The 72,089-nt window shown below is 44.3% G+C and overlaps 1 pseudogene across 1 annotated transcript; it reads left to right on the top strand.

The window, feature by feature from the left end:
• The first annotated feature begins 39,385 nt into the window (after positions 1 to 39,385).
• LOC123122317 (KH domain-containing protein At4g18375-like) lies at positions 39,386 to 45,254 on the top strand (annotated as a pseudogene). The gene is made up of 8 exons (XR_006460158.1): positions 39,386 to 39,658; positions 41,122 to 41,752; positions 42,324 to 42,746; positions 42,847 to 43,137; positions 43,256 to 44,076; positions 44,411 to 44,466; positions 44,540 to 44,633; positions 44,758 to 45,254. The product of XR_006460158.1 is annotated as a KH domain-containing protein At4g18375-like (transcript).
• Positions 45,255 to 72,089: the final 26,835 nt, after the last annotated feature.

Below are 72,089 nucleotides of genomic sequence, written 5' to 3'. Positions count from 1 at the left end.
CCCATGGTATGGTAAGCATTGTCCATTGCACTTTGTGTACTAACCCATGGTCTATGTGAGAGTTCTATGTGGGGTTAGTTATGTGTCCATGGGCTTGCGTCAAGAGGAAGATATCATACAACCCATGGAAAGGATGACATCAAGTGGTGATCGTCATCATGATTGCCGTGTGCAAGTTCAAGTGGAGCATCACGAAGAGATCAAGTGCTTGAATCTTGCCATCCTTTGTGGTGTCAATGGTCTTGTGAAGATGTGCCGAAGAGAGGCTCACCCATAGTGGACTATGGGGGAGCAATCATCTAGTCTTCATCGAGCCAACGCAATCAAGAAAGATGGTCCAACTTGAGGGAGTCAAGAACGTCATCATCTAGCTCAAGTGGACCATGTGCAAGGCAAAGGTTTGCCCTTGATAGGTTTTCTCTTTTACCGGTCTCGTGGTGGTAGTTGGGAGACCGGGTTATAGGATCGTTTGCCGTACTATCAAGGGGGTCTCTCGAGTTGGTAGCTTGATCGTATCGTTAGTAGAGAGCTCAAACCATTGCATCCTTGCATCATGTTTCTTTGTTCTTGTTTGGTTCTCTTTGTGAGTCTTAGAGCTTATGTTCATCTTGATGACAAGCTTGAGTTCATCGAAAACGGAGTTCACATGCGTCTTCTATGATGTTTTCGGTGTTGGAGGTTTTACCGGTCTTATCCGAGGAAGGGTTCTCACCTTTTTTTATGGGCCTTTTCTAATTTGCTTCTTATTGATATTTCTTTAAAGATTGTGTTAGCCCTTGTTGCTACCTTTCCAACAAACTTGGTTTCATCGAATTCGGAGCTTGTATGCGAAAGTTGTGGCTGTTTTGATATTGCCTGTTTTACATAGAGAGGTTGTACCGCCCCATAGAGAGGTTGTACCGGTTGACCGGTACAACCGGTGTTTGGAGCGGTTGTACCGCTCCAGAATTGGTCCGGAGGTTGTACCGGCCATGTACCGCTCTACCACCAGACTAGCTTCTGTTGTGGTGCGGTTGTTGGGCGGTTGTGGGCCGGTTGTTCCGCTTATTGCCTGTTACCGGTTGTACCGGTGCTCATAGCGATTGTACCACTCCTATGTCTTTCTACACATAACGGGCAGATTCGTGGGGACCTATTTAAGGGGGTGTTCTTCCCCAATGGTTCCCTATCTCTTGAGCTCGTTTTTGCCCCTATTGTTGATCTTCTTTGAGCTTGCTAACTCTCAACCCCTCCATGGATTCTTGCTAGTTTTTGAGGGAAAAGAGAGAGGAGATATAGATCCACACTTCCACCAATCACTTTCTCCTCTATGTGAGGGGAACCCCTTGGATCTAGATATTGGAGTTCTTGGTGTTCTCCTTCTTGTTCTTCCTCTCATTTTCCTCCCTAGCATTAGTTGCTTTGGTGGGATTTGGGAGAGAAGGACTTGGGAACTCCGTGTGCCCTTGCCGTTGCAGTTGGTCAATAGGTTTGAGTTCTCCATGGTGATACGTGGAAGTTACAAGTTGAGAAGCTTATTACTCTTGGGTGCTTGGTACCCTTGAGCTTGTTCCTCTTGGGTGCTTGGGTGCCCTAGACAGTTGGTGGTGTTTGGAGCTCAATCATTGTGGTGTAAAGCTCCGGGCAATTGTCGGGGTCTCCAATTAGGTTGTGGAGATCGCCCCGAGCAATTTGACGGGTTTCGGTGACCGCCCCCAAGGGTTGCCAAAGTGTACGGGTTCGGTGACCGCCCCCAAGGGTTGCCATTTGTACGGGTTCGGTGACCGCCCTTAAGGGTCCCTTAGTGGAATCACGGCATCTTGCATTGTGCGAGGGCGTGTGGAGATTACGGTGGCCCTAGTGGCTTCTTGGGGAGCATTGTGCCTCCACACCACTCCAAACGGAGATTAGCATCCGCAAGGGTGTGAACTTCGGGATACATCGTCGTCTCCGCGTGCCTCGGTTATCGCTTACCCGAGCCCTTTTACTTATACACTTTACTTTGTGATAGCCATATTGTTCTTTGTCATATATCTTGCTATCACATAGTTGCTTATCTTGCTTAGCATAAGTTGTTGGTGCACATAGGTGAGCCTAGTTGTTTTAGGTTTTGTGCTTGACAAATTAACCGCTAGGTTTATTCCGCATTTGTTCAAGCCTAAACCGTAATTATTTTAAAGCGCCTATTCACCCCCCCCCCCTCTAGGCGACATCCTCGGTCTTTCAATTGGTATCAGAGCCTCATCTCTCTTTATAGGGCTTAACCGCCTAGAGAGTAAGGATGTCTACTAGGGGCTTAGGATTCTCTGACACTCTTAGTTTCGATGGCACAAATTTTGATGTTTGGGTAATTCGCATGCTTAATCTCTTTAGGGTCATGGACCCAAATTTAGAGCGAATTGTAGATGTGGGGTTTTCTCCTCCAAAGGATCCCCAAAGATTATCTTTAGAGGATGAGAAAAACTCTTATCTCAATGCTCAAGCTTCTAATATGCTTTTTGATGCTTTAAGCAATGTAGTTATTTTTCAACTCATGCCGTTCCGGGATGCCCATGAGTTGTGGACAAAGCTTCAAGATAAATATGGTGTGTCCAATATTTGTGGGGATGATTGTTCTCCCTCCACCTCCGGTCGTATAGTCTTCTCAACTTCTTCTACATCACCTACATGTGGTTTGCCACAAGGTAATGATATGGTGAGTAGTGTTGGTCATTGCAATGATGATAGTATGCTTATTGTGGATGATCCTTCATCACTGTCTTATTGCAATGCTCCCTCTTTGGGCTTTAACACTTCGAGCACTCCAAATGTTTCACATGCTTGTCTTGATAGTCCTTGCATATCATGTAGAAATTGCTTGACTAAATCTTATGATGATATGCTTGCTATATCTTGTTGCCATGATGAAAATGCATGTATTTCCTCGAGTTGTTGTGCTAACAATGTAGAGGAAACCCAACACTCCATGGAACAAGATGTGGTCTTGGATGGTGCTTCAAGGGATCCTAAATCATCATCTATTGCATTTTGCCTTATGGCCAAGGCTTCAAAGGTATCTCCCACTTTGAATCCCAATATATCTTGTGATGATATTGATGATGGCAAGAGTGATGATGATGTTGATTATGATGAAGAGAATGATGATGTTGCCTCCTTAAAAATTAAGGGGAAAATGATTTTTAAAGCTCTTCTTAAGAATAAAATTGCTCGTTCCAACTTCATGGAAATAATGTCCGTTGCCATTGATGGCAAGAAATACATTGAGGAGTTGGAATCTCATCTAGAGGAGCATGAGGTCACCATTGAGAAAATAGAAGCTCATGAGCGTGATTACGCAAATGAGATCGTGGAGCTATCTCAAGCTCTTGAACATGAACAAACCACCTCCGAATCTCTTGAGGAGACTTTTGCTCTAGAATTATCTAGAGTGAAGGAATCTAATGATAGAGCTCTTGAGGTGGCCAATGTTTTTTGAAACTAAAAATTTGAAGCTTGAAGTTGCTCATGCTAGACTCCTTGAGGACTTTGAGCACCTCGAAAATGGCTCAAGGGTCATCAAGGGTGAGCTCATCAAACTCACCGAGTCTCATGCTTAACTTGAAGCTTCTTATTTAAAAGAGCTTGTCAAGTTGCCTTCTCCTCTTGTTGTAAATGATGATACTTGTGCTACTAACTCTATTACTTGTGAAGCATCCATTTTGAAGGAGAATGTTGAGCTATGGGCTCAACTTGAGGTGCTATCTAGCAATTATGGGAAATTGGAAGAAAGTCATGAAAAGCTCTCAAGCTCTCATGATGATCTTCTAGTATCCCATAGTGTGCTAAAGATAGCTCATGAGGCCATGATTGTTAAGGTAACATCTAGTGAGCCTCATGTGGATACTAGCACTACTTCTAGTCAAAATAGTATATTGCCATGTGCTAGTCCTTGTAATTCATCTACTCACAATGTTGGTACATCTTGTGATGAATTGCTTTCCTTGCCTTGTTGCTCTAACGATGAAGCTTATACTTCCTCTAGTACTTGTGTTGAGACTAACCATGTAGAGGAAATCAAAGAGCTCAAGGCCCAAGTCACTTCTTTGAATAAAGACTTGGAAAAGAGTCATCAAGGGAAATCCACACTCAACAATATCTTGAGTGTGCAAAAATCCCCCAATGACAAAGGTGGACTTGGATTCAACTCCAATAAGAAGAAGAAGTCCAAGATGAACAAAAGGAAGGGCCAAGAACAAGTCAAGAATTTGGCCAAGATTGTTTGCTTCAAGTGCAAAGTAGAAGGGCATCATGTTAGATCTTGCCCATTGAATAAGAATCCCATTAGTGACAAGCAACAAGGGAAGCGGCCACAAGTTCACTCTCATACTCAACCTCAAGTTGAAGAAAGGCCTCTTCCCAAGAAAACTCGAGCTAATGCTTCTCAAGTTGAGAAATCAAGTGAGAAGAAAGTGAAGAGTAGACGTTGCTACTTATGTCGTGAGAAAGGCCACGTCGCTTCTTCATGCACTAGTGGTAACTTATCCAACCCAATTACTATTGATGATATCTATTCTCTTGGGAAGGATAAGGTCGGCAATGTGTTTGCCAAGTTTGTTGGTACTCAAAGTGGTGTCAAGAAAAGAACCATTTGGGTTGCCAAGCCTATTGTGACTAACCTCTTAGGACCCAACTTGGTTGGGGACCAACAAGCTCAAACTTGATCAATAGGTCTTTTTGGAGGGCATTGGAGACTTGGCTACATTATGAAGAATTAAGGGGACTTCATCATTCTTATTGTCTCAAGCCAAGTCAATTGGATTATTAAGTTTCTATCTTATATCCCGTGTGCCTCCTTGCGGTAACTTGTACTTAAATTGTTTACATTGAAAGTTACTTGCCCCCTTGCATGTTTTGGTTTTCTTCCTTGCATGTGTTTGTATATGTTGTGATTCCAACTTGCTTATCTTGAGCAATCAAGTATGTATGTGTTGGTTTGCACATCATGTACGTGTGTGTCATGCGTTGAGCCTTTATGCTTCTTGTTTGTATCCTAGTTGGCTCGTGTGAGAGATTAATGGAACAACCCATTTTGGGGGAGTGATGTGCTTTGTGCACCTCACAATCCTATAAATGTGTGTACATGAGGAATACCATCTAGTATTGATATTACAAGATTATCTAGTCGCTAGGTGGTATATCTCTCATGAGAAATTCAAATTCTAAATAGTCCATTAATTATCTCTTGTTTGTTTCTCTTATTGCCTCTTGTTAAGTTTTTATTGGTATCACATTATGGGGGAGTAATATGCTATGTGTATATTACTAGCCTAGAAAATGTGTACATTTGAGATATTGTCACCTAGAATTGATATTGTAAATTATCTTGTTCCTAGGTGGCATGTTAGCTCTACAATTTGCAATTTTCTTGTGTTTGTTGTGAAGATGATGTTGGATGTCCTTCTTATCTACCACCGGGAATTATTTCCAAATACTTCTTGTCTTTTGACAATTGGTACTCACTTATGTGTGGTAGAAATTATTTATCATATTTACATTGGCCTTTGCTTTTATTTGCTTTATCTCTTGCCTAGGATTGTGTCAACTCCCATTGTATTCCGTACCATTTGTGGATCTTGTTAATTTCTTGACCTTGTCTAGTGTTTTCTAGATATAGTGAAAGTGGTGATCCCACCTCGTGCATTTTGTATTCAAATGCAAATTCTCTATAATGCACTAGTCTTGGGGGAGCTATCCTATTCTCTGTAAAACACTCATCTTGTGATCCTTATCAAGTGTGTGTTTGTGGAAGGCAAGCCGTTTCTTTTTGGTACTTTGTGCCATCATGAAACTTTGTAAATGGCTTGGTTTGTTTGGAACCATTCTCTCTTTTGGGAGTTTGACATCTTTCTTTTTGAGTGTATAAATGGATATCTCATTCCTTGATGTATATTTTATGGACATCCTCCAAGTGATGATTTATTCATTTGGTATCTTTTCTTAGCTTGGTATTTCTTTTCCTTTTGGTCTTGGTTCTTGAAAGTCTTGAGCATGCATATTTACTTCTTGTAGTTTCTTTGGCATGTTTTCTTTCTTTGACCCAATATATGGGGGGAACTCCACCAAGTCTCAAATTGGATGAGATGTGAATGAAATTCATTTTCATATCTATATGCACATATTTATGTGGAGTTTGTCCTATATGTTGTTGGTTCTCTAACTCTTTGGTCCCAATGAGTTTGGGTACCATTTTGTTTGTGTTGTTGTTCTAGGAACAAGTGGAGATGCATTGGATGCTCGACTCACTCACAAGGAAGGTGTTGTCACCACGTGCTTATTGAAGTCAAGCTAGGATGATCAATGAACTACTTTGTACCTTCAATTGGTATCTAGTACATCCTTCCAATGTTATCTCGGTAAAAAGTATCTTCATATACTTCATGTACACATTTCTTGCATCAACCTTGTGTAGGTTGTATCATGGCATGTTATCCATTCTTTCTTGTGATACTTGTTTCCTTTCTCAAAGCATCCCAACAATGATGTCTTGTTGCTAGTTGTGATGTCTTTGATGTTCGTGTGGCTGGTATTCATTTATATACAATAAGACCATATCTAGCCATGTGCTATGCTCTCAAGCAAATATCTTATTGGTATATGTATGACTTCCTTTTGGATATCTTGTTCCTTCGTGTTGTAACTATGTCGGGTGTACATCCTTCTTTCTAGACATATATCATCATGATTTCATCTACCTAGAACCTTTTACATCTGAGAGAAATTACATCTCTAGATGATATCCTTTCTTTCACGTCCACCTCGTCTTTCTTATGTTATTTCTTTGGTGGCTCCGTGAAAGCTTTTGTCTTGAGTGCGGGTCTTATATCGTTGCATCTTGTTGCACTCTTGTGTGGTTAAGATTATTTTCCTCTTGCTTATCTTTACGAGGCTTGCCATCTTAACTGGTATCCCTCGTCTTGATGAGCCTCTCTTGTCTATCTTCACCACGGGTTGTCACAAGCATAGGTTCTCTATTTGCTTATTAGTAAGCTTGTGAACCCATTTGCCAGTTTTGTGTGGGAATGATAGGCCTTGCACCATGTGCCTCATTCTTTCAAGACTATGTTGATGCTTAATGCTCATCCTAATTTTAGTCTTCTCAAGTGCTTTGCCATGACTCACACACATCATTTTTGGTTGAGCCTATTCTTAAGTTGCCTCCTTTACATGTTGCTCAACCATGTGCTTGTTGCAAGCGCTAGGCTTTGTTTCCTGTATGCTCACTTGCACTGGATGTGAGTTTCTATTGATTTTGGGGGAGCTATGATCCTATTTTGTGCACTTTGTATCCAAATACAAAAATTATTATGTGTGCACAAATCATGGGGAGCTTCTCTAGCTTATTTAGAACACTCCTTTGCTCATATAATAATATCCTTCATTCATGGGGCTCATAGGATCTTTGGTCTAGTTGGTTCAATTGATATCCTTTGATTGCTTGCTTAATTGGTATCTTTTGATTGCTCGCTTTCTTGTTTCTCTCTTCATTATGTCTTTGTGGCATATCATTTTTTTGCAATCATTGGGCCTCAATATAGTTTGTCTTCCTCCAAGTATTGCAGTTGGATATGTGTATTGCATTCCACTCTCTTGTTGAGAAATACACAATTTATGGAGGAACACTTTTTATTTTGGCCTTCTAAGCTTTTCACCCATTTTGGCAATCGATGCCAATGGGGGAGGAGTTTCAGAGAGTTTTGTGGAGAAATCTTCTGAGTTTTCTCCTTTCTTTGGTTTTGGTTCCTAAGCATTTGCATCTCATTCTCATGCATCATTGGTTGTTGCATTGCATGGTGATGCATAATTCCTTGTATAAACTCTCTTGAAAGTGATTGTCATCAATTACCAAAATGGGGGAGATTGAAAGAACATGCGATGCCCCCATGTTTGGTTTTGGTAATTGATGACAATCTCTATGGACTAATGGTTGCCTTGAGTTATATTTGAAGGTTTTGTCCATAGGCTTTTCTTGAAGTCCATGTGTTGGTTTCAAGGAGTTTATGAGTTGACCAAGGTGCTATTAAGGAATTATCCAAAGATTGGTCATGTGAGTGTTGAGCTTATTGCAAGCATGTCTTGAAGAAGAAGATTGTGTGATCATTCATGTTTACCTTCAAGACGTCATCCAAATGAACAGAGTTGGAAAGATTCAAGGTTGATCAAGACTAAGTCAAGAGTGAATCAAGTTGATCAACTCACAAAGCGTAGAAGATGTATCGAGAGGGAACAAGTGATCCCATGGTATGGTAAGCATTGTCCATTGCACTTTGTGTACTAACCCATGGTCTATGTGAGAGTTCTATGTGGGGTTAGGTAAGTGTCCAGGGGCTTGCGTCAAGAGGAAGATATCATACAACCCATGGAAAGGATGACATCAAGTGGTGATCGTCATCATGATTGCCATGTGCAAGTTCAAGTGGAGCATCACGAAGAGATCAAGTGCTTGAATCTTGCCATCCTTTGTGGTGTCAATGGTCTTGTGAAGATGTGCCGAAGAGAGGCTCACCCATAGTGGACTATGGGGGAGCAATCATCTAGTCTTCATCGAGCCAACGCAATCAAGAAAGATGGTCCAACTTGAGGGAGTCAAGATCGTCATCATCTAGCTCAAGTGGACCATGTGCAAGGCAAAGGTTTGCCCTTGATAGGTTTTCTCTTTTACCGGTCTCGTGGTGGTAGTTGGGAGACCGGGTTATAGGATCGTTTGCCGTACTTTCAAGGGGGGCTCTCAAGTTGGTAGCTTGATCGTATCGTTAGTAGAGATCTCAAACCATTGCATCCTTGCATCATGTTTCTTGGTTCTTGTTTGGTTCTCTTTGTGAGTCTTAGAGCTTATGGTCATCTTGATGACAAGCTTGAGTTCATCGAAAACGGAGTTCGCATGCGTCTTCTATGATGTTTTCGGTGTTGGAGGTTTTACCGGTCTTATCCGAGGAAGGGTTCTCACCTTTTTCTTATGGGCCTTTTCTAATTTGCTTCTTATTGATATTTCTTTAAAGATTGTGTTAGCCTTGTTTCTAGCTTTCCAACAAACTTGGTTTCATCGAATTCGGAGCTCGTATGCGAAAGTTGTGGCTGTTTTGATATTGGCTGTTTTACATAGAGAGGTTGTACCGCCCAATAGAGAGGTTGTACCGGTTGACTGGTACAACCGGTGTTTGGAGCGGTTGTACCGCTCCAGAATTGGTCCGGAGGTTGTACCGGCCATGTACTGCTCTACCACCAGACTAGCTTCTGTTGTGGTGCAGTTGTTGGGTGGTTGTGGGCCGGTTGTTCCGCTTATTGCCTGTTACCGGTTGTACCGGTGCTCATAGCGGTTGTACCGCTCCTATGTCTTTCTGCACATAACGGGCAGATTCGTGGGGACCTATTTAAGGGGGTCTTCTTCCCCAATGGTTCCCTATCTCTTGAGCTCGTTTTTGCCCCTATTGTTGACCTTCTTTGAGCTTGCTAACTCTCAATCCCGCCATGGATTCTTCCTAGTTTTTGAGGGAAAAGAGAGAGGAGATATAGATCCACACTTCCACCAATCACTTTCTCCTCTATGTGAGGGGAACCCCTTGGATCTAGATATTGGAGTTCTTGGTGTTCTCCTTCTTGTTCTTCCTCTCATTTTCCTCCCTAGCATTAGTTGCTTTGGTGGGATTTGGGAGAGAAGGACTTGGGCACTCCGTGTGCCCTTGCCATTGCAGTTGGTGCATAGGTTTGAGTTCTCCATGGTGATACGTGGAAGTTACAAGTTGAGAAGCTTATTACTCTTGGGTGCTTGGTACCCTTGAGCTTGTTCCTCTTGGGTGCTTGGGTGCCCTAGACGGTTGGTGGTGTTCGGAGCTCAATCATTATGGTGTAAAGCTCCGGGCAATCGTCGGGGTCTCCAATTAGGTTGTGGAGATCGCCCCAAGCAATTTGACGGGTTTCGGTGACCGCCCCTAAGGGTTGCCAAAGTGTACGGGTTCGGTGACCGCCCCCAAGGGTTGCCATTTGTACGGGTTCGGTGACCGCCCTCAAGGGTCCCTTAGTGGAATCACGGCATCTTGCATTGTGCGAGGGCGTGAGGAGATTACAGTGGCCCTAGTGGCTTCTTGGGGAGAATTGTGCCTCCACACCGCTCCAAACGGAGATTAGCATCCGCAAGGGTGTGAACTTCGGGATACATCGTCGTCTCCGCGTGCCTCGGTTATCGCTTACCCGAGCCCTTTTACTTATACACTTTACTTTGTGATAGCCATATTGTTCTTTGTCACATATCTTGCTATCACATAGTTGCTTATCTTGCTTAGCATAAGTTGTTGGTGCACATAGGTGAGCCTAGTTGTTTTAGGTTTTGTGCTTGACAAATTAACCGCTAGGTTTATTCCGCATTTGTTCAAGCCTAAACCGTAATTATTTTAAAGCGCCTATTCACCCCCCCCCCTCTAGGCGACATCCTCGGTCTTTCAAGGTTTAACACTCTCCCTCACTCTATGGTACAACAAGTTGATATCATGTACAAATTTACACCTCCAGACGCCAAACGAAGCCCTCTCTAATCTGAAGATCTTCCCATTCTTGGTAGTCCAAATGCACCAGGCCGCAGTGAGCATATCCTCAAAGAAGAAAGGGTGCCCAAAATTCTTCTTGGCATGCAATAAATAGGAGGTCACATCCTGTCCCCCCAACCAATCAATCTGCAGATAAGACCATACTCGTTGACTAAAATTGTAGGTGAAGAAAAGATGAAACCTATCTTCATGCAAATGGGTAGGACAAAGAACACAAATTTTTTCATCTTGGTCATTCCTCCAATGTCTCCTAAGCAGGAGGTCTCGAGTGTTCAGGCGATCAAAGAAGAGTAGCCAACCAAAAACCTTGATTTTCATCGTGCATGAACATCTCCAAAGCCAAACACAAGGAGCAATTGTTGGAAGGTGTGTGTACATGATGGTGTAGAAGCTCTTAGCAGAATAACCAGATTTAGAAGGCCAAGACCACACATCAGGAGCAGCAGCATCTCTTTGCAGCAAAGTTACCCAATGAAGGAGGTGCTCAAGTTCTGAAGCTGTTGTGTTTGAGATAGGTAAATGAAACATTGAAGACACATCCTCAGAATCCGGAAAATCCATGGCAGAGATCTTGTCATCCTTGACAAAGGAGAACAAGTGAGGCAAGCGGTCCCGAAGTGGTCTGTTTGAATTGTGCAATATCCAACTATCAGACCAGAACAAAATAGAATCACCCTGATTCACAGTGGCTGTAGAGATTGCTCTTTAGGAATCAGCCAACTTGAACACATCCCTCCACCAGAAAGAGCCACACAGCACCGTGGCCTGGGGTGCAATACCATCATAATAAGTACTCCAGGTAAGAGAGACCCAAGGGATGCATGCCTTGTTGTAAAATTTATGAAGATGCTTAATGAGCAAACCTTGATTCTGCAGGTGCAAGTTGATTATGCCAAGACCACCTTTATCCTTGGGCCTGCAAACCAAGTCCCATGCCGCAAGTGACTGCTTGGGAGTGTCTGAATTACCACGCCAAAGGCATTGCCTTTCAATTCTCTCTAGCTGCTTAATGATGCCAATTGGGATGTCCAAAGTGCATAGGAAATAAATGGGCATAGAGGACAAAACAGAGGTAAGCAACTGGAGTCGTGAGCCCTGGTTCAGCATGGCAGAGCTAGCAGAAAGCCTTCGTTCCAACCTGTCAACCAATGGCATGAGATCAATTATCCTAGGCTTGGTAGTTCCCATAGGAAGGCCTAAGTAAGTAAATGGAAACGTCCCCAAAGAGCATCCAAACACAGCAGCAAGTCTAGTGGCCTCCTCATTGTCCACATTAAGGGGCACCATTGTAGATTTCTGAAAATTCACCTTGAGACCAGCTGAAGCAAAGAAAACATCCAACATTTCCTTGAGTGCAATGAGTTGGGAGTCCACTGCGGGTACAATTAAAATAGTATCATCAGCATATTGGATGATTGGAAAATGTGGATCATGGGAGGGAATTGGCAAAGTGAGGACTCCATCAGCCAGCATTCTATTGACCACGGACTGCAGAAGATCAGCTGCGATTACAAAAAGCAGAGGAGATAGAGGGTCTCCTTGCCTAACACCTCACTTGCACTGGAACTGCTTGCCTGGCACCCCATTTAACAAAACCGAAGAAGACACAGAAGATAAGATTTCCTTGACCCAAGCTAACCATTTAACACCAAAGCCCTTCTGCTGCAAGATTAACAAGATGGCCTCATGCTCAATCGTATCAAAAGCCTTAGCAAAATCCAGCTTCAGAATTAATATAGGTCTCCCAGATTGCTTGCACTGATGAATGTACTCAAAATCCCACGCCAGACAATCTTGAATGGACCTTGATTTCAGAAACCCATACTGGTTTTTGTGGATACATTTGAGAATCACCAACTGCAGCCTATTAGCAAGTAACTTAGTTAAGAACTTGAGGCATGTGTTGGTCAAAGAGATTGGCCTGAAATCCCCAGGACCCTGAGGAGCAATCATTTTAGGTATAAGAGTTATTAGTGAACCATTGATGCCCTCAAGGCTGAGCTTACCAGCAGCAAATTGCTCAATCAAATTTAAAAATCCATCTGAATAATGGGCCAACATTTCTTAACAAAAAGTACATTGAAACCATCAGGCCCAGGGGCCCTGTCCGAAGGCATTTCCTTCAGTACCTTATCAATTTCAGCTTGTGAAAAAGGCCTTGACAGCTCATGCAGGCCATCTATGGGCTGGATGAGATCAGCCAAGCAAAAGCCCATTCAGATCCCCCTGGACTGGCCCATCCTTGATTTGAAAGAATGCCAAACAACTCCCACCATTTGATCATGATCATGAACAGTAACACCATCATCAGACACCAGACTAGCAATGTTGTTTTTCCTCAGCCTCTCAGACGCCATTGCATGGAAAAATTTAGAGTTTTCCTCACCAACTTTGATGTAATGAATAGTGCAGCGCTGCTTCCAGTAAATATACTGCAAACGAAGCAAATCCTCGTGGTGGAGCTTAACTATCTTTCTGAAATTGAACTCAGGGATAGTGAGGGGCATGCATTCCTCCAAAGAATCCAAACAAAGAATCACTTTAGAGCAATTAAGAATAACTTTCTTGATGGAGGCAAGATTAATATGCCAACGCTTAAGATCACTCCTAAATCGCTTGAACTTCTTAGAAATAACAGCAGCTGCCGAACCCGAGCAAGCTAAAGGAACATTCCATGAAGCATTGACACAGTCCATAAATCCAGGTAAGTCCACCCAGTAATTTTCAAACCGGAAAATTTTAGCTCTAGGTATGGTGGTGTCAATCGATACCAAACACGGGATATGATCAGAACCCATGCGAGCAAGTGGGTGCACAACCGTGTTAGGGTACAAAGAGATCCAAGAACTAGTTGTAAAAAACCAGTCCAACTGCTCAAGGAGAGGTTGTTGCTGCATATTTGACCAGGTATAGGCCCTTCCCTTCAATGGCAATTCCAATAAACCGAGATGCCCGATAATCTCATTGAACATGAAAATATTATTGACGTTACCCCCAGGTAGGTTCCTGTTGTCCAAAGATCTGATGAAGTTGAAATCACCAAGTAGCAACCAGTTAGCATCAACTGGTATTTGAAGATCATATAACCAATGAACAAAATCATCATGCAAAGGGCCGTCACAAGGGCCATATACCGAAACCAGATTCCAAACTTTAGAATTATGGGCAGAAGTAAAGGACACCACGACAGCAAAACGCTGAATTTCTATGAGACAACCAGTGAAAAAAGATGAATTCCAAACAACTAGAATGCCTCCCGAAGCCCCATGCGATGGAGCAAACGCAAAATTATCAAATCTTCGTGGGCAAAATTGTCGGATGGACTTGAGATCAAAAGATTCATATTTTGTTTCTTGTAAACAAACTATTGAACTGTTACTTTCCTCAATCTTAGCACGAACGTCTCGCTGATGTTTCTCGGAGTTCAAACCACGCACATTCCAGCATAGCACTTCCAATTATGAAAACGTGGATTATCCATAAAGAAACTCAAGAAGGTAACCAAACATCTCCACTGAATAACGGAGAGGATAATTGCCAATAGGTTCATACAAGCAAATAGATAATAGGAGTTCAGTCATCAACCCAGTGCTGGCAATGCAAAGAACATAACAGCCCACAGCTTAAGGCCACGATTAAGAGAGGAAAGTTCAGACTGCAGACACAAAATAACAAGCTGTCGGACACTAAAATCTAAACAAAAAAGGAATGACAGCGCATTCGCGCCCAACTGACATCTTGATGCTTCACTTATTATCGCAAACATTGTGCTGGTCCTTCTTCTCAGGACTTGCCATAAGCTTGTCCTCGGTGAGCTTCTCTGGTGAGATCCCAAGAGATTCTCCAATACGCTGCATGAGACTGATTGGGCCTGGTGGTGGAACTGCCATGTTGTGCTCCTCCGCAACAGACTCGCTCTCCTCCTGAGAGACAGAACCATGCCTAGGCTTCTTAGCTCGAGGACGCCGTAGAGGAGAGGGCTTGTTAGGAATTGCAGAAATGGGTTTGAAACCCGACTTCTTGGCGCAACTGCGGGTCATTCTCCTGGTGGAAAAATCCTCAAGAGAACGAACAAGCTTGGTGCCCTGACGACGGCCACGTTTGTACTTGCCTAACATGGATGGAGTCTTGGAAGAAAATTCAAACTCCTCATGCTAAACAGGCTCTGCAGAAAAAACCTCAGGTAGATCCCTCATAGTTGCAGCTCCAGCAGAAACATCCTGCTCAACTGGCTCAGCAGAAAAATCCTCTGGTAAAGCCGTCTGTGATGCAGCACCCCCAACCATTCCATCAGAAACCTGGCCAACCAAAGACTGGAAAGAGTGCTCCAGCTCCTGGGGCCACATCCTCATTGGCAAAACCGTAGGTGGGAGCACAAAGAGACAAACAGGCTTGTGGATGCTCTGAACTTCACATTCTGGCAGAAGGTTCTTAAAAGAATGCTCCCACACCATAGCAGGTGGAAGAACTAGATCAAACACCACCCTGACAATACCCAGATGGATTGGATCAAGGTTAACCACTAGTGGATGAACAGCTGGAGGAATATAGGGGACAATTGCACGCTCCAAATTTTCCTGGACCACAACCTGCTGGACAACTTCAACGTCTGCTAACTGATCTTCAGAAGAACTGTTGGACCCCATGGAGGGATTCAACACCATGGAGTTCTGATCTTGGGCTACGTGAGCTTCAGGCTCATGCAGTTGAGCATTCTGTGCAGCAATAGCCTCATCCCAAGGGCCCCATCCAGCAGCATTCTTCTCGGGCTCTTGCTGCTGGTCTGGCTGATCAACACCCCAGCCATGAGGTTGCTCCGGTTGATGTTGGACATTTGCAGGATTGGCATCCCAGCCCAAAGCAGGAAACGGTGGCATTTCCCATAATGGTTGCGGAGGATCATGCCCTGGCATAGGATGAGGGTTTCCATCCAGGGGCATCGGGTCTTCGTCAGCACCCAACATGGCTTCCACAAAATTATCAGTGAGAATATAGACCGCAACAGTCCAAGAAACAATAGTGCCTCCCCAACTAGCATACTCACAAAAAACCACAGATCGAGGCACCATAATGTTATCTGGGAAAGAAGCATAAACCAAAGATCACACTAGACGCTGATCTTGCTCATCCCGGTAGTGAAACTGACCAAACGTACTGACAACATCAGATAGGTATTGGGTATTCCTGTAATCTAACAGTACACCAATGAACATTAACCAACCCGTTCTGTGTCCATGAATAGCCCTAAAACTCTCTCCCTGATTGTGTGGAATGAAATGCACAAAGAACTCGTGCCCATCTTCGTCCAAACCCATGGGTAAAGGAGGATGTCGAGTAAACCAAGATTGCATCACCGGACTGGCCACTTCAAATAAACCGACACCCTGGAACCGGGTCTGAGCAGAGTGAATAATCACCTGGAGATCCTCTTGCAAGATGTTGAGCACTTGCTCCCATCTGATGGCCACAAGATGTGTCGGCAGCAGCAGCTCGACGATGGCCACCATGAACTGTCCATGGGCTCTTGGACGGGCCTGCATCGGGGTGTAGTAGGTTCTTGGCAATCGCTCTGCTCCTCCATCGATGATGTCGTGGCCAACAGGAAGAAATCGCCGGGGGTCAAGCTAATAGACCGCCATTGATGGAGTATCAGCTGAAGCAGGCGATGGTGGAGGCGATTGTGGTTTTTCGGCAGATTGGTTCTGTGTGGAAGGGGTGGAGGTGGGCGGTGAAGGCAGCGAGCCCGAAGTGTCAGGAGGGGTTCTGTCAAGGCACGAGGCTTGAAACCTGGCGACGGGACTTTGGGTACCCAAATAGTGGAACCAGCATTAATAACCGGGCAGTCTTTCTTAACGTGACCGGACCGAAAGCATAATCTGCAACATACACGATTCATGCACGTATCGGACAAGTGACCCATACCCAAACAGTTCTGACAATCCCAATATTTAGCTGCCATATCCTCAATCATCTCATTGAAACTCTGTAAATCATCCATAATTTCCTTAGGTGACGAGACACAAACCAGAGATGTGGTGCCAGGCAGATCATCATCAGATAACAAAATTGGGCTGTCCAAAGAGGATCCATGGGCCAAATCCAATCCCAGAGTTGCAGTGCCTAGAGATGGTCCATGGTCCGAGTCCAAAACACACGATGGAGTGCTAGGGCTATCCGAAAGGATAGTAACCATTGGAATGGGCCTAGAAGATTTTGAAATCCCAGAAAATCCGGGATTGCCGCTAGGCTGACTAACCGACTCCGGGGATGGAGGAAAAGATCCAAATTGAATAGTCACCGGCAGCGATGAGGGACTCGTCGGTGGCGATGATGGGTTCACTGGAGGTGATGGTGAGAGGGGAGGATTGCCCGACGGTGTGGAGATCTAGTTGTCAGGAGAATCAACATCATAACCAGCCTCCCGAATAGTCAAAACTTCAACATCATTTGGACGATATTGATAACTCTTACAAACATCATACTTCATGAAAGTAGCAATCTTAAGCTCTTGGTAGGACCTGACCTAGGATTAGTGTGTAAAGAGGACTTGACGGGTGGATTTCTCATGGCTAATAAGCCTAGGTTGGCACGACGTTTAAATGGACTAACCACCGTCCACTCCTCATTGCATTCAATCTGCCAGAGACAAAATTCCTTTGTCCAATCCGGACCACCACGACCCCAGAGATGGAAATAACACTTAAACCGAGGGCAAATGAAGCTACGCTGATGCAGGATAAAAAACCCAACTTCTTTGCAGGAGAAATGAAAAGAGAAAACCTGATCACGTAGGCAGAAAACCTTGAGCTGCGAACAATATCCTCCAATCGCTGATTCCAAGGCCAGAGCAACATTCTCCACAGGTAATCTAAAAGAATGTCTGGCAAATGAGACAACCATGATGAAGTGGCCCGAATCTTCAGAAGGATGAATAGAGCGGCGAAAAGAGCACCAGATCTCCTGAGCTAAGCCCATCCCTGGGTTGAAATCAAACCCTAGAGAGATGGACGTGTGAACAGCCATTGAGATGACCACCAGGGGCTGCGGGAGAGGACGCCGGAGATGATGAGCAAATCAGAAGGCAAAAACCACGGCTAGACGTGGAGATCGCCGGTGGGGTGGCGGCAGCTAAGGGCTAGGGTGGGTGGGAGGTGGGAGTCACCATCCTGGCCACGCGGTTGTCTACTTTAAAATACAGTTCATTCTATTTTCTCGAGGCCACCGCCAGTGCCTTCTAGTGATTTGTCCTCTGTAATGTCAATATGCAATATGATGTTCAGTTAACAGTTTGGTCCTCTGAAATGTAATGTTCAGTTAACAGTTTGGTCCTCTGAAATGTAATGTTCAGTTAACAGTTTGGTCCTCTGAAATGTAATGTTTAGTTAACAGTTTGGTCCAACAATTGCTACATTTCGTAGTACTATTCTCAAGCATTCTTTGTTTTGTTAACTGTCTTATCTTCTAGTACATGTTTCTATTCTGCAATGTCGTGCTCAGTTAACTATTTTGGTTCATTTGGTCTGCTGTCCGGTTAACTGTTTGGTTCAATTCTACAATTTGATTTTCATTTACTATGGGTACACTTTTGTATTGTTATGCATGTGAAACAAATCGAATTTGGCTGTACTCAATACATATTCTACTGATAGTATGGCAACTCTCAGTTAACCTGATCAAGATCTTCCTTATGTGTGTTGCAGGAAAACAATGGGAGACATTGTGGTTTACCATCGAGGTTTGCTCATGCATGGTCCTTTTGCTAATAGCACATTATTATACAGTTGCAGGAATCATTCTAATATTTAGGTTTCTTACAATTTGGTCTTGCACATGTAGGTCCTGCTGTCAGAGGCTTAGACCCACTGTTCGACCCATTTTGCATATGGGGAAATGAGATGTCCATGAATATCAGTCAAGTCAAGAAACTCAGAAAGATTGTTAGGATGAAGAAACTTGCGACGAATAACAGCAAGATATTTGTTTGCACAATGAAGAAGACATCAGTCAACTATATGATGGTACTAACTCTTTTACCTTATTTTTACCCCTTGCGCCATTTCAAAATTTATAACATCGATTTATGCATATCTTTGTTTTCAGTACTTTTCAAAGCAGTTCACCGATGATTACCTCTCAAACCACCTGCATGGTCAAGAGGCGAGGAAGGTATTCATTCAACACCCACGGTACAATATTGAAGTCTTCCTGAAGAGGAAGAAGGTTGGGCAGGCAATTATCCACAGCCACTGGCCTAAAGTTGCAAGGACATTCAACATCACTGAAGGCTCAATATTTGCCTTCCACTTCTGCAGTTTCCCAGATGAGATTCATCTGTCTATTTACTGTGTATGATGCTACTTTCCAAAGGTTTTCGATGTTGCATGTGAAACTTGGTGCTATTGTGTAATGGCGTAACTGAGTGCCGAAGCTATCTGATGTAATTCGATTATGAAATCCTGGTTGCCATTATACGGATATGAAATATCTGGTGTGTTTTATAAGAAATATCAATTTGATTACTACATGGATTATCAATAATAGGCTAATTACCCTGCTTATTGGGGTTTTCTATTGCAGACGGTTACTCAGACAACACCGTGGGCGATGAACTCAAACAACCCACACAGTTTCTAAAAAGTAGGCGTGTTCGATCAACTAACAATCACACACGGCTTCTGGCAGAGAACTGTTTGCATTAGGCCACCTTGCACAAATGTTTCCACACAAAAAACTGTGTGTGATATACATACGAACGGAAATGTTTTTCTGGGATTCACTGTGTGGGATTTACATACGAACGGAAACGATTGGGTTTCATCTCGCCAGATCGCACACGAGCTCATTTTGCCCCCGCCTATGTGCCAGGAGGGCCTATCCCCGACGGTTTCTAGGTCATGTGGGAAGGACCCCCTATCACCCACACTCACTTGGTGACGGTTCCAAACACCATCGTGGAAAGGGGTTAAAAACCGTTTGTATAGCAGGTCTCTGCATCAGTGCTAGTACACCGCCTGAGGCATTCATATAGAGTCATATTTTGTTCTAAGTATCAAGTTGTAATACTTGAGTTGTAAGTAAATAAAAGTGTGATGATTATCATTACTAGAGCATTGCCCCATGTGAGAAAAAAAGAGAGGCCAATGAAGCCTAAATAAAAAAAGGTGGCCAAAGAAGCCAAACAAAAAAAGAGAGAAAAAGAGAGAAGGGGCAATGTTACTATCCTTTTTCCACACTTGTGCTTCAAAGTAGCACCATGATCTTCATGATAGAGAGTCTCCTATGCTATCACTTTCATATGCTAGTGGGAATTTTTCATTATAGAACTTGGCCTGTATATTCTAATGATGGGCTTCCTCAAATCGCCCTAGGTCTTCATTAGAAAGCAAGTTGGATGCACACCCACTTAGTTTTTCTTTTTGAGCTTTCATAAACTTATAGCTCTAGTGCATCCGTTGCATGGCAATCCCTACTCACTCACATTGATATCTATTAATGGGCATCTCCATAGCCTGTTCACATGCCTAGTTGATGTGAGGCTATCTCCCTCTTTTTTTCTTCTCCACAACCACCATATTCTATTCCACCTATAGTGCTATGTCCATGGCTCACGCTCATGTATTGCGTGAAAGTTGAAAAGGTTTGAGAACACCAAAAGTATGATACAATTGCTTGGCTTGTCATCGGGGTTGTGAATGATTTGAATATTTTGTGTGATGAAGATGGAGCATAACCAAACTATATGATTTTGTAGGGAGAAGCTTTCTTTGGCCATGTTATTTTGAGAAGACATAATTGCCTTGTTAGTATGCTTGAAGTATTATTGTTTTTATGTCAATCTTAAACTTTTATTTTGAATCTTATGGATCTGAATATTCATGCCACAATAAAGAAAAATTACATGGATAAATATGTTAGGTAGCATTCCACATGAAAAATTATGTTTTTATCATTTACCTACTCGAGGACGAGCAGGAATTAAGCATGTGGATGCTTGATACGTTTCCAACGTATCTATAATTTTTTATTGTTCCATGCTATTATATTATCTGTTTTGGATGTTCTATATGCATTAATATGCTATTTTATATTATTTTTGGGACTAACCTAGAGCCCAGTGCCAGTTTATGTTTTTCCTTGTTTTTGAGTTTCGTAGAAAAGGAATACCAAATGGAGTCCAAACGGAATAAAACTTTCGCGGTGATTTTTCTTGGACCGGAAGACACCCCAGAGACTGTGAGTTCAAGTCAGAAGAGCCACGAGGCGGCGCCCAAGGGGTAGGGCATGCCCCCTTCCTTGTGGGCCCCACGTGACTCCACCGACCTACTTCTTCGTCCTATATATTCACATATATCCCCAAACCACCAGAAGCATCCACGAAAACACTTTTCCACCACCGCAACCTTCTGTTCCCGTGAGATCCCATCTAGGGGCCTTTTCCAGCATCTTGCCGGAGGGTGATTCGATCACGGAGGGCTTCTACATCAACTATATTGCCCTTCGGATGAAGTGTGAGTAGTTTACCTCAGACCTACGGGTCCATAGCTAGTAGCTAGATGGATTCTTCTCTCTCTTTGATTCTAAATACCATGTTCTCATCGATGTTCGTGGAGATCTATCTGATGTAATCTTATTTTGCGGTGTGTTTGTCGAGATCTGATGAACTGTGGATTTATGATCAACTTATCTATGAATATTATTTGAATCTTCTCTGAATTCTTATATGCATGATTTGGTATCTTTGTAATTCTCTTCGAACTATCAGTTTAGTTTGGCCAATTAGATTGGTTTTTCTTGCAATGGGAGATGTGCTTAGCTTTGGGTTCAATCTTGTGGTATCCTTTCCCAGTGACAGTAGGGGAAGCAAGGCACGTATTGTATTGTTGCCATCGAGGATAAAAAGATGGGGGTTACATCATATTGCTTGAGTTTATTCCTCTACATCATGTCATCTTACTTAATGCATTACTCTGTTCTTTATGAACTTAATACTCTAGATGCAGGCAGGAGTCGGTCGATGTGTGGAGTAATAGTAGTAGATGCAGAATTGTTTCGGTCTACTTGACATGGACATGATGCCTATATTTCATGATCATTGCCTTAGATATCGTCATAACTTTGCGCTTTTCTATCAATTGCTCGACATAATTTGTTCACCCTCCGTATTATTTGCTATCTTGAGAGAAGCCTCTAGTGAAACCTATGGCCCCCGGGTCTATTTTCCATCATACAAGTTTCCGATCTACTATTTTGCATTCTTTTATTTTCAGATCTATAAACCAAAAATACCAAAAATATTTACTTTATCTTTTGTTTAGTTTCATCTATCTCTATTAGATCTCACTTTTGCAAGTGATCGTGAAGGGATTTACAACCCCTTTATCGCGTTGGGTGCAAGTTGTTTGATTGTTTGTGCAGGTATTGGTGATTTGTGCATTCTCTCCTACTGGATTGATACCTTGGTTCTCTAACTGAGGGAAATACTTATCTCTACTTTGCCGCATCACCCTTTCCTCTTCAAGGAAAAACCAACGCAAGCTCAAGAAGTAGCAATCATCCAACAAACTCCTCCTCTGATGCGGCTGGAAGAGACTCCTCATCAGAATCAACCCACTGCAAGTTCTTCTTCTTCATCCAAGCAGCTTCAAGTGTAATGTTCTTCTCTGACCCACTCGAGATGGTCTCGCCAAGCTTCCTCAGAATCGGCTTGTCGCACTGACGACTCTCCTTCTGAGCAACATGTGTCAGATACTGCCATTAGCCTGCATGCAAAACAGAGTCTTCATCTTGTCCTTGAGATTCGTGGCCCAAGATGGCTCAACATAGGAGGGCTCATACATCTCGGGACTGTCCTCATCCTCATCAACATCCATGTTGGCAGCGGCATGCTTAGTGGTAGTGTTAGCCCACTTGTCCTTGAGACGTAGCCGAATGGGCGCATGATGGATCCAGTTGGGAGCCTGAAAATCCACACCAGGAAAGGTCTCCGCCCACTTCTCTCGGGTCAAGTAGAACAAGTAAGGACCATAGATGGGGACCTTATGGTGAAACACAACCGACTGAAGCTCACTCCACATGACGTGGGAAACATCAAGCGGTCCAGGGATGCGAATCCGCCCTTTCTCACAAAAGAGAAGCATATCCACCAGATAGGAGTGCACCTGGTCCTTGTTTCCCATATGAGGAAATAGAGTGTTGCAAAAGATTCTGTGCATGACATCAAGAAACGGGTTCAGCACATGAGATACCTCGCCAGAGGCAGACACCTTCTCAACAAGGTACGGCAGCAACTTCTCCTTGGGGGCAGCTTGAGGATTTTCATGCAGGCGAAAACCAATGGGCTTCTCAAGCCCCTCATCGCGAATGTGCAAAAGATCCATGAACTCCTTCTAGGTAGCAGACATCCTCTCACCATTTGTCATCCAAGTCATTGTCCACTCCTCATTAGTGTGGAAGTGGACGGAAGCAAAGAACCGAGCCACAATCTCAGGATCATAGTCGAGATGAAAAGAGATGATTTCCTCGAGGTTAAGCTGCTCCACCATGTCCAGAGGTTCACCAAAATATGCCTGGTCCTTCCTCAGATGATCCATGTCAATCCACTAAACATGTACATAGATATTCTTCTTTGCCTTGATCACATCTAGGAAGATGAGAGTCTGTTGGTTGGTCCAGAATAAGTCATTGCCCTTGACATGAACCCTAGGGTTGACATAGGGGTTGATCTTATGATGAATCTGAAACTCTGCTTGAGGCAACCCATCCCAACTAACATTGGGCTCCTTGAACTTGGTTGCAGTCCTCTTGAAGTTGGACCCCTCAGGTGCAGCTTGATTGCGAAGTCGCTTGGAACTCGTATCACGAGAGGGATTCGAGCATCTGGAACTGGAACCGGAGCCACCACCTATGACACACAACGCAAACAAAAGAGAATAGCGAAAGAAGTCATTGTAAAGACCAAAGCAAACAAGTGAACCACATAGAAGTGAGAATTGGTAGGATAAAACATGGCAATTATAGAGCGAGCGGTAGTACTGCAGGTCGCGCGGTAGTAAAATTACTTCCGTGTCTACCTCCACTGAAGCAGAGACTATGCACAAATCCGGCACGGTAGTACCATACGCAGTTTTGTGACACTACCGCTCGAGAGCGGTAGTAAAAAACTACTACTGTAGGTGCATGCAACAACTGCTGGCGGCTGTTGTACTACCGATCCTTGGAGCGGTACTACCGCTGGCACCTGCGGTACTACCGCTCCCTTGAGCAGTACTACCGCTAGCCACTGAAAACTAGCACCTTGCTGCCTTCAATGTGCACAGACATGGAAAACAGATAGGAGCTCCAATGAAGCGAAGGAAAGGTGATGCAAAAGAACAGATGTGTACGTGTTGATTCCACCCTAACCTTTCCGAAGTGGACCCCGTCTTAATAGTACGGCTTTCCTACAACTCAAATCCACCAAAAATAAATGTAGAAGGCAACCGTCTTCGATAGACTCCGAGGGGCACCGAATCATCTTATGCCTAGACATGAGATATCTGTAATGCTCAATGCACACGATTAGTCCGCAAAAGCATTGTCATCAATCACCAAAACTACTTAGGGAGAAATATGCCCTTACACCGCTCGAAGTGGGAACAATATTTTTGCAATAAAATCAATTTCTGAAAGTAGAGAAAGACAAAGTAAAAAAATACAGATGCATTTTTGGACCAAAAGGAACTATGGGCCAAAGTCAGGGCCTGGGGGTGCGTGCTAGTCCTAGGCCCAATAATCCTCCCTAGGTGCCCTCTTCGATGCACATTTCCCTCTCTCAGAGAAAAGCAAAGACAAGTTTTTTCTAGATTTTCCCGTCGCCGTCTCAAAGTGGAACCCTGGTGTTCTTCCCGAACGATTGTTTCTACCCATATCTACCACCTTTGATTGTGCAATCTTGAAGCAATCGTCATCACTGGTGCATCAAGGGGAGCATCTTCATCCACATAACCTTCACCATCTACATTAGTAGCACCACCTCTCTATCTATCTCTGTCCCATCTATGAACAGTTTGTGTAGATCGGTTGTTGTTATTATCTCTCAGTGTTATTTGTTGTTATAGTGGTTGATGTTGTGTGTTTTATTGGTGAATGATTCATATTTTTAGATTGTCATATTTATCCATGCCCACTAAATATGTTCACCATGATGTCTTATGAGTAGCTGTTGGAAATATGCCCTAGAGGCAATAATCTTGTATTTGTTTTTCCGGTTTCATAATTAAGAGTTTATATTTCATGTTATAACTGTTATGATCCTGGAATATGCGATTCTGCGGAAACCTCATATGCATGTGTGGAATGATAAACAGTAAAGAATATACTCCTAGTGTTGCCTCTAAGACTGGCCCAAGTGTTGTTGGTGATCATGTTTTCCTAATTTTAGGATATTGTTAAGTGTAATGGTTGTCCTAGAACAACATTGAGAGTTTGATGTTAGAAGAACGGTCATATTGAGTCGACCCAAACTTGTTTGTTATATTTTGAGATAATTTCATCTAAAATCAATTATTATAACACGGAGTGTTAACATGTGTTTTTAGTTCCTTAGACCATGAGAGTATCGTAGTCACTTCCTACCATACGGTGGACTTTGGGGCTGCTCAAACGTCATCTATAACTAGGTGATCATAACGACAACTTACAGGTTCATTGGAAAGTTTGACAAGCGACTAGGTAGCTCGAGAGTGGGATTTGCTCCTCCGACGATGGAGAGATATTCTTAGGGCCCTCTCGGTGTGATGGCATCAACCACCATCTGGATAGACACATGTGACTATGTCACAGGGATGCCGGAACACACAACGAGAAAGAAGAACAAAACCGGTAACAAGGGGAACGGTATAGTGAGCATGTGGATGACTCATGAGGATACAGACACTCCTCGGGTTTTGTAAAGTATCGCCAAGCAAAGGGAACATCACATGATAACCAAAGGTTCACTCGAATGTCATTCGTACATAGGGATCGATATGGACGTCCACGGTTCCGCTATGTGTCATTGAACGAAGGGGTTTCGTTCATGTCTATAATTTACCAAAACTACAAGTCACAAGCTTAAGGTAATCATGATATGTTGAGTGTTAGTAGGACGAGAGTATCGAGGATTTATTTGTGAAATTATTTTATTAATATTCATAATATTTTTTAGAGGAACCGAAAGCGTTTCGGGGTTACCAGAAGGGTTTCAGAGTTTATTGGGTAATACCATGTATTACCGATAAATAATATATATGTGAAAAATATTTCTGGAGATGTTAAATTATATAATATGCTCTAGTAATTGTTATAGGGATTTTATATTTAATTTAACATCAACAGGTCTTAAAAGGCCAGGTGGTGGAAGGATAATTGGGCCACGAGGGCCCAATAGGGGAGGCGCCACCCCTTTGCCTTTTTTGAGGCTAAGGGGAGGCCAAATTGGAGTGGAAAACTCCTTCCTCGGCCGGCCTAAGGGGGAGGAAACCCTCCCCCCATGTGGCGCCCCTCTCCCCTCCTCCAACCTATATATACTAGAGGTTTTGGGCACTTTTGAACACATAAGTTTTGGAGCCTCCTCTAGTTCATCTAGCTAGTTCTAGTTTTAGTTGGTCCTAATTGACTAATTAGAGATGGACCTAGTTCCTCTAATCCTCATAATTAGAAACCCGGTGTGGTTCTAATCTCCTCCCTCTAATTCTTTAGCGATGATTAGCTCTGGACGGCGAAGCGTTGCCGGATCATGAAGACCGTACACTTGCAACCAAGTAGAGAGGTGGTGCTTTCGGTCTTCCATTTTATGGATCATTCGAGGGCGATTCATGGGATCGTCATCAATGGTTAGAGGGACTCCAAGTATGATCTACACCGACCCGTCTACTTCTTCTGCACTCTGGATTTGGTAACGATCGTTATACTTCCCTCAAGTGTTGCTTCAGTTCAGTTCATTGACGTCATGATGTAGCTCTATACAAAGTTCCAACAATCGGTCGACTCTGGTTGTCGACAATATGCTAATAGTTATTTGGACTTCGTCATAGTCAATAATAGTGAACTGTCATGTACACAATAGGGCAATGAAGATGAACGATCTTTTAGGGGTCATGCGTATTAAACGAAGTTTAGTGTGGGGCTAGAGATATTTAATTAAGTCTCTTCTCTCATACATCCTGAAAGTTAATCTAGCAACAAGAATTATCGCATTGATTTTGCACATAGGCAGTTAGTGTTATCCGGAAACCCTAGCAACCACATAAATAAATTTTGCCAAACCGTTAGAGGACGTCTAACTTGGTTTTGCACGTTTGCATATGATGTGGGTCTTCATCATGATAATAAGTTTATGTATGGGATGGTTATATGATACAACATTAAGTGTAATGAGGAGTACTATGTTACCATGTAATGAGGAGTACTATGTTACCATGTAATGAGGAGTACTATGTTACCACATGTTTAAGTACCTGAGATGGTTATATGATGCAACATTATGAGGAGCACTATGTTACCACATGTCTCTCTTTCCCATTAATTACTTGCCATATCATCTATTTTGCCTAAATATATGTGATCTTATCACTTATACTACTCCCACTATGGGTAGTTCATGGATGCAATCTTTGTGTTTACTCCATGGCCTTGTAATAACCAACCAAGTGAGGCCATGTCATCCATAACTATCAATTCTGTTAGACTAGTCACAGTGGAGAGTAACTTACACTTAGGCTATGTTACTACCTTCATGGTGGGTAGTAACATACGTGTGATGTCATGTAAAGTTTCATTTATTATGTTATAGATTCATATTGTCTTGGGATATGTGATGTTACGGTAAATAGCTAAGTTACTCATTGCCACATAGGCAAATTTGCTGAGTTGAACCCAATGTTACTCTTGAAGTTAGGCCAACTCCAACACACGACCCCAAATGGACGTTCGTTCGTCCGTTTGGGGTGGCAATGGGGCCGTGTCCGTCCGGATTTGTGGATGCGCCGACCGTGCGCCCAATGCACGGTCGCATTTCGATCGCATCTCGTCCATTCGAGGATATAACAAATACATGAAATTAAACATGGCAATAGTTGCACGTCCGAAATAGTCCTATTACAACCCGATCGAATTAAAAATAATATCAAATAATCTTATTACAATCCAATTGAAAATTGTTTGCACGCTAAGAAATTAAACTGATAGATAGATCTATTGGTTTCCAATGTAAGTCCACATGTGCTCAACGAAGTTATCCTGGAGCTGGACATGAGTATGACAATCATGCAATTCCCGATGAAACTCGACAAACCGTTCAAAGGTTGTAGGAGGTGCATGCTCAGGCTCAACATTTTCACCCTAAAAATCAAACCCTTGGTCATAGATGCTATCATCGCGCTCATCCTCCACGATCATGTTGTGGATGATCACAGTAACAGTCATCACCTCCCAAAGCTTCTTCGTGCTCCATGTCAATGCAGGGTTGCAAACGATACCCCACCGAGACACACCAACACCGAACGCACGTTCCACATCCTTCCTAGCACTCTCATGCATTTGGGCAAACCTCTATCTCTTCTCTCCTTGCGGATTAGGTATGTTCTTCACAAGAGTGGACCACTAAGGATAGTGAAAGTGCAACTAATCCCCGGGTGGTTTTGGTAATTCATAACAACATATAGCTCATTGAACTAATATCCATTCAAGTTAATTATTTTAGAAAGTTTAATGATTGGCATGGCATGGCATGGTCTAGAGATGTGGACCCCTCAAAATGATAAGGACAAATATTGGCAAAAGCTCAAGACTCTTCATTTCTATTTTAGTGATCCAAGATGACATTGAGTCCATAGGAAAAGCCAATACTATTAAAAGGGGATGAGGTGTTGCTTAATGGTCTACTTGCTCAAAATGCTTAGTGATATGCTCCAAAGCCCTCAACCACTTTCTCAATTTCAAATATGTCCTAAACCTAAAGTCAAACTCGGCCCCACCGATTTGATATATCTGACGCCACCGAGTTCCTTTGACATAGCCACTGCCAGAAATCCTAACCAGTTCAGTCTCACCGATAGGGATTTCGATCTCACTGAGACAGGATTGCAAACTCTCTGTTTCCCTTCGTAACGTTTCGGTCTTACCAAAATGAGCGATCGGTCCCACCGAGTTCACAATGCAAACTCTCTATTTCCCTTCGTAACATTTTGTTCTTACCGAAATGAGCGATCGGTCCCACTGAGTTCATAATGCAAACTCTCTATTTCCCTTCGTAACGTTTTGTTCTTGCCGAAATGAGCGATCGGTCCCACCGAGTTTGCCTGACCAACTCTTTGCTTGCTTATTGCTGAAATCGGTCTCAACGAGTTCATGCAATCGGTCACACCGAGATGAGGTTTTTGTTGGGGAACATAGTAATTTCAAAAAAATTCCTACACACACGCACGATCATGGTGATGGCATAGCAACGAGAGGGGAGAGTATTGTCCACGTACCCTCGTAGACCGTAAGCAGAAGCGTTATGACAACGCGGTTGATGTAGTCGTACGTCTTCACGATCCGACCGATCCAAGTACCGAACGTACGGCACCTCTGAGTTCAGCACACGTTCAGCTTGATGACGATCCTGGGCTCCGATCCAGCAAAGCGTCGGGAATGAGTTCCGCCAGCACGACGGCGTGGTGACGATGATGATGCTCTACTAGCGCAGGGCTTCGCCTAAATTCTGTGATGATATGACCGAGGTGGAATATGGTGGAGGGGGGCACAGCACACGGCTAAGGAACGATCCGTAGATCAACTTGTGTGTCATGGGGTGCCCCCCTGCCCCCGTATATAAAGGAGCAAGGGGGAGGGGGCGGCTGGCCAAGGGAGGGCGCGCCAAGGAGGAGTCCTACTCCCACCGGGAGTAGGACTCCCTCCTTTCCTAGTCCAACTAGGAGAGGGGAAGGAAGGGAAGGAGAAGGAGAAGGAAGGAGAGGGAGGAAAAGGAGGAAAGGGGGGCCGGCCCCCTAGTCCAATTCGGTTTGGGCTAGGGGGGCCGCGCGCCCTGCCTCCTCTCTTCCACCACTTGGCCCATGAGGCCCATTGCTTCTTCCTCGTATTCCCGTAACTCCCCGGTACCCCGAAAATACCCGAATCACTCAGAACCTTTCCGAACTCCGAATATAGTCGTCCAATATACCGATCTTTACGTCTCGACCATTTCGAGACTCCTCGTCATGTCCCCGATCTCATCCGGGACTCTGAACTCCTTCGGTACATCAAAACTCATAAACTCATAATATAACTGTCATCGAAACCTTAAGTGTGCGGACCCTACGGGTTCGAGAACTATGTAGACATAACCTAGAACTATTCTTGGTCAATAACCAATAGCGGAACCTGGATGCTCATATTGGCTCCTACATATTCTACGAAGATCTTTATCGGTCAAACCGCATAACAACATACGTTGTTCCCTTTGTCATCGGTATGTTACTTGCCCGAGATTCGATCGTCGGTATCCAATACCTAGTTCAATCTCGTTACCGGCAAGTCTCTTTACTCGTTACGTAATGCATCATTCCGTAACTAACTCATTAGCTACATTGCTTGCAAAGCTTATAGTGATGTGCATTACCGAGAGGGCCCAGAGATACCTCTCCAACAATCAGAGTGACAAAACCTAATCTCAAAATACGCCAACCCAACATGTACCTTTGGAGACACCTATAGTACTCCTTTATAATCACCCAGTTACATTGTGATGTTTGGTAGCACCCAAAGTGTTCCTCCGGTAAACGGGAGTTGCATAATCTCATAGTTACAAGAACATGTATAAGTCATGAAGAAAGCAATAGCAACATACTAAACGATCAAGTGCTAGGCTAACGAAAATGGGTCATGTCAATCACATCATTCTCCTAATGATGTGATCCCATTAATCAAATGACAACACATGTCTATGGTTAGGAAACATAACCATCTTTGATTAATGAGCTAGTCAAGTAGAGGCATACTAGTGACACTATGTTTGTCTATGTATTCACACACGTATTATGTTTCCGGTTAATACAATTCTAGCATGAATAATAAACATTTATCATGAAATAAGGAAATAAATAATAACTTTATTATTGCCTCTAGGGCATATTTCCTTCAGTCTCCCACTTGCACTAGAGTCAATAATCTAGTTCACATCGCCATGTGATTTAACATCAATACTCATATCTGTATATGATTAACACCCATAGTTCACATCGTCATGTGACCAACACCCAAAGGGTTTACTAGAGTCAATAATCTAGTTCACATCGCTTATGTGATTAACACCCAAAGAGTACTAAGGTGTGATCATGTTTTGCTCGTGAGAGAAGCTTAGTCAACGGGTCTGTCACATTCAGAGCTGTATGTATTTTGCAAATATTCTATGTCTACAATGCTCTGCACGGAGCTACTCTAGCTAATTGCTCCCACTTTCAATATGTATCCAGATTGAGACTTAGAGTCATCTGTATCGGTGTAAAAGCTTGCACCAATATAACTCTTTACGACGGGCTCTTTTATCACCTCCATAATCGAGAAATATTTCCTTAGTCCTCACTAAGGATATTCTTGACCAATGTCCAGTGATCTACTCTTAGATCACTATTGTACTCCCTTGTCAAATACAGAGCAAGGTATACAATAGGTCTGGCACATAGCATAGCATACTTTATAGAACCTATGACTGAGGCATAGGGAATGACTTTTCATTCTCTTTCTATTATCTGCCATGGTCGGGTCTTGAGTCTTACTCAACTTCACACCTTTGCATCACAGGCAAGAACTCCTTCTCTGACTGTTCTATTTTGAACTATTTCAAAAATTTATCAAGGTATGTACTCATTGAAAAATCTTATCAAGTGTCTTGATCTATCTATATAGATCTTGACGCTCAATGTGTAAGCAGCTTCACCGAGGTCTTTCATTGAAAAACTTTTATTCAAGTATCCCTTTATGCTATCCAGAAATTCTATATCATTTCCGATCAACAATATGTCATCTACATATAGTATCAGAAATGCTACAGAGCTCCCACTCACTTTCTTATAAATACATGCTTCTCCAAAAGTCTGTATAAAACCATATGCTTTGATCACACTATCAAAGCGTTTATTCCAACTCCGAGATGCTTGCACCAGTCCATAAATGGATCGCTGGAGCTTGCACACTTTGTTAGCACCTTTTGGATCAACAAAACCTTCTGGCTGCATCATATACAACTCTTCTTCCAGAAATCCATTCAAGAATGCAGTTTTGACATCCATTTGCCAAATTTCATAATCATAAAATGCAGCAATTGCTAACATGATTCGGACAGACTTAAGCATCGCTACGGGTGAGAAAGTCTCATCGTAGTCAACCCCTTGAACTTGTCGAAAACCTTTTTGCAACAAGTCGAGCTTTATAGACAGTTACATTACCATCAGCGTCAGTCTTCTTCTTAAAGATCCATTTATTCTCAATGGCTTGCCGATCATCGGGCAAGTCAACCAAACTCCATACTTTGTTTTCATACATGGATCCCATCTCAGATTTCATGGCCTCTAGCCATTTTGCGGAATCTGGGCTCATCATCGCTTCCTCATAGTTAGTAGGTTCGTCATGGTCAAGTAACATGACTTCCAGAATAGGATTACCGTACCACTCTGGTGCGGACCGTACTCTGGGAGACCTACGAGGTTCTGTAGTAACTTGATCAGAAGTTTCATGATCATCATCATTAGCTTCCTCACTAATTGGTGTAGGAATCACTGGAACTGATTTCAGTGATGAACTATTTTCCAATTCTGGAGAAGGTACAATTACCTTATCAAGCTCTACTTTCCTCTCACTTACTTCTTTCGAGAGAAACTCCTTCTCTAGAAAGGATCCATTTTAGCAACGAATATCTTGCCTTCGGATCTGTGATAGAAGGTGTACCCAACAGTTTCCTTTGGGTATTCTATGAAGATGCACTTCTCCGATTTGGGTTTGAGCTTATCAGGATGAAACTTTTTCACATAAGCATCGTAGCCCCAAACTTTAAGAAACGATAACTTGGGTTTACTGCTAAACCATAGTTCATACGGTGTCGTCTCAATGGATTTAGATGGTGCCCTATTAAACGTGAATGCAGCTGTCTCTAATGCATAACCCCAAAACGATAGTGGTAAACTGATAAGAGATATCATAGATCGCACCATATATCTAGTAAAGTACGATTACGACATTCGGACACACCATTACATTGTGGTGTTCCAGGTGGCGTGAGTTTGTGAAACTATTCCACATTGTTTTAATTGAAGATCAAACTGGTAACTCAAATATTTGTCTCCGTGATCAAATCACAGAAACTTTATTTTGTTGTTACGATGATTCTCCACTTCACTCTGAAATTCTTTGAACCTTTCAAATATTTCAGACTTATGTTTCATCAAGTAGATATACCCATATCTTCTCAAATCATCTTGTGAAGGTCAGAAAATAATGATACTTGCCACGAGCATCAACACTCATTGGATTGCATACATCGGTATGTATTATTTCCAATAAGTCAGTAGCTTGTTCCATTGTTCCGGAGAACGGAGTTTTAGTCATCTTGCCCAAAAGGCACGGTTCGCAAGCATCAAATGATTCATACCCAAGTGATTCCGAAAATCTATCTTTATGGAGTTTCTTCATGCGCTTTACACCGATATGACCCAAACGGCAGTGCCACAAATAAGTTGCACTATCATTATTAACTTTGCATCTTTTGGCATCAATATTATGAATATGTGTATCACTACGATCAAGATCCAACAAACTATTTTCATTGGGTGTATAACCATCGATGGTCTTATTCATGTAAACAGAATAACAATTATTCTTTAACTTTAAATGAATAACCGTATTGCAATAAACATGATCAAATCATATTCATGCTCAATGCAAACGCCAAATAACATTTATTTAGGTTTAACACTAATCCCGAAAGTATAGGGAGTGTGCGATGATGATCATATCAATCTTAGAACTACTTCCAACACTCATCGTCACTTCCCCTTCAACTAGTCTCTGTTTATTCTGTAACTCCTGTTTCGAGTTACTAATCTTAGCAACCGAACAAGTATCAAATACTCAGGGGCTACTATAAACACTAGTAAGGCACATATCAATAACCTGTATATCAAATATACCCTTGTTCACTTTCCATCCTTCTTATCCACCAAATTTTCAGGGCATTTCCGCTTCCAGTGACCATTTCCTTTGCAGTGTAAGCACTCAGTTTCAGGCTTTGGTTCAGCTTTGGGCTTCTTCGTGGGAGTGGCAACTTGCTTGTCTTTCCACTTGAAGTTCCCTTTCTTTCCCTTTGCCCTTTTCTTGAAACTAGTGATCTTGTCAACCATCAACACTTGATGCTCTTTCTTGATTTCTACCTTCGTCGATTTCAACATCACGAAGAGCTCAGGAATCATTTTCGTCATCCCTTGCATACTATAGTTCATCACAAAGTTCTACTAACTTGGTGATGGTGACTAGAGAACTCTGTCAATCACTATCTTATCTGGAAGATTAACTCCCACTTGATTCAAGCGATTGAAGTACCCAGACAATCTGAGCACATGCTCACTAGTTGAGCGATTCTCCTCCATCTTTTAGCTATAGAACTTGTTGGAGACTTCATATCTCTCAACTCGGGTATTTTCTTAAAATATTAACTTCAACTCCTGGAACATCTCATATGGTCCATGACGTTCAAAACGTCTTTGAAGTCCCGATTCTCAGCCATTAAGCATGGTGCACTAAACTATCAAGTAGTCATCATATTGAGCTAGCCAAACGTTCATAACGTCTGCATCTGCTCCTGCAATAGGTCTGTCACCTAGCGGTGCATTAAGGACATAATTCTTCTGTGCAGCAATGAGGATAAACCTCCGATCACGGATCCAATCCACATCATTGCTACTAACATTTTTCAACACAATTTTCTCTAGGAACATATCAAAAACAAACATATGAAAGCAACAATGCAAGCTATTGATCTAACATAATTTGCAAAATACTACCAGGACTAAGTTCATGATAAATTTAAGTTTAATTAATCATATTACTAAAGAACTCCCACTTAGATAGACATCCCTCTAATCCTCTAAGTGATTACGTGATCCAAATCAACTAAACCATGTCCGATCATCACGTGAGATGGAGTAGTTTCAATGGTGAACATCACTATATTGATCATATCTACTATATGATTCACGTTCGACCTTTTGGTCTCCGTGTTCCGAGGCCATATCTGTATATGCTAGGCTCGTCAAGTTTAACCTGAGTATTCCGCGTGTGCAACTGTTTTGCACCCGTTGTATTTGAACGTAGAGCCTATCACACCCGATCATCATGTGGTGTCTCAGCACGAAGAACTTTCACAACGGTGCATACTCAGGGAGAACACTTCTTGATAATTAGTGAGAGATCATCTTATAATGCTACCGTCAAACAAAACAGAATAAGATGTATAAAAGATAAACATCACATGCAATCAATATAAGTGATATGATATGGCCATCATCAACTTGTGTTTGTGATCTCCATCTTCAAAGCACCATCGTGATCACCATCGTCACCGACGCGACACCTTGATCTCCATCGTAGCATCGTTGTCGTTACGCCATCTATTGCTTCTACGACTATCGCTACCGCTTAGTGATAAAGTAAAGCAATTACAGGGCGTTTGCATTTCATACAATAAAGCGACAACCATATGGCTCCTGCCAGTTGCCGATAACTTCGGTTACAAAACATGATCATCTCATACAATAAAATATAGCATCACGTCTTGACCATATCACATCACAACATGCCCTGCAAAAACAAGTTAGACGTCCTCTACTTTGTTGTTGCATATTTTACGTGGCTGCTACGGGCTTAGCAAGAACCGTTCTTACCTATGCATCAAAACCACAACGATAGTTTGTCAAGTTAGTGTTGTTTTAACCTTCGCAAGGACCGGGCGTAGCCACACTCGGTTGAACTAAAGTTGGAGAAACAGACACCCGCTAGTCACCTGTGTGCGAAGCACGGCGGTAAAACCAGTCTCGCGTAAGCGTACGCGTAATGTCGGTCCGGGCCGCTTCATCCAACAATACCGCCGAACCAAAGTATGACATGCTGGTAAGCAGTATGACTTGTATCGCCCACAACTCACTTGTGTTCTATTCGTGCATATAACATCAACGCATAAAACCTAGGCTCGGATGCCACTGTTGGGGAACGTAGTAATTTCAAAAACTTTCCTACGCACACGCAAGATCATGATGATGGCATAGCAACGAGAGGGGAGAGTATTGTCCATGTACCCTCGTAGACCGTAAGCGGAAGCGTTATGACAACACGGTTGATGTAGTCGTACGTCTTCACGATCCGACCGATCCAAGTACCGAACGTACGGCACCTTCGAGTTCGGCACACATTGAGCTTGATGACGATCCCCGGGCTCCGATCCAGCAAAGCGTCGGGGATGAGTTCCGTCAGCACGACGGCGTGGTGACGATGATGATGCTCTACCGGCGCAGGGCTTCGCCTAAACTCCGCGACGATATGACTGAGGTGGAATATGGTGGAGGGGGGCATCGCACACGGCTAAGGAACGATCCGTAGATCAACTTGTGTGTCATGGGGTGCCCCCCTGCCCCCGTATATAAAGGAGCAAGGGGGAGGGGGCGGCCGACCAAGGGAGGGCGCGCCAGGGAGGAGTCCTACTCCCGGTGGGAGTAGGACTCCCTCCTTTCCTAGTCCAACTAGGAGAGGGGAAGGAAGGGAAGGAGAAGGAGAAGGAAGGAGAGGGAGGAAAAGGAGGAAAGGGGGGCCGGCCCCCTAGTCCAATTCGGTTTGGGCTAGGGGGGCCGCGCGCCCTGCCTCCTCTCTTCCACCACTTGGCCCATGAGGCCCATTGCTTCTTCCTCGTATTCCCGTAACTCCCCGGTACCCCCGAAAATACCCGAATCACTCGGAACCTTTCCGAACTCCGAATATAGTCGTCCAATATATCGATCTTTACGTCTCGACCATTTCGAGACTCCTTGTCATGTCCCCGATCTCATCCGGGACTCTGAACTCCTTCGGTACATCAAAACTCATAAACTCATAATATAACTGTCATCGAAACCTTAAGCGTGCGGACCCTACGGGTTCGAGAACTATGTAGACATGACCTAGAACTATTCTTGGTCAATAACCAATAGCGAAACTTGGATGCTCATATTGGCTCCTACATATTTTACGAAGGTCTTTATCGGTCAAACCGCATAACAACATACGTTGTTCCCTTTGTCATCGGTATGTTACTTGCCCGAGATTCGATCGTCGGTATCCAATACCTAGTTCAATCTCGTTACCGGCAAGTCTCTTTACTCGTTACGTAATGCATCATTCCATAACTAACTCATTAGCTACATTGCTTGCAAGGCTTATAGTGATGTACATTACCGAGAGGGCCCAGAGATACCTCTCCGACAATCGGAGTGACAAAACCTAATCTCGAAATACGGCAACCCAACATGTACCTTTGGAGACACCTGTAGTACTCCTTTATAATCACCCAGTTACTTGTGACGTTTGGTAGCACCCAAAGTGTTCCTCCGGTAAACGGGAGTTGCATAATCTCATAGTTACAGGAACATGTATAAGTCATGAAGAAAACAATAGCAACATACTAAACGATCAAGTGCTAGGCTAACGAAATGGGTCATGTCAATCACATCATTCTCCTAATGATGTGATCCCATTAATCAAATGACAACACATATCTATGGTTAGGAAACATAACCATCTTTGATTAATGAGCTAGTCAAGTAGAGGCATACTAGTGACACTATGTTTGTCTATGTATTCACACATGTATTATGTTTCCGGTTAATACAATTCTAGCATGAATAATAAACATTTATCATGAAATAAGGAAATAAATAATAACTTTATTATTGCCTCTAGGGCATATTTCCTTCAGTTTTGCCCTAACCCTAGCTCATTGGTCCCACCGAGTTGATCATGTCGGTCCCACTGAGAATCCTAACGTTCACATTTTGAACTAAATCGGTCTCACCGAGTTCACCTATTCAGTCTGACCGAGTTGGGTCAAATGTGTGTAATGGTTTCTGTGGAGGCTATATATACCCCTCCACCCCCTTCTCTATCAAAGAGGGAGCCATCAAAACGTGCCTACACTTCCACTACTCATTTTTTGGGAAAGAACCACATACTCATGTGTTGAGACCAATACATTCCAATCCAACCACAAGAATGTTGATCTCTAGCCTTCCCAAGTTGCTTTCCACTCAAATCATCTTTCCACCACAGCCAAATCTGTGAGAGAGAGTTGAGTGTTGGGGAGACTATCATCTGAAGCACAAGAGCAAGGAGTTCATCATCAACACACCATCTATTACCTTTTGGAGAGTGGTGTCTCCTAGATTGGTTAGGTGTCACTTGGGAGCCTCCGTCAAGATTGTGGAGTTGAACCAAGGAGTTTGCAAGGGCAAGGAGATCGCCTACTTCGTGAAGATCTACCCGAGTGAGGCAAGTCCTTCGTGGGCGATGGCCATGGTGGAATAGACAAGGTTGCTTCTTCGTGGACCCTTCATGGGTGGAGCCCTCCGTGGACTCGCGCAACCATTACCCTTCATGGGTTGAAGTCTCCATCAACGTGGATGTACGATAGTACCACCTATCGGAACCACGCCAAAATTCTCCATGTCTACATTGCGTTTGCCTTCTCCAAACCCTTCCCTTTACCTTCATATGCAATGTTTTACTTTCCGCTTCTACACTCTTAGACTTGCATGTGTAGGTTGATTGCTTGACTTGTGCTAAGTTGCTAAAATCTGCCAAGACTTAAAATTGGAAAAGGCTGGATTTTTATCTGGTCAAGTAGTCTAATCACCCCCCTCTAGACCTACTTTCGATCCTATAGATAAATACCATCAGCTAGGTAATATCCCTTGTTGTAATGGTGGCCATTGACCTCAAAGTTGACCTCCGGGGAGTGGCCTTCTGCAAGCCTTGCAAACACCAGAGATCGCTGAAGAACACTAATATCATTCTGAGAACCAGCCATGTCGAAGAAAGAATGCCATATCTAGAGATCTTGTGAAGCCACAACTTCAAGTATAACAGTGTCACCTTTCACATGCCCCTTGTACTGCCCTTGCCAAGCAAATGGACAGTTCTTCCACTTCCAGTGCATACAATCTATACTACCAAGCATGCCCGGAAAGTCCATGGCGGCCGGAGGTGCACCCATGCCTCCCATGAGAGAAGCAAAACTCAAGCCTCCCATGGCGGCCATAGCGTCGGGGGGTGCTCCAAAGCCACCCATGCCTCCCATGGCGGCCGGAGGTGCACCCATGCCTCCCATGGCGCCTAAACCGCTCATGGTACCTCTGAAGCCACCCATGCCACCCATGGCACCAAGGCCACCGCCACCCATGCCGCCAAGGCCACCGCCATCCATGTCGTAGGAGGCGGAGAGGAGAGAGTGTGGCACGAGCGCTCGAGTGTGTCGCGCGCCGAAGAGGGGGCCCCAAATACACCGCGCGAGATAGCGAATCCGACCGCGCACCCAACTCCTTATAGCGCGCACGCGGTTATTGCGCGTCCGCTGGAGCCACCCCGGGTTGCGCGCGCGCTAAAATGGCCTAATTTACGGCGCGGCGTTTGTTTAGCGCGGCTGTTGGAGATGCTCTTACTCCCACTATGGTCGGTCTTAGGTGTAGCGTTGCTCTATCTCATGTGCCCCTGGTTATACCCTAAAAAAAAAAGTGCACCTGGTTATGAATTTAGGATATATATTTTTTTCCTTTCGTCTTCCTCGTCCCCGTCAAAATCCATCTCTTCCCACAGCGACTTTTCCTCTGCGCCGTCCCGTTGAGAAATTTCCTCTTCTTCCCCGGTGCCCTAGCTCCAGCTGCCGCCTTGCCGTGGCATCGCATACGCCTCACGCCCCTGAGCCCCCAACCCCTGTCACGCGCGTCGCCGCCTTCAACCTTATCGCGGCACCGCGGCCCTGCCGTATCCCCCAGCCGCCGCCGCCGCCGCCGCCATCTTCGTCATTAGTTTTGAAGGTATGAGCTTCTTGTTATCCATGGAATTGCTCCCACCCTAATTTAACCTCCACGAATTTTGGGCGCGACAGCCGACGCACCATCTAGATCCGGCACTAGAAACTAGGTTTGTGAGTGCGATATGCCGGTCCCCAAGGATGGAGATTGTGTCGCGGGGGGCTGTAAATACTGCTTCTTTTGTTTGGCGTCTTCGATGGGTGTGAGTGAATCTGTGCGTGTGAGCAATTCTGCCCACACGCCTGGACTTGTGTGGTCAATCTGGCGCCTTTTCTGAATCCAGGTTGAGATCCTTCAGTTTGCCAAACAAAATTTCATGGCTGGATGAGGTAGTGAGCTGATATGCGAGGTCAAACTGTCGTTTTTTTGCTTGTTGTGACCTAGTATATCAGTGGAGTTTCTTCAAGTCATATATGTAAGCGTGCTGAAAAGGTCTAGGTCAATTTAGCGCACCTGTTTGCTTATTTGGTTATGTGTTTGTGAATTTGGCATGTTGCTTTATGTGGTGGGCTGATGAGCTATAATTATCACTATCAACTCTTACCACTTATAGATGCAAAGCCAAGTTACTGTAGATTTCACTTCACATGGAGCTGCTGCAAGTCCCATATGCTTGGATGCCTTTTTTTTTTCCTTTCTAGGGATATTTGGCCTTATTCACTCAGCACTGTAGCTTCTCTTGATGTTATTCTGTACATACTATAAATTCAAGCCTTATCTTTCCGGTTGCCTAACAGTTCTTCTATCATTGTAAAGATAGGACATCTTTGCATCCATAAACTGACAGAATTATGATTGCGTACTTATTTTGTACCATTCAGATCTCTATGAAATTATGATTGCTTAAGTTTTATGCAGTTTTACCTTTCCCTTGCAAAGCTATGTTATGATGTTAAGTCATTTATCACCACTATGCCCTGTGCATATTTCATCTTTAAGTGCTTGCTTTCATTATTCGTTCAAATTACATGTCCTTTTGGCACTTTGATATATACTATGACTAATTCTTGCACTGGATTTGCACTCCAAACTCCCAAGTACTTCCGATTGATACTCCGTTTATGCAGTGTTACATGCACCATGTTTCTTTGTGCCAATTACATAGTGGTAGTGTTTCATTTGAATGAAATACAGTAGGTGGGAGCTCTGGATGAAACCGTGAGGATCTTATTAGTTTAGTTACAGTTGATAGATTTGAATCTGGTAACCTACCTGAAAACAGTCATTTGACTACAAAAAATTATACCTTTTCTTGCACTTGTGAACAAACTACAGCAGTTTTCCGTAGTCTAAGTAGCAACATGAGCATTTATCAGCAATATCTCAATTTTGAGGTACGCACAAGTGAGAAGGTTATGCATGTGTCATAATCAGACAGCTAATGGAGTAATGGAATCGTAGGCTGCCCAACACCTTCTTTGCTACCTCTACAGTTTCTTTATACTGATGGACCTTTCTTTATGTAGACTGATGGATTATGATAACTCTAGAAGACACAATCAAAGTACTTCCAAAAAGAGGACTCGTTTCAATTCTGATGATGGAAAGAGGAAACGGCTAAACTACAGGCAGGATGGCGGACATATGTCCTCTCAGCCAATAGAAACCGTTTACAGGATATTGTGCCCAGGAAAAAAGATCGGCGGTGTCTTGGGGAGAGGTGGTCATGTTGTTAAGGCCCTTAGAGAGGAGACTAAAGCAAAGATAAGGGTTGCTGATTCTATTCCTGGTGCAGACGAGAGAGTAATTATTATATTTGATTACCAAAATAACTCCGACCAAGCTATTCAAAATATTTCTAATGTTGATGGCTCAGAGAACATGAAGCCCCGTTGTTTTGCTCAAGATGCGTTGTTGAAGATACATGATAAGATTGCTGCTGATGAAGATTCCAACGATGGAGTTTCCTATGAGAATTCTGAAACTGCTGGTGATGTGACTGCTCGAATTTTGGTTCCAGGCAATCAAGTTGGCTGCCTGCTGGGAAAAGGTGGCTCTATTATACAACAATTGCGAAATGATACTGGTGCAGGGATCCGTGTCTTACCATCGGAAAACCTTCCTCAGTGTGCACTTAAGAGTGATGAATTGGTGCAGGTAAATTTGTTTTAATAGCAAAATATCCTTCGTTGTGTTGTGTTCCAGCTTGTAATGTCTTTTGCTTGTATTGATCTCCAGGTTTTGTATTGCTTCTGTTTAGCTTAGATTTGGATTCATTACTCTACTGTATCAATTTATTTTACTATAGAAGTTCTCCGTTATGTTTATATTCCTTGTTAAATTCCTAAATAATTGGATTTTAGAGTTTGGTATCTGGCATGGGTTAATTGATATAGCAAGTAGTTTATTTTTAGATTATAGTTTACCAAGAAATTTGCCAGTTCAGTTGAAGGCCCTGTTTGTTTGGGTTTTGCTTTTGCTTTTTCAGCTTTTCCACTTTGGCAAAAAAGCCTAAAAATCTCCTAAATAGGTGCTTTTTTGCATAAGCCCCTATTTAGGAGCTTTTGTGGCTTTTTTTGCCAAAGTAGAAAAGCTGCAAAAGCAGAAGCAAAAGCCCAAACAAACAGGGCCAAAATAAGATATCTATCACTTACAACATGCTCTTTTGTGTGCTTTATTATCTTTAGACATTAATAATATTGATGCGTAATTGCTTATATCATGTCAGATATCTGGTGCACCTTCTCTTGTAAGAAAAGCTCTCTACGAGATATCTACTCGTCTCCATCGGCATCCTCGTAAAGAAAATCCATCTCTTGAAGAAATTATAGATGCAAGCACACAAAGGAAGCGCGAGTCCCCACCACCGCTACCACATGAAAATCATATGTTACCACACCTGCATGTGGATCATCCACCACCAATGCCCTTGCTTGATCCATATAGAAACGGACCATTGCAATATCCTGTTCCTGAACCAGAAGAGTTTTCTATTAAAATTCTGTGCCCTTCTGAGCTTATTGGACCTGTTATTGGCAGAAGTGGGGCAAATGTTCGGCAGGTAGAGCAGCAGACTGGTGCTCGCATTATGGTTCAGGAGTTGCCCAAAGATGCTTCTGGAGAAAGGTTGATTGTTATTTCATCCAAGGAGGTAAGATGTAGATGGTTGTTCAAATTGCTATCTCCTTATCATACCAATCTTCACAATTGAGTCCTCACAGTTTTATCTCCCACATATTTTTTCAATCCAGATTCCGGCTGATCCAGTATCCCCAACAATCGAGGCACTTATTTTGCTCCATAGTAAAGTAAGTGAGAGCAAAGTAAGTGAACCTTCAGTAAGTGCACCTTCAGAAAGTGCACCTTCTGAGGAGCACAACTTGGTTACAAGACTTGTTGTACCATCAAGAAAAGTTGGTTGTATTATTGGGGAAGGTGGGAAGGTAATTACTGAAATGAGAAGGCGTATTGGGGCTGAAATCCGAGTTTATTCGAAAGCAGATAAACCAAAGTACTTATCTTTTCACGATGAGCTTGTGCAGGTGATTTATATTCAATTGTATCTTCATCAAGTTGTCCATATTGTTTCAATATCTGCCTTTTTAATGTTTTTGTTTCTTGACTTGTTATTATGCTGTTACATGTGTTGCGAGCTTTCAGGTTTCTGGGTCTCCAGATATTGCAAGAAAAGCCATCACAGAGATTGCTTCGAGGCTTAGAGATAGAATCCTCAGAGATGGAATTTCCTCTTTTGATGGTCCTCCTGCTGATATATTTCCTAGCAGGGAATTCACACTGTACGGAAGACCTGCCAATCCACCATATGGAAGGCTTGCCAATGATGCCCCTTATGGAAGGCCTGCCATGATACCCCTTATGGAAGGCCTGCCAATGATACCCCTTATGGAAGGCCTGCTAATGATTCCCCATATCAAAGGCGGCTTGCCATTGATCAACCATATGGGCTTGCCAGTGATTCACTATATGGAAGACCTGCCAATGATCCACTATATGGGAGACCAGCCAATGATCCACTATATGGGAGACCAGCCAATGATCCACCATATGGAAGACCTGCCAACGACACACCATATGGGAGACCTGCCAACGACACACCATATGGGAGACCTGCCAACGATACACCATATGGCAGACCAAACAATAAACCCCATGATTCAGTAGATTACTTCTCTAAAAGAAGAGAGTATCCTAGTGGAAGTCCATTTGCTAGCGACGCTCCACCATCTGCTTCTTATGATAGATATGCAGCATCTGCTCGCTTGCCTACTAGAGAAATGCCCTTGCCTGTTAGTCCTGGTGCTGATTACATGTCGCATCGTTCTTATCATGACCATATGCCTACTGATAGCTATTCTAGTAGAGGCATTCAGCAATTAGGCCTCTCAAGAGCTGGGAATAGTAATATGCAACAATTAGGCGTCACCAGAGCTGGAAATTCCAATGCTTATGATTACACTGAGGTACAGTTTAATGCGTCAGTTCCCCTGTTTTGCAAATGGCCCTCACCTCATAGTTTTCATTGGAAACCTGAAACTGTGTAGTGTATGCAATTCTTCCATAACTGGTTGGGATTCCTGAAGAGGGAAAAAATATCCGTAGGTTATACTGATCTGCATTCATATCATTCTAGTTGATGTTCACTGTTTTCTTGATTTGGTGTCGGTCTTTACTTATATTATCGACTTTCCTTGTCTGGTTCTGTTTATGCTGATTCACACGCGTGGACATGTGCATCTGAATAAATTTGGTTCTCATTTGCTTCAGTGCTGAATAGATTCAAATTTCACTCTTCAGGCTGCCGGGCAGATGCATGGACGTGAGGATTATCAAAGAGCGGCAGATGTTACAGGGTATGTTTTCGCAGCTCATCTCCCTTCTGAAATGCTACGTGGAATTGTCATTGAGAGATAATCCTTTTGGCAGGTATTCAAGTAGCTCTGTTGAGCTGAGGATTCCAAATAGTTCTCTGGAATCTATTGTTGGAGCTGGTGGTGTCAATCTAGCAGAGATCCGCCAGGTACCAGCTATGCTCTGATCTTTCTGAACTACAAATGGGACTGCGTCATCCATTGAGCCAGTCTTCATTATTTTATTCCCTGTAATAGTTTATAAGTTTTTCTCATGCAAGTTCTCGATCTCAGATCTCTGGTGCAAGAATGAAGTTACTTGAAGCCCGTCCCGGTTCTTCGGAATCCATCATGGAGATCCAAGGTATGCCGGACCAAGTGAGAGTGGCACAGAGCCTTCTGCAAGGCTTCATTGGTGCCAACAGCCAGAGCGTGCAGCCATCCCAGTCTTCTCGCGACGTCCATTATCCAAGGTGGAACTAAACCCTAGAGGCTTGTGGTGAAGAGCAACGGAACACCGTGCAAACTCCAGGTCGATTGCCATGCTGCCACATTAACTAGGTTCAGCGGTGTAACTTAGATCATGTTTGTTGACAAAAATAATCTGGGCTTTGGTTATTTCCAAGGATGTACTGCCAAACGTGCTTGTTTTATTAGTCTTTTTACCCCCTTTTGAGTGAAATACATCTGATGACAAGAGTTGCGAAAACTCTGTACTCATTGTACACACGGAACCTGGATGGTTGAAGCTGTTGTTATATGCAATGCTATTTATGAACTTCACACCGTCACATACTCACATCTGATTTTCTCCGAGACTGGCCTGACTCTTGCTATTTTGCTGATTGTGTTAGGAGGCCATAGTTTCCAACCTAGAATTCTGTTTGTAGCAGGAATTAAGCTGTTATTGGTTATTGCACTACATGAAACAACATTAGGTCTCCATTACCCTTTGTCAGCTTATATTATTGTCCATCACTAGACAATGCTTTGTGATTTGCAACATGTATTGCTTTGTGCTCAGTAACAATTATCTTGATGCATACATTTACCACATAATGGATGGCAATTAAGGTAATTTCCCGTTTGCCTTTGTGGGGATGAACAGCAAATCAGTCCATAACTGGGTTTCTAGGGCGAACATAAAACACTTTAATTCCATTATTAGTTTCAGAATATACATTTAAATTTCACAGATCAAACCATCATCTTGAACCCTTTCTCCCGCTCATTTTGCAAAACGAATCTGAAGGTAGACAGTCATAAGGCTGCCTAAGACTACATAATGGCACATGTGGAATTCCAAAAGATAAAAAACCCTGGCGAGAAGGCAAAAGAACCCAGTAGGGTAACTAATATTCAAACAAGTTTAACATTGATTCTTTTTCTTGAGCTTTCCTTGGCCAAAAAATAGCACAATTCTTCTAGCAAAGATCAAAGGCAGCATGACCTTGGTCCTTGGCCTTTCCTCTTGAGTCCCAATATACGACACCCGCAAACCGCAACACCTTGGTTAGAGAATATGGTCATGTTATGCGTCAAGAAAATGCAACCCCTTAATAACTACTCCATCTGTCCCTAGTGTAGTGTCAAAAAACGTGTTACATACGGAGGGAGTACCATAAAATACTTCGAAGGCATTCAGCAGGAATGTCACCCTTCTACTCCGCAGTCAACATCCTCTGTTCCTAAATATGAGAAGTTTTGCATTTTGAACGTTTTGGCAGTACCTATCAACAACTTAAAAAATAAAAACGCTTGCATTATCACTGTTAATGAAGTAGGCCAGCATTGATCTATTGGGACATGTTTGGCATAACACAACAAAGAGCTCAAAAGATTCATCTGCTCAGTCAATTAGAGCACCGATTGTCATAAGCTCTTGAAACGAAAGCTACCTCGTCAGCTGAAAGCTCCACACCCGCAAAGTTACCGTCTTCGGACGCTGCCCACTTTAGCTATCCGGGCAGCATATATCGCATCAGCTAGTACTATAATTGGTTCATGTTGACCTAATACAAGTTTTGAGGACATTAGAAGTAAACATCAGCGCCTCTAGGTGAGATCATTGCATCAAACGAGGTAAAAGTATATCACAAACAAATTCACCGTGTATTTCAACCTATTATATGTATGACCTGACCATCTACAACAAAATTAAATAAAACAACTTGAACCTTTCGATCGGGTTTTAGTCGCAATGAACAGATGGAACATATATACTTGAAATTGTGCACTACTTTTGTCATTTTTTCTTTCTGTATAAAAATGAGTCTTGTTCAAGACTTCAAGCATGTAATAAACGAAAACTAAACTGCTAGGAAGGCTGATTGCCACCTAAGATCAACCAGAAGATTTTATTAGTTGCCCGTTTACATACATGAAAAGTTCACTCGGAAGCATAATAATTCTCCAACGGGGTTTCTGTAGAAGTGCATGCTCTAGCCAATGCCCGATCTGATGGAAGAGACCAGGCAACACATTATACGTCAACACTCCCCCTCACGCGTGGCTCCGTTAGGCCTAAACGTGGACCTAAAATGGGCTGCAATTTTAATTGCGCCAGCCGGGTCTTGAACTCAAGACCTCTTGGCTCTGATACCACGTAGAAGTGCATGTTCTAGCCAATGCAACCAAAAGACCGATCTAATGGAAGAGACCAGGCAACACATTATACATCAACAGTTTCAAAAGAAGAGCCCAGCTCTTATCCTTTTCGTTTTGATGGTAGCTTCATTATACCCCGCAAAAAAGAACTCAAAGAAGGGCATTTTGTCAAAAGGATTTAAGGTACTTTCATCATTATGTCCCTTCTAAATTTTCTATCTATTTGTCCATTTAGTACGGAATATGTCTCCCGCAAAAGAAAAAAAGGTACAGAGTATATCGACATACACGTCTGATACAGATGTATGAGGAAGTATCGCTTCTTCAGAAAAGTGTCGATGTATAACAAAAGAAAATTGCTTTTTGTTCAACTGCTAGGCTGGTTAGTTATGTTGTTTGTCTTGCAGGATTATCTGGTGCAGTTTCACCTACTCGAAAATAAAATAAAATCTGGTGACACATTTTCCGTTCACTCCCAATTGGAAGAGACAAGAAGCCATTTGATTTCCAAGGGAATTAGCATCTGTACGGCATTTCACCACTATGAAAAATAAACTTACTTGCATAGCTAGACCAAAGCCACAATTAATTATGCCTTCTCTAGCTTTAGTTCACCGTTCACGTATAAAAATCTACTCCCTCCATTCCGAAATATAAGTCTTTTTAGAGATTTCACTACAAACTACATACGGATGTATATAGACATATTTTAGAGTGTAGATTCATTCATTTTGCTTCGTATGTATACCATAGTGGAATCTCTAAAAAGACTTATATTTTAGGAACGGAAGGACTAATAAATTGGTAGTTTCAATAAAAAAACTTCATTTCAGTGCTTAAAATTACAAATAGCATGCTCCTTCGGTTGAAGCTAAAAGTGTATATTGTGTAATCCTGTAGCATGGACTGAAGTGCCATGAGTGTTGTGTAAGAAATACTACAGCCATCCAAAGTTAATTGAACCGTTCTCTGTTTCAAAGTTAATTAAATCGCTCTCTGTTTCATATTATTTCGCATTAATCAGCTGAATTCGTATATGCCTATTGATTGTTGATCTACCAGATGTACATTGACTTTTTTATATACTCTGAATGGTATTAAGTTCTACCCAAGCAGAAGTGCTGTTACAATTGGACGGCCATCATTGCTGCAAAGACCGCAAGTTAGTCTATTCATTTCATATGATTTATTTACTGGGTTAGTGAAAATATTATAAGGATACAGAAAAGTGATGTACGGATCATTCTGCTGCTAGAAAGTTGCAAGATGTTCCAAGTTTCAGCAACCTATGCTTGTCAGGATCACTGAAAGTTCGATTGTAATATACTACATCTTGGCCGTTCTAATTTTTCTCCAACATTGTACTCCCTGATTTAGAACAAAAGTTATAAATCTGTACTAAATCAGTGACCCTTATTTTGGGACGGAGGGAGTATTTGATTGAGATCATGCGTGATGCGTCAGCGAGAAACTGGCGCAGCAAAGTGCCACACCATAAGCTTCTACTGTATGCTATGGTCCATGGGCTTAACAGAACAATTCTTCCACTTCATTGGTTTAGTATACTCATGTCATTCAAGAAAAAAAATTGTGTGCCATATATAGACCATAGCAACCATCCGAGCATATAGCTTGATTACATCAGCAAACTGACACCTCAATGGCTCCATCTATCCACTGAAACATCCAAGCAAAATTCTGAAAACCAGATAATGGAGTTGATACACATGGCAGAAGACGATCTTCTCAACGAGCACTATGAATCCACACATCGAGAGAATTCCTTATTTAACACTGTCTTAAATTTTCTTTCCCTATTTGACACTGAAAATATTTTCCTTCCTTATCTAACCCTAAGTCTAAATTTTGTGCCCTTTATAACGCTTCTGTCCATTTTAAGCTTTAACGGTGTTAAATGTCACCTAAAAAGACTCTTTTACCCCTCATGTGGCATGTGACCAAAAATTGATACTCCCTCTGTTCCTGAATATAGATTTTTTTAGAGATTTCAATAAGAAAGTACGTACAGAGCAAAATGCATGAATCTACATTTTAAAATATGTCTACATACATCCGTATGTAGTTTGTATTGAAATCTTTAAAAGACTTATATTTAGAAATAGAGGGAGTATATGCTAATATTGAAAAGCAAAAGGACACGTTTTCAGTGTCCTCATGTGGCATGTGAAACTGGATCCTCCTCCGACAAACGGTATTGGAATGGTGAAACAGCCTGCGTTGCTACCACCAGGCCGTGCCCTGTCACCGTGCCGCGCCATCGCTCTGTTGGCCGTCGTGTAGAGCAGCCAGCCGCCGTAGCCGGCCCCGCGCGCCTGACCGTTCAGCTCCGGCTGTCGCGTGCTGCGCACCACGCCACGGGCCGCACGAGAGCCGCTACCACGACGAGCTCCACCGTAGCTGTTGATGCACGAGCCGCCATCAATTTATCTGCATCCCGACGTGTACGAAGCCTAGCCAGCTTCCTACGTAAGCATCGTTTGTATGTCCAGCCCGGCGTGCTAATGGTCAATAGCATCGGCCAGGAACCTCGTCAAGAAAGTATTATCGAAGTACAAGCACCTTACACCCGAGGGTAAAAGTGTCCTTTTACATGCAATTTAACACCGTTTGAAGGAAAAATGAACGGAGATGTTATAAAGGGTATAAAATTTAGAATTGGTGTTACTTAGGAAGGAAAAAAGTTTCCAGTGTCAAATAAGAAAACAAAATTTAATATAGTGTTAATAAGGAATTCTTTCACAAATATAAGAGCGAGAATCATGTTGAGGCATAACTTTCGCTGTTCTGCATTGACTCTGCATTCAGAGGTAAAACTAGTTGGTCAGTATCTTGCCATGGATGTTAGAGGTGATTGTTTTGTGTCCAACAAGTGGAACACTATACACACTAACATCATAAACAAAAATGTCAAATCACGATCAACATTATGTAACTAGAAGAGAATAACTTCTGTTGAAAACATGTAACTAGAAGTCTAGAACTATATTTATTTGTCACAACTCACAAATTTCAAATGAATTCCTAAATATATTGTACTCCCTCCGATCTCTGAAAAGAAGACATAAATTTTGTTCAGAAGTCAAACGGTGCAAAGTTTGACCAAGTTAGTAGAAAACAAGAACTATGATACCAAATTAATATTGATATATTCTTTTCATATGCCTATGACATTGCATTTTTCTCCTCTTTGTGTTTCTCGGGGATATACCCCGCGGTATGACCCGGGCGGATATATGACCCGGCCGAGACTTGGCACTTCATCGGTAACCCGCCCGAAGACTGACGACTCACTAGTCTGGCGACTCACTGATGACCCCGACGCCGGGTCAGATGGATGACAAGGTCCAAGTCCCAGAAGGCCGGCTCATGTTATGGTAGGCCGACTTAAGATGAAAGGCATAAGGAATATTCCCTTACAAAGGAAGCAAGACTAGAATTCCACTTGTAATAAAGTAATCCTAATCCTACTAGGACTAGTCATGTAATCCGCCTCTTCAACTTATATAAGGAGGCCCCAAGAGGGACAAGTTAAGACAGACAAGTCAATAGCTCTCGAGGGAGAGGTAGCGAAAGAGCATCCTTGTAATTGTGAGCATCACCATGATCAATATCAATGAAGTAAGATGTAGGTTTTTACCTCCACCGTGAGAGGCCGAACCTGGGTAAAACCTCGCGTCTCTCATCCCACTCAACCCCTCTCTAGCTACCACATAGATGCGTTGGCCTCACGACTAGGTCCTTACACTAGGACATCTGCCATGATAATTCCACGACAGTGTTGGACCATGAAAATCGAACGAGATAATTTGCTTTGATTAATCTATAAACTTCTATTATAGGCTACTAAATACTAGTTGTGCGGGTACAATGAGTAGAATCACCGCATAAAAAAGGGAAGAAAGGCAAGGAAGCCTGCATAGACTAGAAAGTTACAAAAGAAAAAGATATGTAGCATCACAATGATCATTTATACAAACAAACAAAGAAGGCAAGAGCAATTTAATTACATTAAGTTGACATACAATAAATAATTGACATGTTAATGACATATTCAAAATGACACTGAGTTGACAAAGGTATAAAGTTTTTTAAAAAATAGGCATAAGACAGACACTAAGCTGAGAACAGTATACATATTATTTCAACGAAATGTAGGCATAAGGCAATCAATGTGCAATCCACAATAAAAGTCTATTTTCCTCGAAAGAGGGTGAACACCCGGGGCTCGATGGAGTACATCTACATCTACAAGCATGGTAATCACACATGAAACCATCTTAATTACCGGGAGTACAATCAACACTGCATTCCACTGAAGGATATGCCATGAAGATGTTGTGTATTTTTGTCCACCAATCATCATTTGGTGTGAACCCTTTTGACAGCTCCACGGTCAACTCTGTTAAGCATTGGTGCACATCTAAATATCACTTTCAAGAAATTAAACTCATGATCCACCCCTTCGAATTCTATAATATCCAGTTTTTGAAGATTCGTCAAGGAGATAGTCCGAGTTCTCCAGCTCTTAGGCTCATCACAAGAATAATGGAGTGGACATCCATCTTTCCTCTCAAACAAATGTGACATACACCAATGTGCTATACAGTTCATAGCTAAAGAATGTGCCTAGCTAGAGCCTTATAGTCGATCTACAATTTTTTCAACATAAATAAATTACCTCAAATCTTTGTAGGACGACCTTAAGACTTCGTGCAACAGTACGAAATGGATCCATCCCAAGGAGTCATAACAGAAATGCTTCAAACACATGTCCTGGTGTCATGAGATGCACCACCAAACCAGAGAATTGGGTAATCATATGTTTCCGTATCTCCGTCCTAAAGCGGAGCTCATCTGGAAAGCTACGTGGATCGCCCTAAAACGATTTTTGGAAGGACATTATGATTTACTATGATCATAAATGTAAATCAAGTTACCCAGTAAGTAAATTGAGTAGGAGATCCAGGAGACACATATATACTCCCTCCGTTCCTAAATATTTGTCTCTCTAGAGATTTCAACAAGTGACTACATACAAAGCAAAATAAGTGAATCTACACTCTAAAATATAACTATATACATCCGTATGTGGTAGTTCATTTGAAATCTCTAAAAAGACAAATATTTAGGAAAGAGGGAGTACATACCATGGCAACCATGTGTAGGAACCTGACATGGGCGGGAGGGAGAACCCCCTGTCGTCCATTGCACTTCCCACTCACAAATCTTGCTGCAATGAGGCCCCAAACACCAAGCCCAACCCTCGTGCCGGAATAGATGCACCGCCACGAGACTTTCTCCACAGCTGGTGCCAAGACACAGACGCTGAGGTCGCCACTGTTGCGGAAGAACACAGTCAAGTGCTTGAGCGCGGGAGCCTCAACGTCGACACGTCTCGTTGATGCGCCGGCGACCTCGTTCTCCACGACGAGCTCCTGCAGCGATGCCGAGCGGACGGTGATGACGTCGCCTTGGTAGAAAGCGCGAGGCACCCTGAGCACGCGCAAGCGCGGGCAGAGGGGGACCACGACGGCGAGACGGACAAGGCAACCCGAGAGCGAAAGACTCTCGAGCGCCGGGAACTCAGACCGCGGCTCGGGGAAACAGATGAACTCTGCGTCCAGCTCGATGGAGGTGGCGCGGCCGAAGCAGCTAGACAGGTCCACGTCGACGTACGGGTTCTCTAGCTCGTGCAAGTGACTGAAGCGGAACGCCGCCGGCGAGACCCTCCCGGCGGCGCGGAGCAGCATGGTGACCTGGTTGGTGGGATGCAGGGGCTTCTTGCTCGGCCACCGGCCCATGTAGGGCCGTGATCGACAGGCACCTTGTCCTGTGGTTCAGGGACGTGGATGTCGAGTGTTGAGTACAATGTTTATTAGGAAATACGAGATAGACTAGGATTTGTTCTGGCTTGTCTTGTACTTCAAGTAGATGATTGTACTCCTATATATATGCCCACGAGGCTCAAGCAATACATCGAACTATTCCACCAATCCTCTCTCTCCCTTCTAACATGGTATCTATCGCAAGTCGATCCTAAACCCTAGCCGCCGCCGCTTCCGCACCTACGCGCCGTCCCCGGGGCGGTCGGCCTCCACGACCGCCGCCGGAGGCCGCGCCGCCCGTACCTAGGGTTCGTCCACCGGCCGTGTTGGCCGGCTGCCCTAGAGAGTCTTTTTTCCCGATTCTTTGATCCGGATTTTCTCTCTCTCGCGGTCGCTTTGATCGGCGTCTACTTTTTGGTTTTCCGGTCCATGTGATCCGGTTTGCGTCGCCCACCGCCGCCGTCGACCCCGTGCGCCTCTACTCCAACACCGGCGTGATTGTCCGGCTTCTTCACCGACCCCGGCGGCCTCGCGCGTCGTCTGCGCGTCTGCCCGTCGTCGCCCCGACGCGGCGGCCTCGTGCGTCGGCCCGCCGGTCGCCCCGACGCGGCGGCCTCGCGTCATGCGGCGGCCCTTCACCGCCGCCGTTCGCGCGACGGCCCGCCCGTCAATCGACACCGGCCGTCACCGCCCTGCTCCGACCGGGACTCCTGCGTCACCCCGATCCGGCAGCCTCGCGCCATGCGGCGGCCAATCATAGCCGCCCTGCCGCCCGCCGCCGCCGGCTTCATCTCGGACTCCGCCGCCACCACGCCTCCACCGAGCGGCGTCCCCGACCCTCACGCGCGATCGGCTTGATCACCCGCTCGCCGCCATGATCCGCCTCATCTACGCCGCGCGACCGACCTGGCCCGTCAGTTACGCGTGCCTCCGCAGGTACCGTGAAGATCGTCCCCGAGTTCAGCACGCCTCTCCATCGATTGAGCATCGGGCTGCCGCTGCGCCGCCCCGTCGGGCCGCAGCGCCGCCGTCCCGTGGTTCTTCTCCCGGCTGCACCGACCCGCGTCACCGCTGCGTCGCCCCTTCGGGCCGTGTGCCGCGGCCCGCGGTCCCCCGCCGCCCCGAGGGCGTCCGCTCTAGGCCATCCCATGGCTGCATCGACCCTCGCGCCGCCGCTGCGTCGCCCCGTCGTGCCGTAGCGAGCGTGGCACGCGGTCCACGCCGCCGTCCCGAGTCCGCCCCCGCGGTTGCACCGACTCGCGAACCGCCGTTGTGTCGCCCCTTTGGGCCGCAACATCGCGGCCCGCGGTCCCTGCCGCCGCCCAGAGGTCTTCCCGCCGTCGCCCCGACCCGCCTGCCGCCGCTGCGTCGCCCCTTCAGGCCGTAGCGCCGCGGCCCGCGGTCCACTCCGCCGTCCCCGCGCGTCGACCTCCCGTGGTATGCGCCACGCCGTTTCCCTTGGCGTGGGAACGCCACCGTCCGCGCCGGTCTTCGTCACGCTATCAGGGTTCTTCGCCTACTTCGAGCACCGCCGCCGCACTCCGAACCTAGCCGCCGCTGCCGCCTTTGGGCCACCGCCGCCGCTGCCGCCTTTGGGCCACCGCCGCCGCTCTTCTTTGGCCGCCGCTGCCGCTATCTTCGTAGCCGCCGCCGCCGCCCGTCCACCCCCTTCGTCTTCGTCCAAGCACCAGCCCGTCGCCAGCGTCGCCGTCATCTACGCCGACCACTTCGTCTACTCCGACCACCGTTGGTGACATCGGCCCCGCGCCGATGGACACCGCAATCGTCGTCGAGTTCTTCTCTGCTGGCCTCTCCGACTTCTTCGACATGGCGTACAGCTCGTGCAGGTCCCAGTCTCCGCATGCCCGGTGCTGGCAACACTGCCGCGTGCATTCGTCCACGACGTGTCCCTAGGCCTGGCAAGCCTGGTGCGGCGCTTCGTCAACTCCGTCTTCGTTCGTCTACGCATGACCGATGCTGGCAACACCGGTGCGTGCCTTCGTCCACGATGTGTCCCCGAGTTTGGCAAACCCGCTGCGACGCGTCGTCAACAACATCATCTTCCTGGCGCACCCCTACTTCGACACCACTGCGCCCATGCTAACTCGGCGCCCCCTTGCGCCCGCGGCTCGACGGCGACTTCCTCGACACCGGCCACCCTAACTCGACATCGACCATGGCATTCTTCGCATGACTACCTCGACCACGGCTCCACCACACACGCTCTCGGCTACATCGACAAACAGCACAAAGGGCTACCGCCTGCTTGAGCAACCTCGTTGGTTTTCATTCCAGACACGACTCCGCGATGCGTCAACCGTTCCGACTGTGGGGGGGGGGGGGTGTCCGTCGGCTTGCCTTCGGATTCTTCTCCAGTCTCACCGTCTGCGTCGCTACCGTTGTGCGGGGGGATGTTGAGTATAATGTTTATTAGGAAAGACGAGATAGACTAGGATTTGTTCTGGCTTGTCTTGTACTCCAAGTAGATGATTGTACTCCTATATATATGCCCACGAGGCTCAAACAATACATCAAACTATTCTACCAATCCTCTCTCTCCCTTCTAACATCGAGGAGAGCAAGGGGTGCGCCGGCAGGTCCGAGCGAGGAGAGAACCGCTAGGAGCGGGCCGGGCGCGACGTCGCGGAAGGTGAGCTCGGGGAGATGGGTCCAGAGCCCACGCCACCGGCGGGAGAGGATGCTTGTGCGTGCGGTGGCGCGGGCGCAACGGAGGCGGACGAGGACCTGGAGAAGCAGGTCCGTCGGGACGGCGCTGATGAGGTCGGCCTCTCCGCCGCGCCACCCGCTTGGAGCACCTAGCTCCGAATGCTTATCATGACGGCGTGCTCTGTCCTTGTCCATGGAGCTAGCGCGCCCCAAATGCAGTGCAGGAGGGGAAGAGAAAATGGAAGCGACATCGCGTGCGAGAAGACAGGAATAGAAGCACGGGCACCCCGGAAAAGACGAAGAAGAAGCAGAAGGCATGAATGGAATATGCGTTGTGAAGCTTACTTTCCGCGAGGCAGGAAAATCCAACGCGGGAGAAGAAATCCATGCCGAGAGCAGGGGCGGAGCCAGGAAATTTTGCTAATGGGTTCGCTAAGGGTTTGAGTATGAATTAACTATTGTATGCAGTGGTGGAGTTTGCTAGAAATTTCCAATATAAGCTCGCCAAAAATATATCCGATCCAAGGTTGGGGCCCAATGCCCCCCTCCCCCCCTCATAACATTATTCGACGGGGTCATTCTAGACTTTTTATTGGGTTAAAGTCAAGCAAATACGTCCCTATATGTAGGTGGAAGATAAAATCCATTGGGTTCACTTGAACCCAACCTTTCTACGCTGGCTCCGCCGTTGGCCGAGAGGCAGAATTGGACTGTTAGTAAACAATGGCTATGGCTAAAGTATGTTCATTTGTCAGCAGCGCGGAGATCTCTATGGCTAGCTAGGCCGGCCGGCTGGCCATGACACTTCGTGATTGCTCGATGGAGTTATTTGTTTTTTGTTGCATGCTTAATGGAGCTCTTCGTTTTTCACACTTGGGCACCAAACAATGCCTAAAATTTTAGCATCTTGTTCGCCATAATGCTAAACATACAAAGAGTTACACGAAATTACACGTGGACTATGATTCTTTCTTTCTAACTAACCTCCCCCTTTCCTGATTTTCAAGGGATGGGCCTCTCATCCCTCCCCTTAATCTCCAATCAAAACTCACCAGTTTGTAAATACCGTGTAACTCTATGCATCTATAGCATTACTCTCTTGTTTGCTTAGTTGGTCCACTTGGCACGACATCCTAGAGGTAGTGGGGACCGTCCTGCTTATTATAGGTTCACTCCAGGGATTCACTGGATTCCTTTGAGTATATAACAGTTATATTATATAATCCTCTTCGATCGACCCACAAAATCAAAACCCAAGCGACTGTCATGTAACTATTGTGATATTTATAGTATTTTACCACATGCTTTTATGCCCTATAGTTGTATATCTAGATAAGAAAACAATGATATATATGTTTTTTTTGTCATCTATATGGTCTAGAAATACCCCCACCCGTTCCATTTTTTTCAACACAGTGCAATCAAAGTCGCTCACATACACGAGCATACATTCAACACTGTGAACGCACACACGCACACCCTACTGCCGCTGCTAAAACCGATAGATCCAGGCAGGGGGTCCCAAGGTTGGTGATCAAAGCTAGATGGTAACAGGAAAGAGTAGGGACATGATGTTTTACCCAGGTTTGGACCCTCTTGATGAGGTAAAACCCTACATCATGCTTTTATATATTGATTGTGATGGGGTACAAAGTACAATGTGATCTACCTCGAGATCGTATGAGGGAGTTCTGAGATCTAAACGACGTATCTGTCTCAATACAAACTAAACCCCACGGCTTATATAGTCACCGGGGGTGTCTAGGGTTTACAAATGGTTGGTTAATCTAGGGATAAGCATGATGATCCTTTAAACGCATCGTGAAGTGTACGCCAAGTCTTCAAAGGTCTTCATTTGGATGATGGTGAGGAGCAGTCTAGCCAGGACCCATTCGTCGACCACTGGTGGGTCCTCGGCCCAGCCCATGAGTGATGGGCCAACATGATGTGCACCCCCTAATCCGGGACACCTTCAATATCCCCCGAACTAGTCTTCAAGCCGATGATAATATGCACCGCCTTCAGAATAGTTCCACAACTTTGGGTCTTCGGCTTCGCAGACGAGTTCCATCCCCTATGTCGGCTCCGAGGTCTTCTAGTTTATGACTTTGATAATCAGATAACGAAGGGTATTTTAACAAGACCTCCCTCCTTGGCATATTTCAGTGAGGCCGAGGCATATTTTAGCTTAGCCATGATGGTGGGCCGTAAGAAGCTTGACCAGGTCAAAAATCCTGACAACTTTTTTGGCCGAGAACCAAAGCGTCACCTCCCGTGGCAGAGTCAATCTATCTAATCAATAGTCATTATTGAGGATACCGTGGCCCAAAGCTATTTCTATTGGCATGTCCACTAGTAGAAAATAGGGCTTTTGTTGAGGCCTGGGCAGGGGCGTTAATCCCGGTTCACTCATAAATCGGGACCAAAGGGGGCATCGGTCCCGGTTCATGAGGTCCAGGGCGCCGGCCGGGCCTCGGGGGCCATTAGTCCCGGTTCATCTGACCCCTTTGGTCCTGGTTCCAAACACGAACCAAGACCAATGGGCCTCGCTCCTGGCCCACCATCATTAGTCTCGGTTGGTGGCTTGAATCGGGACCAAAGGTTGTCCTTTAGTTCCAGTTTTAGCCACAAACCGAGACTAAAGAGAGGCCTATATATACCCCCCACACCTGCCCACGAGCAAAGACACTGCTCTGTTTTTTTGGTCGGCCGTGGGAGAGCTTTGTAGTGCTCTAGCTCACCTCCTATGCACATGAGGTGTTCGATGAAATGCCCAAGCCACACTTAAGCTTTCTCCTCTCCAAGCTCCTTGTCCAAGCTCCATTTTCCTCAAGATTTGTCTAGGTTTGGCAGTCCGTGCTGTCCCGTCCCCGTCCTCACAGCCGTTGATCGCCCGCGCTGATCTCGTCGCCGGAACCACCATTGTGAGCCTCTTGTTGTTATCTTCTTTCTAAAAGAAAAAAAAAATCTTACTTCTATGATTTAGATAGATACTTGTATAATTTTCTTACTTTTATTATTGTTTGTTATTATATAGTGCGATGGTTTTGGTATCCGCATTCGTCGGCCCTTGTTCTGTCTATGATACGGATGTGGTATATATTATCTTTTATAACTATTTGTTTCATCTAGTGTTTATGACAATTATGCCGACCAACGTGACATAGATGTTTTTATCTAGGAGGTATGTGAACCGGAAATTCAACCGACTCTATTGTTGAGAGGTTAAATATAGTTGAAAAAGAAAACAACCACTTGAAGAAAAAGTTGAAAAGAATTGAGGAGGAGAAGATGAGATTGGAGTTGCATGTTGCGGATGTCGCCGATGATCACAAGATCAAGATGGATGCAATGCGCTTGAAGATTAGAAAGATTAGAAATTATGTCATTCATACTGAGGCTTGGTATCATTATGCCGTTGGATCAATTGTTACCTTAGTTGCGATTATGATCGCATTTATTGTTGCATTGAAATATTTTACATAGTCAATGTATGGTTTAATTAGATGCTCCAGAGAGCTATATGTTGTTCAATGAGAACTATGTATGAACTTTTGATCACTAATGTACTTTGGTTTTAATGAGATGGTGAACTTCTATTAATTTGGTCACTTCTCTATTCATGATGTTCTGTAATGGTTTTTGACACACTTAATAATATATAATGCATGCGGATGAACCGACAATGGATGTACGGTGACAGACGTACCTTTGAGTACATTAAGGGCGTGCATAATTTTCTCGAAGTGGCTGAGGCAAACAAGCAGAATGGTTTTATGTGTTGTCCATGCCCTATCTATGAGAATACAAAGTCTTACTCTAACTGGAAAACCCTTCACATCCACCTACTTGAGAAGGGTTTCATGCCACACTATAATGTTTGGACCAAGCACGGAGAAAGAGGGGTTATGATGAAATACAACAAAGAAGAAGAGGATGATGGCAACTATCCATCCCCTAAATACGGTGATGCTACAACAGGGGAAGCTGAAGATCAAGAGGAACCAGATGATGTGCCCGATGACGATCCTCGCCGGATCATTGTTGATGAAAAGAGACAATGCCAAAGTGAAAAGGAGAAGTTAAAGTTTAATCGCATGTTAGAGGATCACAAAAAAGGGTTGTACCCAAATTTGCAAAGATGGCAACACAAAGCTCGGTACCACACTGGAATAGTTGCAATGGAAGGCAGGCAATGGTGTATCTGATGACGGATTTGAGAAGCTACTGAAAATATTGAAGAAGAAGCTTCCAAAGGATAACGAATTGCCCGACAGTATGTACGGAGCAAAGAAGGTTCTATGCCCTCTAGGATTGAAGGTGCAGAAGATACATGCATGCCCTAATGACTGCATCCTCTACCGTGGTGCGTACGAGGTTTTGAACGCATGCTCGGTATGCAATGCATTGCGGTATAAGATGTGATGAGATGACCCTAGTGATGTTGACGGCGAGCGCCCCAGGAAGAGGGTTCCTACCAAGGTGATGTGGTATGTTCCTATAATACCACGGTTGAAACGCCTGTTCATAAACAAAGAGCATGCCAAGTTGATGCGATGGCACAAAGAGGACCGTAATAAAGACGAGAAGTTGAGAGCACCCGTTGATGGGTCGCAGTGGAGAAAAATCGAGAGAAAGTGTGGGGGGGGGGGACTTTGCAGGTGACGCAAGGAATGTATGGTTTGATTTAAGCGCAAATGGCATTAATCCTTTTGGGGAGCAGAGAAGCAATCATAGCACCTGGCCTGTGACTCTATGTATCTATAACCTTCTGTTGGGGAACGTAGCAGAAATTCAAAATTTTCCTACGTGTCACCAAGATCTATCTATGGAGAAACCAACAACGAGGGGAAGGAGAGTGCATCTACATACCCTTGTAGATTGCTAAGCGGAAGCGTTCAAGAGAACGGGGTTGAAGGAGTCGTACTCGTCGTGATCCAAATCACCAGAGATCCTAGTGCCGAACGGACGGCACCTCCGCGTTCAACACACGTACAGCTCGGTGACGTCTCCCATGCCTTGATCCAGCAAGGAGAGAGGGAGAGGTTGAGGAAGACTCCATCCAGCAGCAGCACAACGGCGTGGTGGTGGTGGAGGAGCGTGGCAATCCTGCAGGGCTTCGCCAAGCACCTACGGGAGAGGAGGAGGTGTCACGGGAGGGAGGGAGGCACCAGGGCTTCAGGTGCGGCTGCCCTCCCTCCCCTCCACTATATATAGGGGCAAGGGAGAGGGGGAGGGCGCAGCCTTGCCCCTTCCTCCAAGGAAGGGGTGCGGCCAAGGGGGGAGGAGTGCCTCCCAAGTCAAGTGGAGGCCTCCCCCTTTAGGGTTTTCCCCTCCCATGCGCATGGGCCTTGGGGGGGCTGGTGCCCTTGGCCCATTAAGGCTAGGGTGCCCCCCTACAGCCCATGCTACTGTATTGGACGTGGTGGAACAATTTCCGGACCTCCGGACCCCTTTGGAATCCTCCGGAACCTTCTGGAAGCTTCCCGGTACAATACCGAAAAAACCCGAACTTTTTCCGGAACCCGAACAACAACTTTCCATATATAAATCTTTACCTCCAGACCATTCCGGAACTCCTCGTGACGTTCGGGATCTCATCCGGGACTCCGAACAACATTCGGTAACCACATACAAACTTCCTTTATAACCCTAGCGTCATCGAACCTTAAGTGTGTAGACCCTACGGGTTCGGGAACCATGCAGACATGACCGAGACGTTCTCCGGTCAATAACCAACAGCGGGATATGGATACCCATGTTGGCTCCCACATGTTCCACGATGATCTCATCAGATGAACCACGATGTCAAGGACTCAATGGATCCCGTATACAATTCCTTTTGTCTAACGGTATTATACTTGCCCGAGATTCGATCGTCGGTATACCGATACCTTGTTCAATCTCTTTACCGGCAAGTCTCTCTACTCATTCCGTAACACATCATCCCGTGATCAACCCCTTGGTCACATTGTGCACATTATGATGATGTCCTACCGAGTGGGCCCAGAGATACCTCTCCATTTACACGGAGTGACAAATCCCAGTCTCGATTCGTGCCAACCCAACAGACACTTTCGGAGATACCTGTAGTGCACCTTTATAGCCACCCAGTTACGTTGTGACGTTTGGTACACCCAAAGCATTCCTACGGTATCCGGGAGTTGCACAATCTCATGGTCTAAGGAAAAGATACTTGACATTAGAAAAGCTTTAGCATACGAACTACACGATCTTTGTGCTAGGCTTAGGATTGGGTCTTGTCCTTCACATCATTCTCCTAATGATATGATCCTGTTATCAATGACATCCAATGTCCATGGTCAGGAAACCGTAACCATCTATTGATCAACGAGCTAGTCAACTAGAGGCTTGCTAGGGACATGGTGTTGTCTATGTATCCACACATGTATCTGAGTTTCCTATCAATACAATTATAGCATGGATAATAAACGATTATCATGAACAAGGAAATATAATAATAACTAATTTATTATTGCCTCTAGGGCATATTTCCAACAGTCTCCCACTTGCACTAGAGTCAATAATCTAGTTCACATCGCCATTTGATTAACACTCACAGGTCACATCACCATGTGACCAACATCCAAAGAGTTTACTAGTGTCACTAAACTAGTTCACATCATCATGTGATTAAGACTCAATGAGTTCTGGGGTTTGATCATGTTTTGCTTGTAAGAGAGGTTTTAGTCAACGGGTCTGCAACATTCAGATCCGTATGTACTTCGCAATTCTCTATGTCATATTGTAAATGCTGCTTCCACGCTCCACTTGGAGCTATTCCAAATGGTTGCTCCACTATACGTATCCGGTTTGCTACTCAGAGTCATTCAGATAGGTGTTAAAGCTTGCATCAACGTAACCCTTTACGCCGAACTCTTTATCACCTCCATAATCGAGAAACATGTCCTTATTTACTTCAAGGACAATTTTGACTGCTGTCCAATGATCCATTCCTGGATCATTCTTGTACCCCTTGACTGACTCATGGCAAGGCACGCTTCCGGTGCGGTACACAGCACAACATACTATAGAGCCTACGTCTGAAGCATAGGGGACGACCTTCGTCCTTTCTCTCTTTTCTGCCGTGGTCGAGCTTTAAGTCTTAACTTCATACCTTACATCTCAGGCAAGAACCCCTTCTTTGACTGATCAATCTTGAACACCTTCAAGATCATGTCAAGGTATATGCTCATTTGAAAGTACCATTAAGCGTTTTTGATCTATCCTCATAGATCTTGATGCTCAATGTTCAAGTAGCTTAATCCAGGTTTTCTATTGAAAAACACCTTTCAAATAACCCTATATGCTTTCCAGAAAATTCTACATCATTTCTGATCATCAATATGTCAACAACATATACTCATCAGAAATTCTATAGTGCTCCCACTCACTTCTTTGGAAATACAAGTTTCTCATAAACTTTGTATAAACCCAAAATCTTTGATCATCTTATCAAAGTGCATATTCCAACTCCGAGATGCTTACTCCAGTCCTTAGAAGGATCGCTGGAGCCAGCATACCTTTTAGCATCCTTAGGATCGACAAAACTTTTCTGATTGTATCACATACAACCTTTCCTTATGAAAACTGGTAAGGAAACTCGTCTTGACATCCATCTGCCAGATTTCATAAATGCAACTAATGCTAACATGATTCCTACGGACTTAAGCATCGCTACGGATGAGAAAATCTCATCTTAGTCAACTCCTTGAACTTGTGAAAAACTCTTCGCCACAAGTCGAGCTTCATAGACGGTGACATTACCATCCACGTCCATCTTCTTCTTAAAGATCCATTTATTTCAATGGCTTGCCGATCATCGGGCAAGTCCACCAAAGTCCATGCTTTGTTATGATACATGGATCCTATCTCGGATTTCATGGCTTCTAACCATTTGTCGGAATATGGGCCCACCATCGCTTCTCCATAGCTCGTAGGTTCATTGTTGTCTAGCAACATGACCTTCAAGACAGGATTACTGTACCACTCTGAAGTAGTACGCATCCTTGTTAACCTAAGAGGTTTGGTAGTGACTTGATCCGAAGCATCATGATCACTATCATAAGCTTCCGCTTCAATTGGGGTAGGTGCCACATGAACAACTTCCTGTGCCCTGCTACACACTTGTTGAAGTGATGGTTCAATAACCTCATCAAGTCTCCACCATCCTCCCACTCAACTTTCTGAGACAAACTTTTCCTCGAGAAAGGACCCGATTCAAGAAACAATCCCTATTGCTTTCGGATCTGAATTAGGAGGTATACCCAACTGTTTTGGGTGTCCTATGAAGATGCATTTTATCCGCTTTGGGTTCGAGCTTATCAACCTGAAACTTTTTCACATAAGCGTCGCAGCCCCAAACTTTTAAGAAATGACAGCTTAGGTTTCTCTAAACCATAGTTCTCACGGTGTCATCTCAACGGAATTATGTGGTGCCCTATTAAAGTGAGTGCGGTTGTCTCTAATGCCTAACCCATGAACGATAGTGGTAATTCGATAAGAGACATCATGGTACGCACCATATCCAATAGGGTGCAACTATGATGTTCGGACACACCATCACACTATGGTGTTCCAGGCGGTATTAATTGTGAAAATATTTCCACAATGTCTTAATTGCGTGCCAAAGCTCGTAACTCAGATACTCATCTCTATGATCATATCATAGACATTTTATCCTCTTGTCACGATGATCTTCAACTTCACTCTGAAATTACTTGAACCATTCAATAATTCAGACTTGTGTTTCATCAAGTAAATATACTCAGTATCTACTCAAATCATCCGTGAAGTAAGAACATAACGATATTCACTGCATGCCTTAGCACTCATTGGACTGCACACATCAAAATGTGTTGCTTCCAACAAGTTGCTATATTGTTCCATTTTACTGAAACCGAGGCTTTTCAGTCATCTTGCCTATGTGGTATGATTTGCATATCTCAAGTGATTCAAAATCAAGTGAGTCCAAACGATCCATCTGCATGGAGTTTCTTCATGCATATACACCAATAGACATGGTTTGCATGTCTCAAACTTTTCAAAACGAGTGAGTCTAAAGATCCATCAACATGGAGCTTCATCATGCGTTTTACACCAATATGACTTACATGGCAGTGCCACAAGTAAGTAGTACCATCATTACTATCTTATATCCTTTTGGCATGAAAATGTGTATCACTATGATCGAGATTCAATAAACCATTCCTTTTTAGGTGCCAGACCATTGAAGGTATTATTCAAATAAACAGAGTAACCATTATTCTCCTTAAATGAATAACCGTGTTGCGACAGACATAATCCAATCATGTCTATGCTCAACGCAAACACCAATAACAATTATTTGGGTTTAACACCAATCTCGATGGTAGAGGGAGCGTGCGATGCTTGATCACATCAACCTTGGAAACACTTCCAACACGTATCGTCAGCTCACCTTTAGCTAGTCTCCGTTTATTCCGTAGCTTTTATTTCGAGTTACTAACACTTAGCAACCTAACCGATATCTAATACCCTGGTGCTACTACGAGTACTAGTAAAGTACATATTAACATAATGTATATCCAATATACTTCTATCGACCTTGCCAGCCTTCTTATCTACCAAGTACCTAGGGTAATTCTGCTCCAGTGGTTGTTTCCCTTATTACAGAAGCACTTAGTCTCGGGTTTGGGTTCAACCTTGGGTTTCTTCACTGGAGCAGCAACTGATTTGCCGTTTCATGAAGTGTCCCTTCTTGCCCTTGCCCTTCCTGAAACTAGTGGTTTCACCAACCATCAACAATTGATGCTCCTTCTTGATTTCTACTTTCGCGGTGTCAAACATCGTGAATACCTCAAGGATCATCATATCTATCCCTGATATGTTATAGTTCATCACGAAGCTCTAGCAGCTTGGTGGCAATGACTTTGGAGAAACATCACTATCTCATCTGGAAGATCAACTCCCACTCGATTCAAGTGATTTTTGCACTCAAACAATCTGAGCATTATCCCAACGATTGAGCTTTTCTCCCTTAGTTTGCACGTTAAGAAAATCGTCAGAGGTCTTATACCTCTTGACGTGGGCACGAGCCTGAAATCCCAATTTCAGCCCTGGAAACATCTCATATGTTCCGCGATGTTTCGAAAAAGTCTTTGGTGCCTCAACTCTAAACCGTTTAACTGAACTATCACGTAGTTATCAAAACATGTATGTCCGATGTTCGCAACATCCACAAACGATGTTTGGGGTTCTGCACACTGAGCGGTGCATTAAGGACATAAGCTTTTTTACTGTCCGCATAATCGCTACTGTCAACTTTCAACTATATTTTCTCTAGGAACATATCTAAACAGTGGAACTAAAGCGCGAGCTTACGACATAATTTGCAAAGATCTTTTGACTATGTTCAGGATAATTAAGTTCATCTTATGAACTCCCACTCAGATAGACATCCCTCTAGTCATCTAAGTGATTACATGATCCGAGTCAACTAGGCCGTGTCCGATCATCACGTGAGACAGACTAGCCATCATCTGTGAACATCTTCATGTTGATCGTATCTATTATACGACTCATGCTCGACCTTTCGGTCTCTGTGTTCCGAGGCCATGTCTGTACATGCTAGGCTCGTCAAGTTAACCCTAAGTGTTTTCCATGTGTAAAACTGTCTTACACCCGTTGTATGTGAACGTAAGGATCTATCACACCCGATCATCACGTGGTGCTTCGAAACGACGAACTTTAGCAACGGTGCACAGTTAGGGGAGAACACTTCCTGAAATTGTTGTAAGGGATCATCTTATTTACTACCATCGTTCTAAGTAAACAAGATGCATAAACATAATAAACATCACATGCAATTATATAGTAGTGACATGATATGGCCAATATCATATAGCTCCACTGATCTCCATCTTTGGGGCTCCATGATCATCATCGTCACCGGCATGACACCATGATCTCCATCATCATGATCTCCATCATCGTGTCTTCATGAAGTTGTCTCGCCAACTATTACTTCTACTACTATGGCTACCGGTTAGCAATAAAGTAAAGTAATTACATGGCGTTGTTCAATGACACGCAGGCCATACAATAAATAAAGACAACTCCTATGGCTCCTGCCGGTTGTCATACTCATCGACATGCAAGTCGTGATTCCTATTACAAGAACATGATCAATCTCATACATCACATATATTCATCACATTCTTCTTGGCCATATCACATCACATAGCATACCCTGCAAAAACAAGTTAGACGTCCTCTAATTGTTGTTTGCATGTTTTACGTGGCTGCTATGGGTTTCTAGCAAGAACGTTTCTTATGTACGCAAAACCACAACGTGATACGTCAATTGCTATTTACCCTTCATAAGGACCCTTTTCATCGAATCCGTTCTGACTAAAGTGGGAGAGACTAGCACCCGCTAGCCACCTTATGCACCAAGTGCATGTCAATTGGTGGAACCTGTCTCACCTAAGTGTACGTGTAAGGTCAGTCTGGGCCGCTTCACCCCACAATACCGTCGAAACAAGATTGGACTAGTAACGGTAAGCATATTGAACAACATCAACGCCCACAACTACTTTGTGTTCTACTCGTGCAAAGAATCTACGCAATAGACCTAGCTCATGATGCCACTGTTGGGGAACGTAGCAGAAATTCAAAATTTTCCTACGTGTCACCAAGATCTATCTATGGAGAAACCAGCGACGAGGGGAAGGAGAGTGCATCTACATACCCTTGTAGATCGCTAAGCAGAAGCGTTCAAGAGAACAGGGTTGAAGGAGTCGTACTCGTCGTGATCCAAATCACCGGAGATCCTAGTGCCGAACGGACGGCACCTCCGCGTTCAACACACGTACAGCCCGGTGACGTCTCCCATGCCTTGATCCAGCAAGGAGAGAGGGAGAGGTTGAGGAAGACTCCATCCAGCAGCAGCACAACGGCGTGGTGGTGGTGGAGGAGCGTGGCAATCCTGCAGGGCTTCGCCAAGCACCTACGGGAGAGGAGGAGGTGTCACGGGAGGGAGGGAGGCGCCAGGGCTTCAGGTGCGGCTGCCCTCCCTCCCCTCCACTATATATAGGGGCAAGGGAGAGGGGGAGGGCACAGCCTTGCCCCTTCCTGCAAGGAAGGGGTGCGGCCAAGGGGGGAGGAGTGCCTCCCAAGTCAAGTGGAGGCCTCCCCCTTTAGGGTTTTCCCCTCCCATGCGCATGGGCCTTGGGGGGGCTGGTGCCCTTGGCCCATTAAGGCTAGGGCGCCCCCCTACAGCCCATGCTACTGTATTGGACGTGGTGGAACAATTTCCGGACCTCCGGACCCCTCCGGAATCCTCCGGAACCTTCTGGAAGCTTCCCGGTACAATACCGAAAAAACCCGAACTTTTTTTGGAACCCGAACAACAACTTTCCATATATAAATCTTTACCTCCGGACCATTTCGGAACTCCTCGTGACATCCGGGATCTCATCCGGGACTCTGAACAACATTTGGTAACCACATACAAACTTCCTTTATAACCCTAGCGTCATCGAACCTTAAGTGTGTAGACCCTACGGGTTCGAGAACCATGCAGACATGACCGAGACGTTCTCCGGTCAATAACCAATAGCGGGATCTGGATACCCATGTTGGCTCCCACATGTTCCACGATGATCTCATCGGATGAACCACGATGTCAAGGACTCAATCGATCCCGTATACAATTCCTTTTGTCTAACGGTATTATACTTGCCTGAGATTCGATCGTCGGTATACCGATACCTTGTTCAATCTCGTTACTGGCAAGTCTCTCTACTCGTTTCGTAACACATCATCCTGTGATCAACCCCTTGGTCACATTGTGCACATTATGATGATGTCCTACCGAGTGGGCCCAGAGATACCTCTCCGTTTACACGGAGTGACAAATCCCAGTCTCGATTCGTGCCAACCCAACAGACACTTTTGGAGATACCTGTAGTGCACCTTTATAGCCACCCAGTTACGTTGTGACGTTTGGTACACCCAAAGCATTCCTACGGTATCCGGGAGTTGCACAATCTCATGGTCTAAGGAAAAGATACTTGACATTAGAAAAGCTTTAGCATACGAACTACACGATCTTTGTGCTAGGCTTAGGATTGGGTCTTGTCCATCACATCATTCTCCTAATGATGTGATCCCGTTATCAATGACATCCAATGTCCATGGTCAGGAAACCGTAACCATCTATTGATCAACGAGCTAGTCAACTAGAGGCTTGCTAGGGACATGGTGTTGTCTATGTATCCACACATGTATCTGAGTTTCCTATCAATACAATTATAGCATGGATAATAAACGATTATCATGAACAAGGAATAATAACTAATTTATTATTGCCTCTAGGGCATATTTCCAACACCTTCCTCCTTGGCTGTGCATGAAGCGGAAATTCATTATGATGCCAGTGCTCATCCAAGGCCCTAAGCAACACGGCAACGACATTGATGTGTACCTAAGGCCATTAGTTGAAGAACTTTTACAACTGTGGAATGGAAAAGGTGTACGTGTGTGGGATGAGCACGACCAGCAGGAATTTGACCTACATGCGTTGCTGTTTGTAACATCAATGATTGGCCTGCTCTCATAACCTTTCAGGAGGAGATAAATAAGGGATACCACACATGCACGCATTGTTTAGATGACACCGGAAGTATATGTTTGGACAAATGCAGGAAGAATGTGTACCTGGGGCATCATCGATTTCTTCCGACCAACCATCAATGTCGAAAGAAAGGCAAGCATTTCAAAGGCGAGGCAGATCACCCAAAGAAGCCCACCGTTCGTACTAAGGATCACATACTTGCTATGGTCAATGATTTACAAGTAATCTTTGGAAAGGGTCCCAGTGGACTATTGTTCCGAATGACGCCGAGGGGCGCACACCCATGTGGAAGAAGAAATCTATATTTTGGGACCTACCCTATTGGAAAGACCAAGAGGTCCGCTCTGTAATCGACATGATGCATGTGACGAAGAATCTTTGCGTGAACCTGCTAGGCTTCTTGGGCGTGTATGGGAAGACAAAAGATACACCTGAGGCATGGGAGGACCAGCAACGTGTGCACGAAAAAGACAGCATGCCTCCAAAGCAGTATGAAGGTCTTGCCAGCTACGCTCTTACCAAAGAAGAGAAGGAAATCTTCTTTGAATGCCTGCTGAGTATGAAGGTCCTGTCTGGCTTCTCATCGAATATAAAGGGAATAACAAATATGGCAGAGAAAACGTTCCAGAACCTAAAGTCTCATGATTGTCACGTGATTATGACGCAACTGCTTCTGGTTGCATTGAGGGGGCTTCTACCGAAAAACGTTCGATTAGCCATTGTGAAGCTATGTGCATTACTCAATGCAATCTCTCAGAAGGTGATCGATCCAGAAACCCTACCGAGGTTAAGGAGTGATTTGGCGCAATGTCTTGTCAGTTTCGAGCTGGTGTTTCCACCATCCTTCTTCAACATCATGACGCACGTCCTAGTTCATCTAGTCGACGAGATTGCCATTCTGGGCCATGTATTTCTACACAATATGTTCTCTTTTGAGAGGTTCACGGGAGTCTTAAATAAATATGTCCGTAACCGTGCTAGGCTAGAAGGAAGCATCTCCATGGGCTATCAAACAGAGGAGGTCATTGGATTTTGTGTTGACTTTATTCCTGGCCTTAAGAAGATTGGTCTCCCTCAATCGCGGTATGAGGGGAGACTGGCTGGAAAAGGCACGCTAGGAGAGGACTCCATAATATGTAGGGACGAGCATTCTTGGTCTCAAGCACACTACACAGTTTGAACACAAGAATATTCTGTGCTCCAAACACCCTGAGCAGTGTGACGACTAGATTACATTTGAACACATCAGGACTTACGACAGTTGGTTGCAAACATGTCTCTGAAGGAAATATGCCCTAGAGGCAATAATAAAGTTATTATTTATTTCCTTATATCATGATAAATGTTTATTATTCATGCTAGAATTGTATTAACCGGAAACATAATACATGTGTGAATACATAGAGAAACATAGTGTCACTAGTATGCCTCTACTTGACTAGCTCGTTGAATCAAAGATGGTTAAGTTTCCTAGCCATGGACAAAAGAGTTGTCATTTGATTAACGGGATCACATCAATAGGAGAATGATGTGATTGACATGACCCATTCCGTTAGCCTAGCACTTGATCGTTTAGTATGTTGCTATTGCTTTCTTCATGACTTATACATGTTCCTGTAACTATGAGATTATGCAACTCCCGTTTACCAGAGGAACACTTTGGGTGCTACAAAATGTCACAACGTAATTGGGTGATTATAAAGGAGTACTACAGGTGTCTCCAAAGGTACATGTTGGGTTGGCGTATTTCGAGATTAGGTTTTGTCACTCCGATTATCGGAGAGGTATCTGTGGGCCCTCTCGGTAATGCACATCACTATAAGCCTTGCAAGAAATGTGACTAATGAGTTAGTTGCGGGATGATGCATTATGTAACGAGTAAAGAGACTTGCCGGTAACGAGATTGAACTAGGTATTGGATACCTACGATCCAATCTCGGGCAAGTAACATACCGATGACAAAGGGAACAAAGTATGTTGTTATGCGGTTTGACCGATAAAGATCTTCGTAGAATATGTAGGAACCAATATGGGCATCCAGGTTCCGCTATTGGTTATTGACCGAGAATAGTTCTAGGTCATGTCTACATAGTTCTCGAACCCGTAGGGTCCGCACACTTAATGTTACGATGACAGCTTTATTACGAGTTTATGAGTTTTGATGTACCAAAGGAGTTCAGAGTCTCGGATGAGATCGGAGACATGACGAGGAGTCTCGAAATGGTCGAGACGTAAAGATCGATATATTGGACGACTATATTCGGAGTTCGGAAAGGTTCTGAGTGATTCGGGTATTTTTCGGAGTACCGGAGAGTTACGGGAATTCGCCGGGGAGTATATGGGACTTATTGGGCCATACGGAATAGAGGAGAGAGGCCAAAAGGAAGGAGGCCTGCGCCCCCCCCTCTGTTCCGAATTGGACAAGGGGCGCAACCCCCTATTCCTTCTTCCTCTCCCCCTCTTTCCCCTTCTCCTACTCCAACAAGGAAGGAGGGAGTAGGACTCCCCTTGGCGCGCCTCCTCCTAGGCCGGCCGCCCCCTCCCCCTTGCTCCTTTATATATGGGGGCAGGGGGGCACCCCATAACACACAAGTTGATCTACGGATCGTTCCTTAGCCGTGTGCGGTGCCCCCCTCCACCATATTCCACCTCGGTCATATCATCGCGGAGTTTAGGCGAAACTCTGCGCCGGTAGAACATCATCATCGTCACCACGCCGTCGTGCTAACGGAACTCATCCCCGAAGCTTTGCTGGATCGGAGCCCGGGGATCGTCATCAAGCTGAACGTGTGCTGAACTCGGAGGTGCCGTACGTTCAGTGCTTGGATCGGTCGGATCGTGAAGACGTACGACTACATCAACCGCGT

Source organism: Triticum aestivum, chromosome 1B (genome assembly GCF_018294505.1).
Source record: "Triticum aestivum cultivar Chinese Spring chromosome 1B, IWGSC CS RefSeq v2.1, whole genome shotgun sequence".
Taxonomy (NCBI): domain Eukaryota; kingdom Viridiplantae; phylum Streptophyta; class Magnoliopsida; order Poales; family Poaceae; genus Triticum; species Triticum aestivum.
Note: the sequence above shows the minus strand (reverse complement) of the source record. Positions and strands in the feature narration are given on the sequence as shown.